Below are 70,969 nucleotides of genomic sequence, written 5' to 3'. Positions count from 1 at the left end.
TCTTTTCTTTTCTTTTGAGACGGAGTCTTACTCTGTCGCCCAGGCTGGAGTGTAGTGGTGTGATCTCAGCTCAGTGCAACCTCTGCCTCCTGGGTTCAAGCTATTCTCCTGTCTCGGCCTCCTGAGTAGCTGGAATTACAGGTGCTCACCACCACAACTGGCTAATTTTTGTATTTTTAGTAGAGACGGGTTTCCTATATTGGTCAGGCTGATCTGGAACTCCTAACCTCAGGTGATCCGCCCGCCTTGGCCTCCCAAAGTGCTGGGATTACAGGCATGAGCCACGGTGCCCGGCCGGGGGTTTTCTTAACACAATCTGTTTGGGTTCTCTTGACCATTTGAGAGGATCTGGCCAAGAAAGTTCAGAGGTTGCAGTGAGAAAATACTCACAGAGGGGATGTTGAATCCATTAACACTGTATTTAAAAAAAAAAAAAAAAAAACCTCTCAGCTGGAGGAAAATATTTAAATAGAAGTCATTAGCAAGCATGTTTCTGAAGCCAACAGTGCCTAATAAGTCAAAATTGCTTTCCCTAAAAATGAAACCTATTGAAGGTTTTCAACCCCTCTTTTTGAAGTGCTCAATTACGGTGAAAAAAAAAAAAAAAATCCATAGCTCTCCCTGGCTTGAAATTGTTGAAAGGCAGGAGTGCTTTCTGGTTAGGCATTGTCCAACCACACTGATACGAATCAGCCCTTTAAGATAATTTATATCTTGGAGAGGAGTTCGGAAATGGGTCCGCTTGGAGCTAAAAGCATCGTAAATAAGCTGGGCTGGGAGAATGTGCCCACCGCACTGGGGAGTTATAGAGTGATCTCCCAGCTGCTGCCCACCAGAGGAACAGGGACTGGCCTGCTTCCTCCCGGTCCACGCAGGCTGATAGATGGCAGGACCCATGGCTGGCCAGTGCACACCCACTGTCCTCACAGGAGACCGGACCTCAGAGTGGGGCAGGAACATCCCACAGTCCCGCAGCAAAAGGCGGTGGCAGAACCAGTGCCAGGGCCCTACCTCCTGACTGACTGAGGTGCTAAATGATCCCTCACCAGGTTCTGGGACTGTCAGCTCCCTAAGGTCCAGGAGTTGAGTTGAGGAGGGGCAGGCCAGGACCCAAAGACACTCTAGTATGTTCAAGGTATCAGTGTCATAATGAAAATAAACACACAAAAAAGCATTTGTGTGTGTGTCTGTGTGTGCAGGTACATAGATGTGTGTATGTACCTGCGGATGCATCTATACACATGCATGTGCTCATGTGTCCATGTGGATGTGTTGTAGAACATATGTGTGTATCTTTTATGTGTCCATGTGTGTATATGTGTATTTATACTCATGCACGTGTATGTGTGTGTTAACATATGTGTTTGTGCTTGCATATGTGTGTCTGTGATTGGATTGGGGGGCATTTCATTCAGTTTGGGGGAGTCAGAGACTTTAATCCAGGAGGCTGGGCATGGTGGCTCAGTCCGGGCACAATGGCTCACGCCTATAATCTCAGCACTTTGGGAGGCCAAGGTGGGTGGATCACCTGAGGTCAAGAGTTCGAGACCAGCCTGGCCAACATGATGAAACCCCAAATCTATTAAAAATACAAAAAATTAGCCGGTGTGGTAGTGGGTGCCTGTAATCCCAGCTACTCTGGAGGCTGAAGCAGGGGAATCATCCAAACTGGAAGGCGGAGGTTGCAGTGAGCCGAGATTGCATTACTGCACTCTAGCCTGGTTGACAGAGTAAGACTCCATCTCCAAAAAACAAAACAAAACAAAAAACAAAATTTAATCCAAGGGCTGAGGGTAAAGTCTTGGGCAAGGCTGGAAAAATACGGATGGCAAGTTTGGCTAGATCAGTCGTAGACTGGTTATGGGGTCTGTATCTTATCTTGCAGGACTTTGAAGGAACACAAGAAGGGGGTGACCTGGCCAAAACTGCATCTTAGATACTATAAATGCCTGCATATAAGAGGAAATTATTTTTCTCAATACTTTCCCACGGGAAAGATTCCTTCCAAAGTTTGTCATGTAACAAACAGGGCATTGCCTAGATTATTTCAAAAAGCAGTACTGTTTGGAGAAAGTCACGGTAGCTTGAAACCCCATCAGTTTGTCAGTAAAAAATAAAGGAGACACATGAATTGAACACAGATGGAGTAATTAATTATTCCTGAGAGTCTGACCCCATGATTGTTGGATGTCCTTGCAGCAACCCTTTCAAGGGTAATTTTAAGCAAGTGATGAAGAGAGTTGTTTATGCTGAGACAAGGTCCTGAAGATGGGGAAAGAGGTGCTTGTGGTTTGGGAGCGGAGGAGTCAGATCTGACTTTATGAAACATCAAGGATGGTTCTGACTGGGCACCGAGGATGGGCCCTGCGGGGACTGGGGCTGTGGCTGGACCCTGGAGAGGAGGCCCAGGGTCCAGGAAACAGCTGAGCCTGATCTGGGGTGAGGGAGGGGCAGAGGGTGAGGTGGATCCTTTGGGGAAAAGGGCATCTCTGAAGTGCTGCATTTGTTCAGAACCAGCTCTGTCTGGCTAGAAATCAAGGTGACAGAGACTTAGTGACTCCTAGCGCTTGCTGTCACTTCCCATTTCCCTGCTCCTCCTAGCTGAGTGGGAACTGGGTGGAGGCTGTCAGAGAGCCTGATGTACACCTGAGCCCTGTCAGCCCTCAGGTTTGAGGAACTGGGAGGGGTGCTGGTGCCAGACCCATAGTCCAGGGCTGTGCTAGCTGGGAGCAGGGAGAGAAAGGCAGGTAAGGTGCTGAAACTGCCTCCGTACCTGGAGATCCTGAAGGAGAGCAGGTGGCCCCAGCTCTTCATCCTAAGCTCAGCCTGGGATTCTGAGGGTCAAACTCATACATAAACCAAAAGACCCTGTTCCACGCTCTCCACTACCGGTTGCCATGACAACAGCAGGCCCAGGCAATGGTCAAGAGGCACCATCCCTCCCTCCTCCATATAGGGTTTTCCGCACACTGGTGAAGAACGCCCGGCAGTCTCAGCATCGAGCTCCAGGAGAAGCCCAAACACACTGGAGTTTCCTCGTGCCCTTCCAGCCTCCTGCCCGGATCCGTGGTCACACCCCAGGAACCTGAGCATTCCAGGTATGTTTGCTGTCCTAGACCCAGGCAAACCACACCTTCCCATCCTCATCCTTGAATATTCATCTTCTCCATCCACTCTATGCTTCTTCTCTGAAGTGTTCTCCTCCAACTCTGCTCCTATTCTTTGAAAATGCATTCCTTGTTCTTCTGAGCTGCCCACACTGATGAAAGCAGGAGGAACAGGGCCTTTCTGAATGATACAGACATGCTCTGTGTCTCCAGGTCCTCTGCCGGCTTCCAGCCATCACCTCCCCTGATTCTCCATCCCAGCAGGTGTCTGAATCTCACACTCCCAGACATGGGAACATAGTCCTGCCTCAATGCAGCCCCGGGCAGAGATGCAGGGGATGGGCAGAGAAGCAAGCTACTGGGCACCATTCATCGAACATATCCTTACTGAGCCTTGCCCTGCACAGATGCTGTCTAGGTCCTGGGGAAGCAGCATTCATCAACCCTGTGTTAGAAGCAGACATTAACCCAAAAAGTACCCACATGGAACTGTAACTACAAATTAGGAAAGGAAATAAGTAAAGTCATGCATGGAAGGTGTCAGGCACATTGCAAAGACCCAACGGGACTTCTCTAACTTCACAGTCTCCATTCTTCTGATGAGGAAACCGAGGCTCTGGGAGGTGAGAAGACTTGGGGAACATGTGGTCATGTGATTCGCAAGTACCAGAGTCAGCCTGGGCTGCTGAGAGTCTTGATCTTCTGCTTTTTGGTTTCTTCTCGACACCTTATCTCTCTGGGGAGAACACATGGGAAGAAACAGAAGGACATAGACAAAACCCAGAGGAGCTCTCTATTTATTCAAGTTACTTTGCCCTCCCGTCCTATATGTGTCCTGTGATAGAATGGTTTTCTCCTGACAGTGAGCCCACAGACCTAGGGGATCTGGCACTGGGGAGGATGCAGGGCAGGATCTGGGAATTCTTTTCTCTCCTTCCTCTTCTCCCTAGAGGATCCCTTGATCCAGCTCAGAGACCTCAAAGAGAATAGCAGCTCTTCCTCCCTCCATGATCCCTTGGACTCACGGGATTGACATTGGCCGTGCCTTCTGTCAGGAATGACTCAGCAGTGCCCTTCTGATGGAATTTCCTTCATCATCTGAGAGATGGAGAACAAGCACATGTGTGCTGGCCTCGAGATGACTGTACGGGGGAAGGAGACCAAGGCTTCTCTGAGAGGAGCTGCAGTTGTCCAGGTGCACCCCATGGGTGGGGTGGTGAGGAATGGACAGGTGAGTGGACATGGGTGGCTTGTTAGAGCCCACAGAGATGGGGTCCTTCGAAGCCAAATAGACCTTAGCTCCAACAAGCTTTCTCTTTCTAGCTTCATGATCTTGACTAAAGCCATTGAACCCCCGAGCCTCAGTTTTCTCATCTGCAAAATGAGGCTAAAACCCTACCCATTGAAAAAGGTTGTGAGGAAGATTACGTAAAATAGCATGTGAAATGCTTAGCATAAGGCCTAGTGTTGGAAATAGATGCTCAGTGCCGCAAAGAAAAATTAGCACTGAAGATCTTTCAGCAATGCAGTTTTTACTTCCTGGACTGCAGGACAGGTACTCTCACTAGCTATCTTGCCACAAGAGTACAATGAACAAAGGAAAACACACAAATTTATCCCTTATCCATTTGGGGTCATCCTTACTGCTGTCTGATCTCTGTTGGCTGGAGCCAGACCTCACAATCTAAACTAAAACCGATTGGCTAACAACTTAAAAATTTTCTAAACAGGTAAAAGCAATGGAGAGCTGGGACATGCCTGTGAGCACGTCCAGCACAGATATATTGGTTAAAGTACAAGGACATAGAATGTACCACATGCCTAAAGCATGGCATGTCTAACAGCTACATAGGATAGGGCTTAACAAAGTGTTATTAGCACATTTGTGATTTATTCTTTAACAAGAAAGGAAACTTTAAAACGGAATTTTCTACTTCCCACACCCAGCAATTCTACTGTCCTCAGCTGGGGGCAGATGACCTGGACAGGTGAGAGCAAGGAGGTTTCCATATGGAGCAGCTTCAAGGAGGAGCAGGGGGGGAGGAGGAAGAGATTGAGGCAGAAGTGGCTGGGCAGAGGAGATGACTGATGGAGAAAATTTGTTTGAAAAGACTCAGACTGTGTAAGTATGACTTTCCAAGAGTTCCGCACACTTGGTCAGCAGGCATTCATTAGGAATTCGCTGATCCCATGCTGGCTATGGTGGGCTCATAGTTTGGAGGGAGTCAACCATATAAAATCACCTACGCAAGCAGGATTTCTTTTTTCCACCAGTACAAATACACTCTATTTTTCTGACATGTGTTCAGAGATAAAAGGGTCTTCCATTGGTAGAGAAGCTCGGGGGTGTCACCGAGGATCTGGGATACTATTTTCTTTGTGCTTAGTCCCCTTAGGGGGTTGGCTTGTCACCTCATGGTCCCAAGATGACACAGAAAAGAGTAAGCAATGCAGCTAGTTTTAGGTGCTACAACAGAAAGCCCTAAAAAGGAGAGGGCGAGGAAAGGGATTAGAAAGACCTAAAAGTGTTTCACTTTCTTAAAAATATTTCTGAACAAAGAATTCATTTGCCTTGGAAAGGATGCTTACAAAGCATGCATTGTGCCCACTGGCATCAGTGTGTTGTTTTCTCTTGAGCTGAAGTAAGGCAGGAGGCGACCGGCTGTTTAAGTGGACAGATCTGCGCATATTGGGTGAAGGAACGGAGCTGGAAGCAGAGGCTGGGGAGAAGCCGCTCTGTCTCTTCAGTGACCCTTCCTGTGCCGCTGGGATGAAGAGGGGCACAGGGAATGAGGGAGCAGACCCTCATCCAGACCAGGTGTGCCTCTGGGAATCCATCAGCAGTGCATTCACAATGTGACATCATGTTTTCTCCAGAATTTCATTTCAGCCACCAGCCATCTGCCAGCCCCAGTTCTGTTAGAATTTCCTCCACAGCAGCCTCTCCTCCTCCCTGCCATTCCTCAGGACACCAACCAGCTCTCTCTTACATCCCAAGAGATGGCATCACAGCTTCAACATCCCCTTTAGTTTGTGATGTCCAGTTGTTTAAAATGAGCCCACTGGACACTGTACCTGGTTAGTACTTCCCACGACTGTTAAGGTCACAAAAAGCAAAGCAGGAATGAGAAACCATCACGCACCAGAAGAGACTTAGAAGACAAGAAAACACAACGCAGTGTGGTACCTCAGGCTGGATCCCGGAGCAGAATGAGACCATCAGTGAAAAACTGGTGGAACTCAAGTCTGGAGTTTAGTTAATAGCTGTGTGTCAATGTCAACCCATGTCTTTGTTTTCACAAAAGTACTATAGTAGGCCAGGCACGGTAGATCACGCCTATAACCCCAGCACTTTGGGAGGCCCAGGTTAGCAGGTCACTTGAGGCCAGGAGTTCAAGACCAACATGGCAGAAATCTCATCTCCACTAAAAATATAAAACTTAGCCGAGCATGGTGACACGTGCCTGTAGTCCCAGCTATTTGGGAGACTGAGGCATGAGAATCACTTGAACCTAGGAGGTGGAGGTTGCACTGAGCCAAGATCACACCACTGCACTCCAGTCTGGGTGATAGAGCAAGACTCTGTTTAAAAAAAAGGAAGTACTATAGTAATAAAAGATGTTAACAATGGGGAAAGCCAGTGAGGGGCACATAATCATTCTATGTTCTCTTTGTAACATGTCTGTAAATGTAAAATTATTCCAAAATGAAAGTTTATTAAAGTGGACCCACCTCCTCGCTTATCAATGCTATCAGCTTGAGGTGTCCAGTAGCTTAATTTAGAAGACAACTTGCAAGTTCAAGACCTTTGATGAATGACTTATAGGAAGATTCATAAAAATGGAACCAAGATGAGGCGCTTTCTCTACTAAGCACCTGTGTCCACTGGCTGGTGCACACCAGGTAGGCAGGAGGAGCAAAGCAGTGAGCACTTCTGCCATCCTCTTGCACCAGGCCTTTCTTGCTGCCCCAGTACCCTTGCACCTTCCAGTGGACGGCTGATCCCACAGGCTCTGCATCTAACCCTACCGACTTCTGCAGTCCATGGTCCTTCAATGCTTTCTGTCCCTCAGACTTGCCCAGATGCTGCCCCTGTGCCAGCAGAGGGGCTGATATGGGGTCAGGATGTTATAAACCCAAATCTAACAACTCTTATTCCAGACCTACTATATCAGACCCCACACCAGAACTGGTTAGAGCTGGAAGAATCCTCATAGATATCATTCCTTGAATATAAACCCTATGCAAGAAACTCTGCACTAGAAATAAAATACTTTCCCCATTTTGCAGATTAAAAAACTATATCTGGGAAAATGATGTCATTTACCCAAACTAGAAAAGCACAACTGGCCCCAAATCACTGTCATCTTATTCCCCTGTCTTCCTTAAAGAAAGGCTCTTCAATAGCAATTAGAAAACCTGCCCATTTTACAGAGGGGCAAAACAGGACTCAGAGAGGTAAGGTTTGCATGAGACAATGCAGCCTATTCAGCTCTAGCCAGAAAAGGAACTCAGGCTTCCTCACTGTGCTCTCTTTGCCACCTCTGAATTACTGAAGCTTTCTGGGTACCTATGGCCCATGCCTAGAAAGTCCAATTGCTCCTAGACAAGAGCAGTGCTCAGGAAGACTCCTCCCTTCCCAGTCAGGTACAGATTCCCTGCCCTATTCCACTTCTCCCTGCCGCCCTCCCATCCCCCCCACCCTCATGTCTGCCGGCACAGCTCAGCAGGGGGTACAATTACCATCTGTGTCATTGGCATCTTTACAGAGGCATATTTAAGTCACTGCAGCACTCACAGGAGAAAACAAGTAAATACACAGCCCAGCAAAGTGCTGAACCCAGCCTCAGGTCTGCTTGCAGGGAGGGGGCATCAAATACTTCACAGCACTATAGGGGGAAAAAAAGCAAATCAAAGAAAGAAGAAACTGCATCTCCCCTTTGGAGATGTTGCCAAAGGTTCTCTCTGTCTCTGAATGATGCTTTTTCAGATGATGTGGTGTCCAGAGGAGCAAAAGGCAACCTTCACAGGTGGGACAGTCGAGCCTGTGTCACCCTTGCAGGCCAACGGTCTGGTGGAGCAGCAGCCAAGAGCCACATGTGTAAAGGAGGAGATTACTGAGACGCAGGTGCCTCTGGGTGTCGATGGAGCATCTGCTTCCTCATCCCACCACAGTCCCTGGCAGGGGCATGCGGTGCAGTGAGCCATCCACGCTTGCCCTCTGAATCTCCCTGGTAGTCAACAGAATCCAATGGACTGGATATAGGGATCATTCTGTGATACTGGGATCAGTGTGTGATCAGAGCAAGGGGAAGCAGCCTCTTGAATTCTTGGGAAGAAACATGACGACCGTGGGAAAACTTCTTGGGTTTATTAAAAACATGTCATGCCAGACACATCCCATTTTAGAAAACACAATTATTTATTTAATAAATACTTAGTAAGCATGCCTACATGCCAAGAATTAAACTTGGCACTAAGGATATGGTTCTGAATGTGATAGTAAGTTCCTGGGCTGTACTGGGGCTTAAATTCTAGCAATGGAGGCTGTGAGGGTTGGGGAGAAGAAGACAGACCATGAATCAAGAAATACACAAAGAGATGACAGGCCAGTGTGTTTCATGAAGACTGAAAACGATATTGAGGTGGATGCTTTAGCCAGAATGACAGGGCAGGCTCTGGGGAGGTGGCATTTGGAGGACGAGAAGGTACTACAAGCTTGGCAGCTCAGGAGAACATTGCACATGTGGCATTTCTGGATTTTAGCAAAGCTTCAGGAAAATCCACTTCTTGTAATATTTACTAAAATACGTTATGTGCATATTCTATGGCAAATGTTGTTTTGCTTACATACTCAACAGACATTTATTTTGGTCCTTACAAGTACCCCTGTAACAGAGGCATTTTCTCTGATTTGCAGATAACAATGTTGAGACTCAGAGAGATTTCGACTTGCTCAAGGTGAGAGAAGTATGAGCCCCACCTCTGGCCCTCACCCCTGCCTGGGCTTGCCACCTTCATGCCTATGACTGGTCAGGCTGCCTTTGTCAACATTGCTTAGAAGTGTGGGATTGAGGATGACTCATAGCTTGTTGAATGACTATTTCCAAGGCTGATGATGACTAGGTGACCAGCGTGAAGGGAGATTATCATGGTGGTGGCTCAGGTGTGGTCCACAGCCCTGCCTTGTCCACTGGTGCCAATGACCTGGATGGGGGTTCAGTGGCCAGTCACGGTTCAGCCTCTTCTCCAACCACCTCTAATGACTTGCACCAGCTAATGCCAAGTCACTGGCAGTTTCTGCAACATCCTGTGTGTTTCACACTTCCCTGCCTTTGCAAAGGATGCCCACCCCCACATTTGTCTAAAATGGCTCCTGCACCTGGTGACCAGATGATGCCTACTTCTCCTCCAAAAGTCAGCTTGCATTTCACCTCCTCCATGAAGCCTTCCCTGAATTTCTCCACACCGGTGTTTCGAGTCATTTAGGTTCCAATGCCATATATATATATATATATATACATATCACAGCTAGTTGACATCCCAGCAGCCATCATCCTGCTTGTTCCTCACCTAACATAGAAAAAATTTTGATCAAGAGGTGATGTGCTTTAAGAATACTGGCCTATCCCCAGATAATGAATTATAATTAGCCAAACCCATTCCTCTTGGCCAGGTATTGGCTTAGGGGTACTCATAGGGTTCATATCTGGCCAATGGGCCTTGCCAGAAGGAGGATCTGGCAAAGGTTTCCTTACCCAGGGAAAAAAGAAACTCGTGGGAAGAAATGCCCCTTTCTTTGTTGCCTTTTGGGGAATTGTCATTTGGGGAAGTCACAAACACTGCTTCGGTAGTCATCTTGCAGTCAGGAGGGAGAGGTCCAGGGAGCATGGAAAGGCCACCCCAGATCCTGACATCATTGAGCTGCTGAATCACCCAACCTTGGAACTGCCTACCTCCAGGCTTCTTGCTGTCTGAGACCATAAATCCTTTGGTTGATGCCACTTTTGCTTTGCTATTTGTTATATGGGACTGCAGGCATCCTGACTGATACAGCAGAGCTCTCTCTTTGTGGTATGTTTTCACTTTTGTCTGTCTTCTCATCCAGTTCTTCACACTGGAAACTCCTGAGGGGGACTGGTTCTTTTTATCAAAGACTCTCCAGTGTACAACACAAAATCCAAGACACACATACAATGGTTGCCTTGCTTAGTAAACAAAAGACAGCTGGCTAGAAGAAAGGAAGAATAAGCCATCAGGTGACATGAAGTTTGGAGGTGACGTAAATACCTAGGATCCAATAGTTGAGGTCTGCAAAGAGAGGGATGGACGACTAGAGCCGAACACAGAGAGATGGGAGGATTGAAGTGAGATCAGACCTGTCTGATTCTTAGTCCCAGACTCCTAGGGGGTGGGGGATACATTTCTCAGCAGTAAATGGACAGTTGATGGCATCTTTGTAGGACCAATTGCTTTTGGGACAAGAAAGGTATACAAATGACTACCAAATTGTCCCAACTATGTGGAGAGAAGAGCTGAGGGGAAAGGAGTTGGACTTGATTAGGATTGACTCTGTTAGCAGGCCTCCCCTTCACTTCTTACTGGTCACCATCACTAGAAAGAAGGGCTTTGTCCTGACACTGAAATACTCCTGGCCATTTTGACTCCCAAGCCCTTCTCAACTATTTCCTGGGTTCTCTCATGCACCTCCTTCCTCAACCTCCCTCCCTAGAGTCAGCAGTTGCCTCTAGCATCTACCCACACAGGGCCTGTGGGGTGCTCCCTTGGGGGCCTTTGGAGGGCAGATGCAGTGTGACATTGGGCACAGATGGCACAGATGCCCAGAAACCTTTTCCTCTCTCTTCTTGAGTCACTTCCTTCCCTGGTGGCAGTCACACTGACTGTTCTGCTTGGGTATTCTGTCCCAGGTATCCGCTGCTGCTGGGAAGTGTCTGACTTCCCAGATGAGCCTGGCTTGAGTTCCCCTGGGCTCAGCTGGCTGTGACCCTTGTGTGATCACCCACCTTTGGGCCTCATCTGTCAAATGGGCACATGAAGGCATCTATAGACTTATCATGAGTTTTAAGTGGGACAATGGGTACGAGAGGGCCAGGGCTGCCTTCATGGATATGAGACCTGTGAAAGGCTCTGGATTCTCTGCTCAAAAGGGACAGGTACTGTTTAATATCCTGCTTTTATCTCTCGAAATTCTTGATAATTTTTAAAAAGGGGGCCCACATTTTAATTTTAGGTCCTTCAAATTATGTAGCTGGTCACCGAGGGGGCTTTGCAAACCAAACAGCATTGCAAGACTGCACAGTGGGTTACTGTTGTAATCATAACAGCACACATATTCACATTCTGTAAAGGATATATATGTGAAGGGGGCTTTTCTGCAAGGCTGGGATGCTGAGGCCACACAGAATTCATCTCTCACATCCTGTGTCCTCTTCCTGGGTTTAAGGATATTAAATCCAGATGCTCCAAGAACTTCAGAGCACTCTGCCTTCATGCTGATGGTGCAGACTCTGTTCTAATTCTGCACTTGGCCAGACCCTGGCTATGCAAACTGCAGCTAGTCTCCTCCCCCTCTGGGTGCCACCTGACTGACCTGCGTAAGGAGCAACTCTGACTGGTCCCTGGGCAAATGCTCTCCCTGCCATCCGCACCTGTTGCAAGCCAGCTCCTCAGAGTCAGGCTAAGCAGCTCTGCCCCTAGCGGGAGTTGGAGGCATGAAACTCCCTTTTAGGAAGACTGGGTGAGAGGCACCACCTGCTCCTGCCGCCTCTGCTGTCCTCAGCTTCTGGGAGCATCTTAGCAGCCAGCCCGGGGTGAGAACAGCGTCAACTGGTACACCTGGTAGGGCAGGGTAGATGCTGTGACTTGGGAGCTTTGAGGGAACAGGGTGGGGCTCCTTATTGGGGAAAATCTTTAGGTTTGGATCCAGCCTTTAAAGAGGGCGATTGTGTATAGACTTGTGTGACTGTTCAGCATCTTTCTACCTCGGGGTGTGTGTGTGTGTGTGAGACACAGAGAGAGAGAGAGAGAGACTGTGGGTCAATGCCCAGTATGCCTCTCTATCCAAGAGTCTGTCTGTTATGGACACTAGTGTGGCATTGCTTCTGTGGGCAACTATGTCAAGGTGTGGGTCACTGTGTGCTGGTGTGGAGCCGTGTAATAAGCCGGTGGCCGACCCCCGAGGGTGAAGACACTGGAGGTGGTGTTGGGGTATTTGTGGGGCTCAGTGTGCTTCTGTGTGGGGCTGCCTCACATTGTGTGAGAGTGTATGTGTCCCAGCAGGGGCTTGTTTCTGAGTGTGAATGTGTGTGAAGCTGTGACTGTCCGTCTCTAGCTCTGCATGGGACAGTGATCTGGTGTGTCTGTGTGTGTTTGTATTAGAGTGCTACAAATTATGTGTCTGTGTGCGTATGTGTGCGCGCCTGTCACAGTGGCCCAGTCTCCTTCTGGGTGAGTGGGGCAGAGCCCAGAGAGTGTGTGTGTGAGTGTGGGTGTATGTGTCTGGGAAGCGGTGGTTCGGGGTGTGTGTGTGTGTGTGTCAGCAGTGTGGGGCTGTCGCTGAGTCTGCATCGGAGTGAGAGTGGCGGCGTGCTCCTCTGAGCGGCGGTGCCCTGTGTATTTGTGGGTCTGTGTCTGGGTGTGAGCACCAGGGTGCTTGTGTTAGAGCCCGTGGGGCTCCCATGCAAGGCTGTGGCTCTGGGTGAGGGGTGTGTGTGTGTGTGTGTGTGTGTGTATACCAGAGTGGGTGGCAGCGCCTCTGATCGGCAGTGGCGCGTGTGGCCCGCCCAGTGCGCGTGTCTCGCGGGTCTGGGCATGGCGTGGGCCCTCGCCTGCGAAGCCGCGACCCCTCCCCCGGCGGGCGGGAGGTGCGCACCGGCGCCTCTAGGACCCGGCGGCGGCCGGCCGCTGTCCCCGGGCCGCGCGAGTGAGCATGTGCAGAGCCCGGCGCCCGCTCGCCCGCCCGCCGCCCGCTGCCCGCCCCGGCTCCGCGCCCGCCAGCCCCGCCGCTCAGCCCGGGCGCCGGCAGCCCCGGGGAGCCAGGCGGCGGCGTCCTGTGCCAGGGCTCGTGGGTCCGCTCGTCGCGGGCGGCCGGGGGCGTGCGGGCGCCGGGGCTCCGGGGCTCCGGGGCTCCCGGGCTCCGGGCACTGCGGGGGCTGCGGGCTCGGCGCCCGGGGGAGGCGGGCCGTGGGCGCGGGTGCAGGCGCCCCAGCCGGCCGCGATCGCCGGGTGAGTCCTGCCTCCCGGCGCTCCAGCCGGACCCCCGCGCGGGCTGCTAGCCGGGTGTTCCCCCCGCCGCGGGCAAACAAGTTTGTGCTTTCGCGGCTGGGAGCGCGGCGGGGCTGCACCTGCTCCGGCTGCCGGGCGGGCTTGCGGGGGGCGCCTTCTCGGGGGCCCGGGACGGCTCGGCCGGGGCAGGGGAGAGTGAGCGGGTGCGTGCGGGTGGCAGGAAGCGGGGGGCGCTCGGCGCGGCAGGAATGGGGCGGGGGTGCACGAGGCGCCGCACGAGCCGCGTCCCCCTCCGGAGTCCTGAGAGCCCGTCGGTTTCCCGGGAGGGCGCTGCGGCTGGGCCCAGGGAGGGGGCGAGGGCAGGGTTTGGGGTGCGCACAGCCTCCCTCCTAGGCGGCGACGTTTACCCAGAAGCAGCTCCCTCTCGTTCCGCTACCAAGAGAGGCTTCCGGTCAGCGGAGGGTTTGCTCCGTCTCTTGGTGAACTTGAACAGAGGCAGAGGCAAAAGCAAAACGTATGTATTTTGTCCGGAATATTCCCCGGAGTAGAGCTTTGCGTCTTCGTAGGTGTGGACGGAGACCCGCGACTGCAGGCTATTTGCGTTTTTCTCTGCCACTCAGGAGCGTACCTGGCTGGGTCCCCTGGCTCCGGGTAACCTCGCTGGTTGTTTTCCTGAGCATTTGTGCTCCTGGGATGATGCCTGCTCTGCTGATGGAGGATGTAGGTGGGGAAGGGGACTCTTCCTTCCGCTGAGGGGTGGGAAGGCTGATAGAGGAGTTCCAGTGCCATCGCCCTGTACTGGGGTCCAGCTGCTGCCCACACTGGCCCTGCCCCTGCAGCTCCCAAGATGGACAGATGCAGGACTCCGCTGCACTTTTCTAACAGGAGATAGCCCCACCCCTCTTGTTGCTGTAATGGCATGCTTAGGTTTTGGAGGCAATTGGGGTATCCTACTTTGGGATCAGGAGTGGGGGGCTTTCTTTTTTCCTGATTTGGCTAGGTTGCCTGGGAACAGGAAGTGAGGGTGGTGGGGAGTGAAAGTTAGAGGAGGTATAAAGCTGGCTTGCCCTGCACTGTCTGCAGTCATCCCTCCTGGTGGCTGCAGGTGCTGGGGAGAGAGCTAGGGAGGTTTCCTTGGGCTATGGGAGAATGAGGTTTGCCTCTCTCAAGCATGGCCCCACCCCCACCCCCACACACTCAGACTGACCCCCAGGAGATCCTCAGGGAAGGGGCCTCAACCGGCTGCCAGAGCCCAGGGTTTCTAGGAGAAAGAGCAGGAGCTCTCCCAGGCACGGGAGCTGAAGGAGGCTTGGTGGTGGCTGGCTGGTGACTGAGACTGACCTGCCTCATCTTCCCCACCAGAAGGCCCTCACCTGTGGCTGCATCCTCCGGGCCTCAGCAGGGCCGTTTCGACAGCTCCTCTGTAAAAATGCCTTCTTCTGGGGTGAGTGGGTCCCTCTCTTCAGTGGGCATTGGCGCACTATGGGGTACTGTGTTGTGGCCTGCAGCATGTCTGTTTGGAAGTGAAGAGAAGCTGGGATAAGGCAGAAGGCCGGTGTCTTCCTAACCAGGCAGAAGTGGATACTCAGGACTGCCAGTGGGTCTGCTGCTGAAGCTTGAGCCTCGAACCTGATCAGTTTAGCCAGAGCACTGGGGAGTAAGTCACAGAGCTGGTTTCTTATGGCATCAGCCTGAGCAGGCAGCTCAGAGCCTCTGAATCCAGAGCCTCCAGGCCCTGATAGAATGCCTCGGAGCAGGGCCTACTGGGAAGTGGTGTTTCTCATCGTAGAAGCTCCTAGCTTGTACTCCCATCCGGCCCAGACCCCCATCAGCCTTGATGAGACCAGCTCCCTGACTCTTTCTCTGGAGGTACAATGAAGTCAAGGCCGAGGACTTTGGGCCAGCTCAGTGTTTAGATCTTCAGGGTCTTGCCTTAAAATGCAAGTGATAATCATATACATCAGCAGGGTCAGAGCTAGGCCCCAACATCTGGGGCTGCTCATGTGGGGAATGAGGGAGTGAACGTGGCCTTCCACTCACCACCTTCTCCCTGGGCCTCCTGGTCTGACCTTCATGTTCTTCCTTTAATCTCTCCTCATCGTGGCTTTGATAGTCATGTTGACATACGGCCTAAAAAAATTATCAGAAGTGTGCCACTTGGAGAATGTGGTCAGGGAGGAGCTCTACATATGCCCTGCCTCCTGGTGTGGATGTGAGAAGTGGATGGAAGAATGGGCTGGATTAATTTCATAAGCTATAAAATACAGTGCACCTGCTGGTAGCTAGCTGTTAAGGCCCCTCCCCTCCACTTCATTTCCCTTCCTTTGCTGCTGGAAGCCCCTGGAGATGTGAGCTTTCTCCCAGAGAGTGGTTCCTTTGGCATGAGGGGTTGTGAGTATTCTGAGGACAGGGTGTGCTGCAGGGTGTCTTGGGCTCCCTCCCATAGCCGCATGAGGGGTTGTGAGTATTCTGAGGACAGGGTGTGCTGCAGGGTGTCTTGGGCTCCCTCCCATAGCCCGAGTCCCCTGTCCCAGGGGCAGCATCAAGCTGGGCAGGTCTGACTTTGGTTGGGAACTCCACTCACTTGTCCACCTGTATCCAAGTCACTCAGTGGGGTTTGAATACCTGTTTAACTTCTAGATTCTGAAATGGGCCCGAGACGACTCTTAAGCTTTCACCACCAGGTGGGAGAAACACATGAACAAGTGAACAAAATACGGTTCTATGAAAGAGATAGCCTAGGCTGGATGGGGTGGCTTACACCTGTAATCCCAGTATTTTGGGAGGCCAAGGTGGGCAGATCACCTGAGATCCGGAATTCAAGACCTACCTGGTCAACATGGCAAAACCACATCTCTACTAAAAATACAAAAATTAGCCGGGCGTGGTGGCACGTGCCTGTAATTGCAGCTACTTGGGAGACTGAAGCAGGAGAATCCCTTGAACCCAGGAGGCGGAAGTTGCAGTGAGCCGAGATCACGCCATTACACTAGCCTGGGTGACAGAGTAAGACTCTGTCTCAAAAAATGAATAAAAATAAATATAAATAAAATAGATAGCTGGAAAATGTTGCGATTCACTGTTTCAGAAGTAAGAAAGGCTCCAAATCAGCCGACCGGAAAGGAAAAATGCCAGCCCCTAGAACGGTGCTTGGAAGGATCTCTGTCCTTGGTATTGTACATATGAAGACCATGTGATATGGTTGATGATGATAGGCACTTGGAATCAGAGCCATTTAGCAATAACTGTATTTGTTCAAGTTAATTGGGCTTCTCTGTCTTAGATTCTGCATCTGTATAATGGGGATGATAATGATTTTGACCACAAATGTGTGGGAAGATTGCTCATTCATTTGCTCATCTGATCATTCATCTAATGCACTTGACAGTTGGTGAAAGTACCTTGAACTCTAATGTGGTATGTTAAAGTTTTTATTTATATCAACCCCAGCAGTGGGTTAACTGAAGGGTTTTTCCTCCTTTGCATGGAATGGAGTTTTGACCTATTATGTTTTATACCTTTTTAGCACCATATTAAAATTTTGAATCTTTTCTCAAGTTCTGACATTCAAATTGTCAAGAGATTTGCCTCATCAAAGACAGGGATCCCACCCCATTTGCATTTCCCAGACCTTGTTCCCACCAAGGGCCCAGCAGATTTTTGTTTAGTGGGTCTCTTGCTCTTTTTCTCAGTCTCCAGGACCCAGAGTTGTGAGGCCTGTGAGTAATGGCAGCATGGCCCTGAGCCTTGAAGGCTGTCCAGTCCAGCAGGCACTTATTTTCAGGGCCTTCCCTGTGCCCTGCCCAGAGGTGGGCAGAGGCACTGACTGTAACTTTGAGAGGCTCCCAGGCTGGGAGGAGAAGTAGGGACATTAGCAGGGAACCCTGACTCAAGACCACACCCCAACTAGGCACAGTTTGTAATAGCATCCAGCCTCACTACCTAGCGCTGGGGAGGGGTTCTGCTCCAGAAATCAGGGAGGCTTCATGGAAGAGGTGGCATGAGTGCCGAACCTTGATGGCCCGAAGCATTTCAGAGCCATGAGATGGGCCGCAGGCATCCTTGGCTGGTGAAAGGGCGTGCATGAGGGTGCTTGAGGCATCTCTCACTGACCAGGGGCTGCTCTGGTGGGATACAGGGCTTGCTTGTCAATTCCTGGGAAGCCATTACAGCGAGTAGCATCATTAGTTCCTCATACTAGGAAGATCACTTTCTTAGATGAGAAGGGGACAGCCTTTTGGAGAGGGGATGGGGTCCAGAAGCCAGGCACTAGGTCTGAGTGGGGCAGGGGCAGGGGGAAAGTCAAAGGAGGGGAATCCAGGAGCTGTGAGCCCAGCTGGAGCCTCCTGATTGTACTCTGCCTAGGTTCTGAGGCTGAGATCCCCTGGCTGCCAGTCACTGAGGTTGGGCTTCGAGCTTCTAGGACTCAGATGCCCATCACCTTCTTATCTGGAGAGCAACATTCTGGGCCCTGTTCCTTGTCTCTGGGGCTCCTGCCCTACAAAGAGCAGGCATCTCTGAGTCCCAAGAGATTTGCAGCTCTTGCTGCAGCTGCCACAGCTCAGATGTTTCTGGGGATGTCTGAAGTCATTTTCCCCTCAGCTGCCACTGCCTGTTCTCTCTGATCGGGGGTCATAGGGAAGTGGAGTCATCTCACTGAACCCCAGTGGCCACTGGCTGCACCTGGGCCAGCTCCGAGTTCTATCCTCCAACTCCCAGCCCCAGGGACTGCCTCCTCTCCTCTCCCTGCTGCCATCCCTCAGTCTCTGGACCCCTAGCCTGGCTGAGAGATGGCCACCTGACCAGCCCAAGCCACCCCTTATCCAGGCTGGGCAACTGCTGGGGATATGATAGTCTCTACCTTGTTGGATTGGTGTGAAGGTTAAGTGAGATAATATGTAAAGCATTTAGCTGATTACTGAGCCTGCTGCCTCTGCCCCAGCCTAAAGGACCAGCTGACCCATATTTCCCAGCTGTGTGCTGGGATCTGGGAACATGGAGATAAACCAGAGGTGACCCGTGCCCTGGAGGGGCTGCCAGCCTTGAGGAGAGTGTGTTGGCTGTAAGGTGTGGTGGGAGTCCAGGGCAGGTGACAAGTTCCTGATGCTTTTGTTCCCCCTGGCCAGCCTGCCCGCAATGAGTTTTCCAGGCTAGGAATCTGCTTTGTGATTTTAAAAGTTGGGAGTGCAGCCTGCTTCATAGAAGACGTGGGCCGTGGACATCTGGCCTGCAAGTGGCTGTCCGTTGTATCCACACCAGCACCCACCTCCCCAGACCAGGGAAGGCCCTTCTGGGAAGGGGGAGCACCAGAAAATGCTTTGGAGGACCTTGGGACCCTGGGTGAGGTGGATTGAGTCCTGATTCATCAGCTCTGACCACTCCCCACCCCAGCCCTACTTGTATTGTAGATCCAAATCCTATCTAGAAAGTCTATATGAAATTCACGGTATACCCTGCCTTCAGAATTCTGAACTGTTGAGCCACTGCCTGCCTTTCTGCTCTGTCTCATCAGAAACCTTTTCACAGCTGGAGTGCTACCCTCTCCCCTTCAATTGTACAGGATTTTTCCCTGATGTGATCCTCCTTTGTAACCGGATCCCCTTTGTGAGCAGACCTGCAGACCCTCCTCATAGAATTACATCACAGAAAGGATGACATAAAGCCAGGCATTCTTGTTAACTCTGTGTGCCTGAAAGCCCTCAGCTCTGTTCAGCTGAGTTTCTTGACGACCTGGGGGCCTGTGCCCCTGCACTCCTCCCTCTCTCCCACATGTCAGGCTTCATCCATGGCTCTGGGTAAGTGGAATTTAAAGTTTCACTGCCCTGACCCCATAGGAGTAGGTTTCTGATGTCAGGATTTGTGTATCCATTTGTCCATGGTCTCATTCATTTAAAAAATGTATTCATCGGCCATGTATAGTGGCTTATACCTGTAATCCCAGCACTTTGGGAGGCTGAGGTGGGTGGATCATGAAGTGAGGAGTTCAAGACCAGCCTGGCCAAGATGGTGAAACCCCATCTTTACTAAAAAATACAAAAATTAGCTGGACGTGGTGGCAGGCGCTTGTAATCCCAGCTACTCAGGAGGCTGAGGCAGGAGAATCACTTGAACCTGGGAAATGGAGGTTGCAGTGAGCCAAGATCATGCCACTGCACTCCAGCCTGGGTGATGGGGCAAGACTCAGTCATCTTAAAAAAAAAAAAAAAAAGTATTCATAAACAAAGATCGCTGAGCATCCACATTCCCAGGCCTGATGCTGGGGCTGGTGTTAGGACCGGGAACTGAATGAGGCCTGGCTTCTAGCTCTAAGTGGATTACGGGCTTCCGAGGGTAACTGTCAAGTAGATAGACAGTTGTGATCAGCCCCAGGATGGGATGAGGGTCAGCAGGGTCTGTGGAAAGACTGAGGAATCTTCAGGGAATCCTCTGAGGAGCAATACCTGGCCTGAGCCTTGGAGGATACACAGGGATTTGATAAGTGAAGAGGAAGGAAAAGACATATATAAAGGGTAGCTTGTGCAAAGGCACCAAGGCAGATGTGCTGTGATTCCCGGTGGCTCTGTTGGAATGTGGAGTGTGTGTACGTGCATGTGAGATGGGGAAGCCAAAGGAAGGAGGCCTGGCAAGAGATGAGGCTGGATGGGCTGGATCATGAAGGGGCCCTTCTATGTCATGCTAAGGAGCTTAGAGTTTATCCAGTAGCCACAGGGAGCTATTGAACGGGGTTTTAAGCAGGGGCGCACCATGATCAGATTTGCGCGTTAGGAGGATCACCCTGGCAGCCTTGTGGAAGATGGATTGGAGGGGTCCAAAGCTGGAGGCAGAGAGATCAGTCAGGATTTCTTGGGATTTTCTCTGTGGTTTTACAAATCTGACGAGGCTCTCTGGGGTGGGCCTGGCAGACACATCAGCCTAGAAAATACAAACTCTGGAGACCCGTCTGCAATGGCTTCTCAACTCAGAGTTTAATTCCAGCTTCATTTGCTGATTACTGAGTCTGCTGCCTCTACCCCAGCCTAAAGGACCACCCAACCCATATTTCCAGATCTCTGCCCTCCCCGAAGGCCTCAGAACCTGGCGGCCCTCACCATTTAATCAGAGAGGGTCATGCTTGTCTGGGCCCCTTTGGGTCTTCGCCCCAAGCCTCCAAGCTTTCTGGGGGCCTGGAATGCCAGCTCAAACATTGTTCTTCCTCTCACACCCGCTGTCTGTCCCTGATGCACAGAGCAGCCATTGAGTGGCTGCACAGGCCTGGCGGGGGGCCCGGGCCAAGTTAGTTACGGGCAGTGGCTTAGTCACGCTTCTAGGGGCCTTTTCTTTGGGATAAGCCTGTCCTTGTGCTAAGGGCTTCACTCACACAGCAGCCCAGCTCGTGGCAGCTGCAAAACCCTCCGCCAACCCTAACAGCGCACTTCAGAGGCACCGCCAATGAGAACCAAAGCCCAGAGTGACAACTGAGTCCTGGGGAGTGGAGGGACCCATGGAAGGCAGATCAGAGAGGCTTCCGCCTTCTCTGCTCCGGGTGCTCTGCCTCTGTTTGCAGGTGCATGGCTCAGGCGCTACCCTGGTCCTTTGATTCTGGCCTCTGGAGTCCAGGAGGTCTAGGAAGGGTACACAAGCCTCTCCCTCCCCAGGGCCACATCCTGTGTGAAAGTCAATGACCAGCCTCTGCAGAAGCTCCTTCCAACCCAGGCTCGCAGTTCCAGTGCACTCCTGGGAGTCAGCCGATTGCGTGCATATATTAAGCATCTGCAGCATACTCCTGCGTGGGCTAGGTGCATTTATATGTGGTAGTGCCTCATTGCAGTCTGGGCCATGCCATCGTTGAGAGTACAGGCTCTGAACACAGACTCTTCAAAACCTTGGCTCTCCTGTTTACCAACTGTGTTGCTTGGGGAGAACTAATTTGCCTTCTTTTGCCACAGTTTTCTCATCTGTGAAATGGGGATATGATAGTCTCTACCTTGTTGGATTGGTGTAAGGATTAAGTGAGATAATATGAAAAGCATTTAGCTGAGTGCTTGACACACTGGAAGAGCTGAGGAAAGAGCTCCTGCTGCTGTTCCTCCTCCCCCTTATTGCTATTGCTGTCATCACCAAGTTCTCGTTACTCCTCAAGGGGAGAGCTGTTATCCCCATTTTACAGATGGGAAAGCTGAGGCCCAGCAAGGTTAAGCAACCTAACGAGTGTCACACAGCTGGCCAGTGGCAGAGCTGGGATTCAAACCTGGCTTTGTCTGCTGCTTCTGCACCACAGCTGGTCCCTTGGATAAAAGCACGCACAGGGTGAGGGTGTCCCAGCCTGGGAGAACCGGGTAGTGGACCCACCTATTTCACCTCAGTGCTCTTTCTCCACCTTTCCAGATTTCTGCACCAGGAGATGGGGGTCGGTAGAAGCCCGGGATGGAGATGTCCTTGACGCCTGGGCAGAGGCTGCAGCTGCAGCTGCAGGACCCTGTGGCCACTGGAGATAAGTGATGATGCCATTTGAACACCTGCTGGAAACAGGGCAGGAAGAGTGAGTGACCCCAGGAGATCACAGGCAGGTGCCAGGAACAAGGATGCAAGGATGACTCCTTCGGAGGCCCTGGCCTCCCTCCCGCCTGGGCGCTAGGAGCCATTGGGGGGCTCCAGTCAGGAGCCCTGCCTCCCAGGGGCATGGCCAAACCTTTCTTCCGACTCCAGAAGTTTCTCCGCCGAACACAGTTCCTGCTGTTTTTCCTCACAGCTGCCTACTTGATGACCGGCAGCCTGCTGCTGCTGCAGCGGGCCCGAGTGGGCCTCCCACAGGGACCCCGGGCGCCTGGCCCCCTGCAAACCTTGCCAGTGGCCGCCGTGGCACTGGGTGTGGGCTTGCTGGACAGCAGAGCCCTGCATGACCCTCGAGTCAGCCCAGAGCTGCTGCTGGGCGTGGACATGCTGCGGAGCCCCCTGACCCAGCCCCGGCCCGGGCCCCGCTGGCTGCGGAGCCGCAACTCAGAGCTGCGTCAGCTGCGTCGTCGCCACTGGTTCCACCACTTCATGAGTGACTCCCAGGGACCGCCCGCCCTGGGCCTTGAGGCTCCCAGGCCTGCCATCCACAGCCGAGGTAGGCGCTTAGCTGCATTTGGGGGAGCTGTTTTCAGGACCCCTATTCGGGGAGACAGGTTTGGTGGCCCCTTTCTCTTTCTGGCCATGTAGCAGCTGGAGAAGTAGGCACCGCAGGCCCATGGCCTTCACCGCTAGCTAGTTCTTTCCTTCTGCTCTGCAGGACAAGAGGGGGCCTGTTCAGGGTTTTGCTCATTCACCAGCTGGAAGTCCACATGGCTCAAGCCTCAGATGTTGTGAGCAGGTCACTTAGAGCTCCAGCTTTGGGTTCAGACAGACGTTGGCTGGAATCCTGGCCAACATTTGTTTTTTTTAATCCTCAGAGAATCTAGGAGGAAAGTGTCATTGAAAATGCGAAAATAGGCCGGGCGCAGCGGCCCACACCTGTAATCTCAGCACTTTGGGAGGCCTAGGCAGGCAGATCACTTGAGGTCAGGAGTTCGGGATTAGCCTGGCTAATGTGGTAAAACCCTGTCTCTACTAAAAATACAGAAATTAGCCGGGTGTGGTGGTGCATGCCTGTAATCCCAGCTGCTTGGGAGGCTGAGGTACCAGAATCACTGGCATCTGGAAAATGTAGGCTGCAGTGAGCCAAGATTGTGCCACTGCACTCCAGCCTGGGCAACAGGAGACTCCATCTCAAAAAAAAAAAAGGAACATGTCACTTAACGTCACCAGGTCTGTCTGAAATGGAACTAAAGACACCACTCCAAGGCTACTGTGAGGAGTGAGTGTCATACCACAGAGCAATGGGTCACAAAGTGGGGCCTCTGACCAAAAGCGTCACCTCTCCCTGGGATTTTGTCACAAGTGCAAATTTGGGCAAATTTTTGAATTTTTAGTTGAGACAGGGTTTTACCATGTTGGTCAGGCTGGTCTCGAACTCCTGACCTCACAATCCGCCCATCTCAACCTCCCAAAGTGTTGGGATTACTGGTGTGAGCCACTGTGCCTGACTTCTGTGCAGATTTTATCAGTGTAACTTATTTAGACTAAAGTGTATATGACTGGCAGAGGTCAGAATTTCTTGAAAGGAGGCCATGTGAAATGCTCACGTTTTGAAAATAGACCTGGGGATTGCCACTGACTGGGCCTGTGACCCTGGGCATAGTGGGCTCCATTCCTCTGTTAATTGCTCTCATCCCCCTCACACTGATGATCCACCACATGAGTCTTCGTGTGTGCACTTCACTGTGCCCTTGAGGAACTCAGTCTGGCGGTACAGTCAGATATGCACCCAAATAATTTCTACAAGGCATGGCCAAGGTATGCTACAGGCATGTGCCAAGGGCCTGTGGACTCAGTCAGAAGTGACCTTTATAACAGACCAGCAGCCTCCCAAAATGCTGGGATTACAGGCATGAGCCACCACACCCAGCTGAGGTGGGCAAATCACCTGAGGCCAGGAGTTCGAGACCAGCCTGGCCAACATAGTGAAATGCATAGTAGAGACTAAAAATGTATAAAAAATTTGCCAGGCATGGTGGCAGGCGCTTGTAATTACAGCTACTTGGGAGGCTGAGGCAGGAGAATTGCTTGAACCTGGAAGGCGGAGGTTGCAGTGAGCTGAGATTGTGCCATTGCACTTCAGCCTAGGTGACAGAGAAAGACCCTGTCTCAAAATAATAATAATATAACTGACAAGTAGAGGGGAGGGCTTAGCCCTGAGTAGAGAGTGTGTATGTCTCAGGGAACCAGTGAGGACCCTTTTACTTTAAGTTACCCCTAATGACTTACAGAAGCGATGGAAGGGGATCCGTTAAAGCTAGAGAGATTGTGACTAGGTAGAAGCAAGACTGATATTCAACTTTATATATCTTAGCAGTTGTTAAAATAATTGCAATACTTCCAGGTTGGCTGGAGATGGTTCCTTCCCTGGGCTGCTGGGGTGCCCTCTATACTCTGCCTGCCTCCCCAATGGCCCCCAAACCTCCTCCTTATCCAGCAAAGAGAGGGTTAATATGCTTCTAGTGCCAAATGGTGGCAAATATGAATGGTCAGCACCCTCCATAGGTTGTCAAATATTGTGAATATGCCCCAGGATTTAAGGAAGAATTTGCTCTCCTTTGAACAGTGTAAGAACCAAGAACCAAGTCTGGGGAGGCTGTGTTGTCTCATGGCTGGAGATCATCAGGGAACGGGGAAGGCAGGGTGCTGGCCTGTAAAGCCCTCTGGGTCCCCTTCCTGTCATGGGGCTCTGTAGGCCCTGCACAGCCAGCCGAGAAACCCACAGCCCAGCCCTCCAGACAGCTGCTGGGGCCGCAAACAAAGCGGGCGTCTCTTTGTGGCCCGGGCAGCCCGCCATCCTCCTGAAAGGGGATCCTGCTAGGCGTGGAAGCTGCAGGAGGCTCCATCAATCACTGAGCATTTCATTATACCTTGGACAACATCCATAATGGAATAAAATGTCAGTAAGTTTACTAGGGGAAAAATAGTAACTTCTCCATAGCCAGTTTGTTTTTTATTGATAGTAATTTCCAAAGACATTCCAATATCTTCAAAGCCATCGTTAATAGCCTCACGGCATGTCCATTTTGATGTGCAAATGAACAGATGCAGAGTCACAGACAATAATGCGATGCCTCCATTTCAGCCCAAAGTAATAAATCCGCCTCAGAATGGGTCCCAGTGTATGCCTTGGAAGTTCTTTCTTTCCTGCACATTCTCGCCTCTGTCGGGGAGTTAGAAAAGCTGTTCATTCTGCGTCCAGATAAAAGAGCTGCCTCCTCCTCACAAACAGAGGGGCCATCTGTGTCTCGGGCCCTTGCTGCACACTGAGACGGGGCTGGCCAGGCCCGGGCTCGCTCTCCATGCCGGTGAGCTCCATCAGGTGACCGGCTGGTCACAGGTTGGCCACTTCTTGTTTCCAGAAGGACTGGAGCCTGACTGCTTGCAACCACTTTTTTTCTCTTTTTTATTAATGTTGTTAATTATTCAGCTAATATTTACTGATCCATCCATCTCACGTCCCAGGTTAGAGGGTAGGATCAGAATAATAATGGCTGTTACTTATTTGAACATCTGTTATGTGCCAAGCATTGTTCTGTATAGATATACATCTGTTATCTCAATTAATTTAATCTTCAAACAGCCTTATGATGTAAGTGGCGCTATCACTGTTTTAATGATGAAGAATTTGAGTTTTGGGGAAGAAAAGTAATTTAAATGTTTTCATTATTAATAACAATATATTAACAGTAAAAACAGTCGCTGCTGAGTAATTACTGCATGTCAAGCCTTGTATTAAACATTTTACATGTGTTACCTTATGGAATTTTCACAACTACCCCATGGAATTGGTACCATAGCCCCATTTTATAGATGGGGAAGTTGAGGCTCAGAGAGCGGCAGCTGCATATCCCAGGTGGCACAGCCAGATAGTGTCCAAAGGCTGTTTCCATCCACTTCCCCAGAAGCACGTAGAGCCTGGGAAGCACGTATAGCCACGTGCAGCCTCAGCCTGGGAAGGTCTTGAGCCCAAGCACCTTGAAAACCTTGTGGTTAATTTCCCATCTACAGTGATAAATGTTTAATAATCCTGAGCCTATGCTTTGGCTGTTTAATTGAAAGCTGAAATGGAAACTTTTTGCTGAGCAACTCATCAGAAATTTCTCAAATATTAGTTTTCTTTTACTAAGTAGGCAGGCAGAGGAGAAGGATCCATTCTCGCTGAGCTGGGTGAAAGCTCTGTGCAGTGGTCCATGCTGGTGGTGGTGGACTGAGAGAGAGGTGCACGTGGGGCTGGATGTCTGGGCAGCAGTCCTCAGGGGAGGATGGTAGCACGTGCCTGTGGGCATGGCCACATGTGCTGATGAGCATCCCCAGATGAAGGTGACATCAAGAGGCTCAGAGCCTGGCAGGGAGCCAGACCCTTTGGCAAACATTGGAGAAGATGACTATTGTTCCCTTCTCAGCCTTGGGGTTCTCTGGTCTGAGGGTCTTCTGGGTCCCTTGGGTCTTGGTGTGGTAGGGAGTCCAGTCTCCTGCCATCTTGCTTATTCTCTGCTTTGCCTTAACCTAGGGCCCTGGATATTGCACCTTGGTGTAGTCAGTAAGACTGTCCCCGCTTTCATGTGTGTGTGTGTGTGTGTGTGTGTGTGTGTGTGTATACACACATATATATGTGTATATAGATATTCTGTTTTTCAGACAGAGTCTTGCTCTGTCACCCAGGCTAAAGTGCAGTGGCACAATCCTGGCTTACTGCAAACTCCACCTCCCAGGTTCAAGTGATTCTCCTGCCTCAGCCTCCCGAGTAGCTGGGATTACAGGTGCACACCACCATGCCCAGATAATTATTTGTATTTTTTTAAATTTTTATTTTTAGTAGTTTAGTAGAGGTGGGGTTTCACCATGTTAGCCAGGCTGATCTCTAACTTCTGACCTCAATTGATCCTCCTGCCTCAGCCTTGCAAAGTGCTGGGATTACAGGCGTGAGCCATCTCTCCAGCCCCTGCCTTTATATTTAGGCTCTCTGCTCCTACCTTTGCACCCTCCAGGCATGTCAGTATGGTTTTTAGGAGCTGGAACCCACTGTTCACAGTCAGGTGTGGGCGTCAACATTGCACCTATCCCTGGTGAGTCACCGCGGGGGGTCGCCAGCTCTGGTAAAGGTGTGATTCCTGCCCTCTAGGAGCCTTCAGTCATGTTGCAGAGATGGGATGCACAGGTATAAAAGATAGAGATATATATAATTTTTTTTTGAGATAGAATCTCACTCTGTCACCCAGGCTGGAGCGCAGTGGTGCAATCTCAGCTCACTGTAATCTCTGCCTCCCGGGTTCAAGCGATTCTCCTGCCTCAGCCTCCCTAGTAGCTGGGACTATAGGCACATGCCACCATGCCTGGCTAATTTTTGTATTTTTAATAGAAACCAGTTTTACCATGTTGGCCAGGCTGGTCTCGAACTCCCAACATCAGGTGATCCACCCACTTTGGCCTCCCAAAGTGCTGGGATTACAGGCGTGAGCCACTGTACCTGACCAGGTATAAAACATTTTTTACTCCAACAGCTAATGGCAAGGGTTTAGATGATGGGCAAGGTTTTCAGGCACAGCATATAAAAACTCAGAGAAGGGGGAGGCCATTGTGTGCTGGTACGGTCAGGGTCAGAGAGCTAAGCCCCGAGGACAGCAGGAAGCAAAGGGTGGGTAGGAGGGATGAGCAGTGACAGGCCCAAACCCGGGGGCAGGAGAGATGAGCTTGAGCAAGGGGAGGGGAGGCGGTGCAGGTGGACATGTATCTGCTCAACAGGTGAGGAAACTGTGGCTCAGAAAGTTGAGGTGATTTAATGAGGGCAGAGGTGGAATTAAATGTGGTGTTTACTGTCAGAAAAGTCACTCCCCGACTGGGGCCCAAAAGTGGATGGTTGGCAGGCTCCCTCCCCCGGGCAACTCAGTGGTGACCCCAGCCGCTGCCCTGGACCAGGTTCTTGGCTGGAACAATGATGGTCTCCCCTGTCCTCATGGGGCACCCAGGCCTGTGGACCATCAGGACTTTCCTCCTCACTGAAAACCTGCTTGGGAGCTGCTGGCAGGCGTCTGGGAGGTCTTGGGCGTATTACTTTCCAGAGACAGCCTCATTTCTCTGGAGGCAGCCGTGTGCTCCCCAGGTGACAGGAATGAGCGGAACGCAGTAGTTCCTGGGGAGATGTGCGTCGTCTTTATCACAGGTGCCCGATCCAGATCTCGTCACAGCGATTGTGGGTGTGCGTTCACAGCTTGGGGACTGTGTGACGGCGTGTTTGCAAATTCCCATGCCGCTTCTTCAAAACACTGGTGCGCGTGACATTTACATGCCTACCCGCATTTGCATTGGGACTGCCATCTCCGAGCTTCTCTGTGCATCTCTGGGCGATGTCTCCCTCCCTCAGGGTGATAGGGCAGGGCTGTGACAGGCTCCCATTGGCGCGTGCATGGGTGGCCTCTCACTGCCACTGAGGCATGAGGGTCCCCGGCGTCCCCTTCCAGGGATGTGTGCAGGTGACCAGCCTGGAGAGACCTCTGCGGTCACGTGGCCCTGTTGTTTCCCACACAGGACACTTTCTCCCACTCTAACAGACTCTGCGGGCACTCTCCAGAGATGGGGACTTGCTCCCTCTTGAGATGACAGATTTTACCTTGAGATAGCTCTCCTCGTTTGAAAGATCTTCCTTAAATTCACGAAAATCAAACTTGCCCTAAGTAATGTCTTCTCTCTGGCCCACAAGGAGGCAACAACCCTGTCTCTTAGGGCATTTGCAGAGGTAGAGAGGCCTCTCTGAGAACAGGGAGGGCAGGGCGGACGAGGAGGGGTGGAGTTGGTGAGAGGACATCCGGCCATCTGGACTTATGAGTATGGGGCAGTAGAAGAAGGCAGTGGTCAGGCGGATGCCAGGCTCCTGGCAGAGCTGTCTGGGTGGACAGTGGGCCATTAACTAAGAGAAAATGGGCAGCAAACAAACAAGAGGGAGGTGTCAGATGCCCACTTGGCTCAGCACTTAGGGGGACGTTGCATGCAGCACTCACCCCACGGGTTTCTCTGAGAGTGGCCTTGGCCAGGAAGGGAGAGATTCCCTTGGCTTTTCCTAAGGGTGGGCCCATGATTCCTGGGCCTCTGGTCTCAGCCATGCTTCCTTCCTGCAGGCACCTACATTGGATGCTTCAGTGATGATGGCCACGAGAGGACTCTGAAGGGGGCTGTGTTTTATGACTTGAGAAAGATGACTGTCTCCCACTGCCAGGATGCATGTGCCGAGCGGTGAGTGCTAGGGGACTGCTGATTCTAGTGGGAGGAAGGTCCAGGGACAGTCCCAGAATGAGGAGGCATATCAGCTGCCAGTTGGCTATCATAGAATAATTAGAACTCATTGATCAACTCCCAGATGTCCAGAAGAAAGAAAGTTTGTTGGCAGATGGCCTGGGTGCTGGTAGCTGGGTGCTGGGTGATGGCCTGGGGGCTGGGAGCTGGGTGATTACCTGGGTGCTGGGTGATGACCTTGGTGCTGGGAGCTGAGTGATAACCTGGGTGCTAGGAGCTGGGTGATGACCTGGGTGCTGGGAGCCTGGGTGCTGGGAGCTGGGTGCAGACCTGGGTGCTGGGAGCTGGGTGCAGACCTGGGTGCTGGGTGCTGGGTGCAGGGAGACATGGCTTCCAGTCCAGCCATAGCAGGGACTCAGCGTGTGAGTTTGGTGAGTTCTTTTCCTTCCCTGGGCCTCAGTTTACTTATGTTTTTACAATAAGATAAAAGGCTTTAACTGAGATTTCTCTGGGCGGATCTTTCCAGCTTTGGTAGGGAAAGTATTTTCATCTTGTGTTTATAACAGGGTTTACTTTTTCTGATTCTTCCAGTTCACCCAGTAGTTGCCAGACCCTTGTCATGTGCCAGAGGAATGGTCCCTAATGTCAAGGCCCAAAGGCTCACACATTGACTCGTGTGTGTGTGTGTGTGTGTGTGTGTGCGCGCTCTTGCACACGTGCATGTGAGAGAGGTGGGTTAAACAGAATCAGACTTCACTCTTCATTTATTTTTCCCACAGGCTCCTTTCACCTTTGTTATGTATGTCATGTAAATTCTTTCCACAGTCGGCTAGGTAGCAATGAGTTATCCCCATTTTACAGAGGGAGAAACTGAGGCTGGAGAAAGAAAAGACAGGATACTTACGTAAACATACGTTATAGTCTAGATGAAGCGGAAACAGGATGATATATTGTCTTTTTATTCTCCTAATAGATTGGGAAACTGAGACTCAGAGATGGTAAGTGACGTTCAGGGTCTCACCACCGGGACATGGTCAAATGGGGCCTTGAAGCTTGTGTTTGGATTTTCAATCTAGGCTTTTCACATCTAGATCCACCGATTAGAAAGTGTTGACTGCTTTCTGCAGTTGAAGTCCTGTGTGATGCATTGTGGGTGCCATTTCCAATCTTTCTTTACCTACGGTATTACCAGTGGGTAAAAGTAAGCAGAGAAATGGCTGCGGAGATGGGGACTGTGCAGTAGGGCCCACGTGTAACAAGATGGGATGTGCTGGCTGGGCGCAGTGGCTCACACCTCTAATCCCAGCACTTTGGGAGGCCTAGGTGGGTGGATCACAAGGTCTGAAAATTGAGACCCTCCTGGCCAACATGGTGAAACCCCGTTTCTACTAAAGTAAAAAAAAATGTAAAAGAATTTAGCCAGGCATGGTGGTATGCGCCTATAGTCCCAACTACTCTGGAGGGTGAGACAGGGGAATTGCTTGAACCCAGGAGGCAGAGGTTGCAGTGAGCCGAGATTGTGCCACTGCACTCCAGCCTGGCATCAGAGTGAGATTCCATCTCAAAAGAAAAAAAAAAGAACAAGATGTGACATGTGGTGGGCACTTCAGACTAGCTCATGGCCGCTGACCAGGTTAAACTTAAATCTTTAGAGTTGTGAGCCCATTATAAAACTATTTGGCTTAAAATCTTCTATAGTGGGAGTGTTTACACCACAGAAATTGGCAAACATTACAAACCAGAGCTCTCCCTGTCCCATACTGAGAACCAGTTTACGGGCACACCACAGATGTAGATCCATTATAACCTGTAACCATGGTACCCTGCAGGGCAGAGCTCAGGGCTGGCAAGAGGGGCCGGTTCCATTCGTTTATCACAAAGGAAAGACTGTTCCCTGAACTTAGCCAGATGGCCCTTGAGTCTGGCTTCAAGTCCAAACTCAGCTTCAAGTCCAGTCTGTATCCCGACTCCAGACCCAGTTGCCATTGCTTGACCCACATAAATCCTCTCCACAGTCAGTTAGGTAGCAATGAGTTATCCCCATTTTACAGATGGAGAAAGAAAAGACAAGGTTCTTACTTAAACATACTTTACATTCTAGATAAAGCTAAGACAGTCTGCAGTTTATACCCCAGCCCTAGCTCTGGGCCAATGTCTGGACTTACCCAGGCCCTGTCTCCCTGCAGGTCCTATGTCTACGCTGGCTTGGAGGCCGGGGTGGAGTGCTACTGTGGGAACCGGCTACCAGCAATGAGCGTCCGGCTGGAGGAGTGTAACCATGAGTGCAAAGGCGAGAAGGGCTCTGTGTGCGGTGGTGTGGACCGGCTCTCCGTGTACCGTGTGGATGAGCTGCAGCCGGGCTCCAGGAAGCGTGAGTGTGCCAGCCTCTCCCTGAGCTCTGTCCGTCCCACTCACTCTGGTTGCCTGTCCCCCACACCCTTCATCCAAAATACCTGGGGCAGAACCTGTGCCAGCCTCTGCCCTCTCTTCCCTATTGGCATCACTGGACAGTCTCCTGACAGGGTGGGGACAGGTCCATCAAAGGCTTAATTACTTGAGTTTGTGACCAAGACACACCTTTGCTTGTCCCCTGCAGGAGAGAGAAACTGATGAGGAGGCCTAGGTATGCTTCATCCATACTATGTGGCCTCCAGCAGCTCACTGCCCCTCTCTGAGCCACAGTCTATTTTGTAAACTGCAGAGGGAGACCTAGATTTCTTTTCTTTTCTTTTCCTTTTCTTTCTTCCTTTCCTTTCCTTTCTTTTGAGATGGAATCTCACTCTGTCACTCAGGCTGGAGTGCAGTGGTACAATCTCATCTCACTGCAACCTCTACCTCTTGGGTTCAAGCGATTCTCCTGCCTCAGCCTCCAGAGGAGCTGGGATTACAGGTGCATGCTGCCATACCAAGCTAATTTTTTTTGTATTTTTAGTCGAGACGAGGATTCACCGTGTTGGCTAGGCTGGTCTTGAACTCCTGACCTCAAGTGATCCACCTGTCTTGGCCTCCCAAAGTTCTGGGATTACAGATGTGAACCACTGCTCCCAGCTGGGAGACCTAGCATTCTAGCAATGATGTGGGCCAGATAATCGGAAAATTCCTTAGAATTTTATAAATTTATAAAGCACCTAGAAATGCTGCATAAGACTTAACAAGCATTGTTTTAAATGCATAGCTGAACTAGCAGGAAAGTAAGGCAATCCCTTGGATCCAGAAATGAAGAAACAACAAAAACCCAAGGTGGAGAGAGTTGGAAATATGCTGTGTGGCCCTGAGGCTCAGTGGAGGGAAGTTGCTGGGCTGGGTGGCCACTCTATTTCAGTCTGAATGTCCAAGCAGGATGAGGAAGGAGGCCTCGGGCTTCGCAGGGAAAGGAATTGGATTGAAACTTCTGTATACAGTGGGATTCAATTTCACTGAAATGTTAATCAGTGAAAGTTTAGATTAAAAAAAAAAAAATCACCCACGCGTTCAGAGAGCTAGAACAAAACTTGTCTGTTCTGACCTGAGCTTCAGGTGAAGACAAAAATCTTCTTAAGAATTTATAAGCACAGGCCTGCATTTGTCTGCATTTGGGGGTTCCAGTTTATATGATCTGCCTGAAAGTTTCAATGTAAAACTTGGCTCTGGGCCATCTGGAGGGCCTGGTGGAGGCAAATGCACTGTCCCCTTGAGAGCTGTGCTACCAGCCCAGGCGTAGGGGTGCCCAGCGGTGAATTCTCACTGAGTGCTCAGCTTGCAGTTCAAGGTGGTAGAACTCAGGCAGAAACAATCAACCAAGCTGACACGTCAGGCAGCAAGACTGGACTCCCAGGAATGTCAGTGCAAAGGACTATCAGATAGATAGGGGCCTGAAGGGGCCCGCTCACAGGAGGAGTTAGAAACTCTGGCGTGTCCTCACTGCAAGATGATGAGCGCAAACCCACTTCCTCTCATCACAGAAGGCTCCTTTATAAAATAACAGGGTTGTGCGCTGTTGCACATGCTGGGGGCCATTCTTTTCATGGTTGGGAGAGGCAGGTTGGGAAGGAGTCAGAGCCTGAGAGACCAACCCCACCACTGGCAAGGGTAGGGAGGCAGTGATGGAGACAGAAGCACAGCCCAGCATCCAGGCTCACTGGCTCATGGACACGACCGCCTCTGGTCATGCCCTAGTAATGGGGCTCCAGGAGAACTGACAGATCAGTTCAAGAAAGGGACAGAGCCCAGGTAAAGAGGTATAGGACCAAAGCTAAGGCTTCACAGGGGCTCTGGGAGGGCTCTCCTAGCAGTGAGCACAGAAGCCCAGCCCTGAGAACCGTGGGTGAGCCTAAAGACTACTCTGGCTGGCCACTATCTGTGGGGTCACAGTGCTGTGGAGAGCTGTTCTGGGTTTGGCCCCAGCTGACTAGGGCTTCTTAGGTGCATCTTACATTCAGACAGGATGTGTCTGGGATCCCAGGGGTCCAGATCGGGGAATGGGGACAGGTGCAGAGAAACTGACAACACACTGTTTAGCTTATGGGTTCACTAGTGACACCATTAACTCAGCAGTTTTCTCATCAACACCTTCCCTGCCAGGCCCTGATCTGGCACAGGGTTTTGCCACGGCACATGGGCAGAGTCCTGTCCTGTCACCTGGACATCCAAATGGACTTCCTAAGGACCAAACTGCTCCATGCTGGCTTCTTGGAGCTTTTATTTCTCTGGTTTCAGACAACATTCCTGCCCCCAAGTAGGACCAATCCTATATGTGGACTCTGGGCTGCCCTCCCAGTCCCATCTGCCTGCTCGGTAATTGATTCTGAGAGGCAGTTGTTTTGCTTCAGGTTGCCCGTGGATTAAGAGACAGACGGTCCCATCATTCAAGCCAGCCCGAGATCCTGAGTTGGCTGGACTTGCTGTCATGGTTGGCCGTGAAGATGGTGTCCTAGCTGCCCTTTTGGGCAGGCTGCGGAGGACCCTGTGAGGTACCCTTGCCTTCCTGCTCCCTTCTTGAGGGGATGAGCTGACAGGATCTCTGTCAAGAGGTAACCAGGTAGCCACCACTGTGAGCTGCAGCTTCTGCCAGCAAGGAGCATTCACAAAGAGGAAGACCCACGAATGTGCTCACCAGGTTGGAATCTGAGTGGGTTCTGAGCAAGTCATCAATGTCCTTGCCTTGGAGGCATCATTCTGCCCCAAATGGCCCTTAGGCTCTCACCTGGGGAGTGAGGGAGAATAGGCTGCACCAGATGACAACCTGTGTCCTGAGAATAGACTGCACCAGGTGATGTGTCCTGAGAGGCGCATCAGTGAAGTCTAGAGACAGCCAACGCTTCCTTCTTGAGCAGCTCATGAATCGCTCACCTGTTGCAGTATACGCAGTGCCTTCCTTCCTGCTTTATCTAGTTTGGTTTATTCATTCATTCAGCACGTAGTGGGTGCCTGCTGTGTGTCAGGATCAGGGCTGGGTGTGGAGAACACAGTGATAACCCAGGATGTAGCCTCCTTACCAAAGAGCTGTGTTCTAGAGGCCTTGTGGCCCCCTGCTGTCCTCCCTGTGGGCTGGGGCTCGCTGGAAGCTTGATCCCTCCCCTCTCCCTGGATGCTGCCTGCCCTGATGACTCTCCCCATTGTTTGTCCTACCCACACGGAACTGGCTGAGGACCGGTGCCCAGTCCATTGAAATGTTTGTTCTTTGGGGGTCCAGTCATGCCAAAGAAGAGGAAAGAGTTTTGTGAGCTCAGCGTCTGCCACCACCCTCGACCTTGACACCGAAAGCCAGGGCAGACACATGGTAGTGGGGAGTTGCAGCCCCATCAGGGGATATGTGTGGGTATTGCTCCTCATGACAACCCTAGGAGCTACACTGTATGTAGGTGATGAAATTGAGAGTCTCAGAGCCCGTGACATGGCAGAGTTACACAGCTAGTTACTGGCAGTGCAAGGACTTGAACCTAGGCACTTAAGACCCTAAGCCCTGATGTTGACAACATAGTCACCTAGATACCACTAGGCTGGTGTCTATGCCCTAGTGGGTCGTGCCCTGACACGTGGACCACAGGTGCTGTGGTCAGTTGAGATGGGCTTCCAGATCCAGGCTTTGGTCCTGCTTGGCAGATTCTGGCAGGTGAGAGGGTTTCTGCTTGCTCCGAGTGTTGTGGCAGCTAGAGAGCGAGGGAAGATGCTGAGCCCTGGGGACCTTGTGTGGAAAGGGGCATGGGGTAAGAATCAGGATGCCATCTAGAGAAACTGATGCATCTGGAAGAAATACAAGCAGTTGGTGCAAGAACATGCCAGAAAGTTTGTTCAGCTCCAAGAAAGCCAGCGAGGGCCCTGGGCTTTTCCACCTGGAGGTTCTAGAGAGCAGCAGGAGGCTTGGCAGGAGGAGTCTTTGTGACATGGGTTTAAGGAGTGTTTCTAGAAATTGAGTGGGAGTTCAAGATCAGAGAGAGGCAAACTTTGCAAAGAAGCAGAGTGGTGCTATGACTCCAGTGGCACAGCAAGAGTGGACATGGCTGAGTTTCAGATTTCCGTGTCTGCTTTTCTTCTTATGCATCTTCTGGGAGGACATCAGATGTTTCTCAATATCGGCCTCTCAGATCACCAGCTGTGGAAGGAATCTGGCACCTAGTAAATGCACCATCCAAATTTGTTGAAGGAAGTGAGGGAGCAAGAAGGAAGGACTGAAGGCAGGCAGGCAGGAAGGAAGGATGCCGTTATGGAGAACTGGCAGAAACAAGAGCTGAGCGCTGCAGTTTCAGCCAAGTGGTCTCTTATAGGTGACCTGAGGTCGCCAAGGTCCTGATGCCTGGTTTCTCTCAGGAGCTCAGCGTGACCACACACCCCACCCAGGGCAGTTTTTCCTCCCTGATTTGAAATCTGTGCCTCCTGGGTTTATTTATACCTGTCTCAGGACCTAAAGCCAGCATTTTTTCTGGTGACAGGCACCAACAACTGGGCACCATCTCTTACCAGAACCCCCTCTCTTTCCCCGCAGGGCGGACCGCCACCTACCGCGGGTGCTTCCGACTGCCAGAGAACATCACACACGCCTTCCCCAGCTCCCTGATACAGGCCAATGTGACCGTGGAGACTTGCTCGGGCTTTTGTTCCCAGAAAGTAAGACTAAGTGTTAATTTCGCAACCCTTTCCTTTAAGTGTTTGTGGTAGTCCCAAGAGAGAGGGGCACCTGTGCTGGGCTGCGGGTGTCCACTGTGGCAGTCCAGATGGGAGCAGAGGATGGGGGCGTGGGAGGGAGGCAGGCATACCTCGTGTGTCACAGAGGGTACCGGCAGGGAGCCCTTCGCCTCCATCCGCCTTGTGAGGCTGGGAGGGGAATTGTCGGCAAAGCTTATAAAGCCGAAAGGAGAGTGCCTTTCTGGATGCGAACTCTTGGCACAAGTGTCAGATGTTAAATTGACTTGGTTTGGAAGCCAGAAGATGCTGGCTCAGGACTTGGGGATAGCTGATGGATTTTCTGTTATTGGTGCTGACAGTGTTGAGCCGTGAATCTCACGACAGGGGCTGTAACCACATTTGCACCTTTGGTTCAGCCTGAGCTGAGGAGTAGAGCGTGACCCCATGCAGGGGCAGGCCAGAAACCAAAGGCCGCTGACCCTGCATTGCATGCTAGCTCTGGGGTGTGGAAAGTTGGTCAAGGCCAGAGGGAGGCTTGCAAAAAGCAGGGCCGGGAAGGTGTGAGGCAAGCCTGGGGAGACCCAGCAGACTGTGTCCAAAGAGCATTGAGATCTTGGGCTGGAGTCCAGCAGCCTCCAGATTGGGGTGGACGCTGTGGCTCTAGAAACAGCCCTCAGTGGCAGGAGGCTTGGGGCTCCTGTTCCACATGTGCTGGGGTTGCAGTGCCCTCAATGTGTGGCTTTGGTACTTGTGATGTAATAGACCAGGGCTAAGGCAAGAGGAGGGCTAAGGCGAGAGGATGCCCTTGGCCAGGATGATGATGATGACAATCAGTAGAAGCTGCCGTTCATTGATCACTCATTCCGTGCCAGGTATTGTTCCAGAGGTGCTTTATGTGTTAACTCTTTTAATCCTTTTAACAACCCTACAGCATAGGTACTATGATTATCTGTGTTTTCCAGGTGAGGAAACTGAGGCAGGGAGTTTGAGCAGTGTGCCTGAGGTCACACAGCCAGTAAGTGGTGGGGTCAGGATTCAAACTCGGGTAGCTCCGTAGTCTGCTGGGAGTTGAAGGGTGCAGGGGTGGGCTTCAATAAGAGCAGATGTAATGGGACCTGCCGGAGCAGCACATCCATCCTCTGCTGCACCCCCGACTCCTGCTCTCCCTGCTTCCCATGTTCCTCTGCACTCTGGGGACGCTTCCCTTGGAGGGGGCTGGAGAACAAAGCCTTTCACAGGTGATTTCTTCTTGGCCAAGTGCATCCTTTGAAGTGGCTCTCCTGTGTCACCAGCATTTTGGAAGCCACTGCCAAGGATGTGTTGGGCGTCAGGGCACCCGTGACACTATGACACTATGAAGTGAGCCAAAAAGGCAGTTTATTGATTTGCAGACATCTGGCCTGGGGACCTCCCCATCCTCTCTCCTCCTCATGGGATCAGAGCGATGGGTAGAGGCAGCAAGGATGCCTGCTCAGCTGCCGGCCCTACTTGTGCACTCAAGAGAAAGAGCCACCCTCCCAGGGCTTCCCTCACACCTGCAGCTCAGAGCGGTTCCCTTGAGAGGCCCTCTCGTTGGAATCAAAGGAACTCTGTGGTTCAGACCGGGCTGAAGGCAGGCATCCCTTGAGCAACCAGCTTGGATAGTCCTGCTATGCACTGGGCATGACACTAGAAGCCTTCCGGTGGGGGGCTATCTTGATGCTTTAATTCTCCCAGTAGCTCCCAAGGGGAGATATTCAGATCCCTGCTTGCTGCAAGAGGCAGGGCAGGTGTGCAGAACCGTGAGGCTTCACACGCAGGCACAGAGTGGCCAGCTTTGCAGCCCCTGCTCCTGACGCCACACACAGCCCGTGCTTTTACACACTGCTGTCTCTTGGCGTTATGGAGAAGGGAAGAGACAGAGAAGACGAGAAGGAAGAGGAGGGAAAGAAAGGGTAGCCATTGTGGCCGTGAGCCCTTAGTGTTTCGGATTGAATGGGAACATGCTCACATGGAACACAGTGAAAACACCGAAGGACATCACAGGGAAGTCTTCCTCTCACTCCGTGAGTTTCCTTGCTTGGAGGCAGTCGATTGTCCTGGCTTCTTGGGTCTCTTCTTGTGTCTGCTTCGGAGGGACTGAATATTCAAGCAATTGCATCTTCACCCATTCTGTAACCAACCCCACAGCTGGGAAGGCGCTGCACAGGCCCTTCCACACTGAACTCTTCACTGGACAGCCTGCCCTGGAGATTGTCTCACGTCGCTACAGAAGGTGCTTCCTCATTCTTTTCTCCCATTATCCGGATGTCCTATAATATATTTAACCAGTTGCCTACTGTGAAGCATTTAGTCTATTTCCAGTCTTCTGCCTTTGCAAACAATGCAGCAGTAACTACCTGTGTATGTACGTGGATCACTTTGAGTGAATCTGTAAGAAAAATATGCCTTGGAGATGCTGGGTCAAAAACTGAGTGTCTTTATCATTTTGGTAGCTTTGCCAAGTTGTCCTTGGCAAGGGTTGTATTCATTTTACACCCTTATCAATGACGTGTGAGGGGGAAGCAAGCCACCCTCACGACCCTTATTTTGTGTGTATAGTGGGGGTGTTCAAAGCAGCATTTTAGGCAGATGCCACAATTTTCTGGGGCTCCTTCCTCTTTGGGTACCTAGGTACCTCATTAGGACCCAGAGAGTTATTTTATTTATTTATTTATTTCTGAGACAGATTTCTGCTCTGACGCCAGGCTAGAGTGCAGTGCTGCAATCATAGCTCACTGTAGCCTCCGCCTCCTGGGCTCAGGTGATCCTCCCACCTTGGCATCCTGAGTAGCTGCAACTACAGGCACACACTACTGTGCCCAGCTAATTTTTTTGTGTATTTTTTGCAGAGACGGGGGTCTCGCCAAGTTGCCCAGACTGGTCTCGAACTCCTGGGCTGATCTGCCCTCCTTGGCCTCCCAAAGTGCTGGGATTACAAGCATGAGCCACCATGCCCGGCTGGCCCAGAGAGTTCTCCTTTGTGATTACAGACAAGAATTTAAAGACTGAAAACTCTTCAGCTCGTATTTTCAGCCTTTCTTCATATTTACTGGCATAAATCCAGATTGCTGCAATTTCACATTGGAGAATGTGCCAGAAGACACCAGCAGGCACTTGGTATCTTGTGCCATTACACCTTAGCACCTTGTCCATCTCCCCCAACAATGCATTTCAAGGACAATTTCCCTTCTCTGCTCTGGCCAGAGCAGCTGTCAATTGTTTGGGTCAGAACGACATGGAAAGGTCATCCAGGTTTCCCAGAAACAGCCTCTGTCCTCGGCAGTCACAGTACTGGAATCTGTGCTGGACACCTGATCCTTATCCAGGCCGCCTCTGCCTTGTCGGATGGGGCTGTTTCCTGAGTCCCATTGTTTAGCGCTGCAACGTTTTGCAGCTGTGAGGACAGAGTCGTCATTTCCAGCTTAAGAGTTTAAAGTGGGTCTTGGCAGCAGAACACACTCAGTGGGACTTGGCAAAACACAAATGCTGACCCGGTGGGTACAGCCATGGGCAGGTGACTCTCACTGGTGGCAGAGTAAGTGCAGGGCCTGAAGGGGGTGAAGAAGGCTTGGAAGGAGGCTGAGAAAGAAAGATGGTTGCAACTTTTGGGAAGGGCTGGAGCTGGGGGATGCAGGGCAGTATCAGCAGGTGGCTGAGGGGACTGAAGAATGCGTTGCAAAAAGAGGCAGCTGCTGAGCAGGAACCAGGCGGTGGGAAAGCAGTGCAGGTGGCCTGGCGTGCAGGGTTACTTGGGGTGCTGGGAAAGGTCAGGGGGCACAACTTGCAGAGGGCCTTGTGATACAGGAGTTATTAAGAAATTATTTTAGGCAGAGAGTAAGGTTCTCGGCAGAAATTTTCCTGTAATAAGAAACAACCCCCAAAGCCTCTCTTTTCTAACCGAAAAGGTGGCTTAAAGGGCCAGGCTGGCAAGCCTTGATATACAAATGCTGGCCATTAGAAACTGGGTGCACTCGGCCGGGCACAGTGGCCCACGCCTGTAATCCCAGTCTACTGTTTTTTCCTGGTTAGTGAAAATGGATTTGGGGAGCTCCAGGAGTGTAGTTTGACAGAGAAAGAACATTTCAGGCAATATCAGCATCTTAATGATCTGACTCTCTGCCAGCAAGAGGGACTTGACCAATGTAACATGTTTTTAAAGCCTGTAAAACGATCTTGTCTAATTTCCTGTGATCGTATTGGAGATGGAAAGAGACCTGCTCATTCTCAGCAGCCTTCAGGATCCTGTTGGCTCCTTTGTTTAAATGCAAGGTTGAGAATGATCAGGGGGGCAGCTTTGGTATTTGCATTGCTACCAATTCAGATCTGGGGTAATTAGTTTTGTCGCCTGATATTTGTGCTCAAGTAGATAGACCATTTGTGGGCGTGCTCCGGAAGGAGGCTGATGAGTGAAATCTAACACCATCTGCAAATAGGTTACTAACGTGTGACACTCCACCAGTGATTATGCCTTGTGATGTGAGGTTTGTTCTCCCAGCAGCTGTTAGTGATTCTACTGATAAAGGAATTGCAGGGAGAGGAGGAAGAGAGGTGTTGCCCTTTCTTTTTTCCCTCTTTTAGCCTTTTTTGGGTGTCTGAGTTCTTTATGCATTAATCACCTGCATGTTTTCCTATTGACATTTTTTCTAAGTTTTTTATTTGTTTGTTTGGCCATTTCATGGTGGTGGTGCTAACTCAGCCACCTTTCAAATGGAAAAGTATGCATTCATATGGAACCTGTTTGTTCTCAGCTGGGCAGCTACTCTTGCAAATTCCACTTGGTTCCTGATAGATGGGGTCTATCCAAGGTAGCCTACAATCTCCATGGGGCACCCAAGATCATGTCTTTGCCAAGGGTTGGGTCTGTAACAGTCTGGGTTTTGTGATCCTTGACAGTAAGAATTTTCTCTTGGCCAAAATGCCGTCATCCTTCCAAAAGCTATTGCCTATGCTTTGAATTGCTTATAAAAAGTCTGTGGCCAACTTGTTGATACTGGACTCTGGGTGTATTTCTAAAAACACTTATTTTTTTAGGGGGTTAACACACATCTGTTTTAGAGAATGTGGAAAATTTGCGAGTGCAGAAATAAAAATAGAACACACCTGTAACAACTAATAACACTGAGCATCCTTTTGGCCTTTTGTTCTAGGTGTATCGAGACCTAATTTGTTTTATAAACATTGACTCATTCCTTCTCACATTTGTTCCTTTTTCTCATTTAATTTGTTATGAGCATTTTCTTTCACTGTGCTGTGCCTTATGGCTCATTGGCAATCTGTCCTTTCCTGAGGGACATTTAGGCCATTTCCTTTCTTTTTTTCTTTTTCCTTTTGCTATTATAAACAATACTGCCACAAACATCCTTGAAAATAAACCTTTGAGTACATTTATAAGTGGTTTTTTTTTGTTGTTGTTGTTTTCTTTTAGATGGAATCTTGCTCTGTTGCCGGGCTGGAGTGCAGTGGCGCCATCTTGGCTCACTACAACCTCCATCTCCCAGGTTCAAGCAATTCTCCTAGCTCAGCCTCCTGTGTAGCTGGGATTACAGGCGTGCACCACTACACTCAGCTAATTTTTTGTATTTTTAGTAGAGACGGGGTTTCACCATGTTGGCTAGGATGGTTTCAATCTCTTGACATCATGATCCACCTACCTCAGCCTCCCAAAGTGCTGATAAGTATTTCATTGGGCTATTTTAGCAGAGAAGGAATTGCTGGGGCAAAGGATAGGTACATTTTATATGAGCCCTTTTAAGGCTTTTTATACATTTTGGGAAGTGTGTCTCCTGGCCTCATCCTTCTGAAGCTGCTAACAGGGCTTTAGAGTCATGGGTTCATAGCCCTACTCTGGGTTCATAACTTGGGTTCATAGCCCTACTCTGCCATTTTCTCATTTTGTGAGCCTGGCCAGATTACATAACATGGAGCCTTAGTCTTCTCGTCTGCTAAATGGGATTGGTGGAGATGAAAGTGCCTCCCCAGACTGTGATGAGGATTCAGTGACTTTGTGGACACGAACGGTTTTGTGATTTATGTTTTGGGGTATGTCTGGAGTAGCGAGTGTTCCCAGCTATGCTTATGATCATCATGATTATTGAGCATCCCCCAGTTCTTCCAGTGTGTGGGGGATGTTTGAGGAACTGCCTGGGATGAAGAGCCAGTCCTTTCCCAATCCAGTGGAAAGCCAGGCACCTCAGGTTCCCAATGGTTGGGCAGTTCTGTGTCATACTGTGTTTCGCAGACTCTTCTGTCTGAAGGATGTTCATTTGGCTTTGACAGGGAGGGTGTTGTCTGGGGTGGGTTGGTAGGTTAAGTAGGTCTGCTCTCTGGGGCTCAAGTCTTCAGGGAGCCATCTGCCCCTGGAGGCATCCCATAGGGTTCCCTAGAGCAGCAAACAATCATACTTGACCTGTTCTCATTCATAGAGCGGGTACTGCAGCCTCTGTTGAGAGTGTGTGCTACAGCACATGGAGGAGACTAGTGAGTCCACTCTTTACATGGAGAAAAGTAGATGCTGTGGGGGTGATGGGAAGCCCCTGCCTCTGCCCCCACACATTTGCCTCCCCTGGACTCAGCCCATCCATGTTTACTGAGTATCTATTCTCTGAAAGGCAGTTCAAGAGTATTTCAATCCCCAGATCCCCCATATGGATGGAGGAACCAAGACTCAATTTAGCTAAATTTCACCTCACACCTGTAGACTCCAGAGCCTGTGTTAGTCCATTTGCATTGCTGTAAAGGAATACCCAAGGCTGAGTAATTTATGAAGAAAAGAGGTTTATTTGTCTCATGGTTCTGCAAGTTGTATAAGTATGGTACCAGCATCTGCTTCTGGTGAGGCCTCAGGGAGCTTGCAGTCATGGTAGAAGGTGAAGAGGGAGCCAGCGTATCGCATGGTGAGAGACAGAGCTAGAGGTGGGGAGGAGGTACTAGGCTCTCATAAACAACCAGCTCTCCAAGAACTAAGACCAAGAACTCCCTCATTCATTACGAAGGGAATGGTGCTAAGCCATTCATAAGGCATCCATCCCTATGATCTAACCCCTCCCACCAGGCCCCACCTCCAACACTGGGGGTAACATTTCAAGATGAAATTTGGAGGGGACAAACATCCCAACTACATGAGAGCCCTGAGTCATTAAACTGCCCCTTTTACGGATGATAAAGCCAAGGCTCAGAGATGCCCAGTTGTTCACCGTGAACAGCTCCGTGAATGCTATTCAAAGCTCGCAGTTCCTGATGAAAAGCTTTGGGTTGTTTCCACTCCAAGTGTCTGCCTCTCCAAATCACAAGTCCCCATTCTCAGTTACAGCATCACTGAGGCTAATTCATAAAGAAAAGAGGTTTATTTGGCTCACGGTTCTGCAAGTTTTCTGTCAACCTGGCATGTGCCTGAGAAGTTTTCAGACAACCTGGCATATGCCTGAAAGCAAAAGTCTGCCCCATTTGTCCCTAATCCCTGAAGTCACCTCTGTGGGCATCTTCTTTCCTTTTATAAAAGGAAAGAGGTGGAGGAGGTGGGGCCTGGTGGAGGTGGGGCCTGGTGGGAGGGGTTAGATCTTAGGGAAGGATGCCTTATGAATGGCTTATTAGTTATGAATGAGGGAGTTCTTGCTCTTGGTTCATGGAGAGCTGATTGTTTATAAGAGCCTGGCACCTGCCCCCCATCTCTTGCTCTGTCTCCCACCATGTGAGAGACTTTTCTATTTTAAAGGAAAAGTTTTCAGTCAACCTGGCATATGCCTGAAAGCAAAAGCCTGCCCCCTTTGTCCCCAGTCCCTGAAGTCACCTTTGTGGGCATCTTCTTTCCTTTTTGTACCTTGAATATCCAGATCTGCCTCTGGAGTGAAGGGAACTGCTCTGGAGGCAACAGACAGGCAGAGCTAACCTCCCCACTGGTTTGCAGATTTCACTGGAAATCCAGTGTGTTCATGTGTTTGCCTCCCGGGAGTTGAGCTGTGTTGAGTGACAGGGCCCTGCACTCAGAGTCCAGAAGTCTGGCTCCTTTTCCCATTCACCTGGCAGGCTGGACATCTTGGGCTGTTCACAGCCTACCTCTGAGCCTCAGTTTCACCTTCTGTGATCTCTGCAATCTCTGTCATTCTGTGTAATCCTGGAGATCCTGAGAAAAGTGTTCAAGGGGGAGTGAAGATGGAAGAGATGATGCCGAGAGGGGCCGGTTTGTTAGAGGGGTCTTGCTTGAGGCCTGGGGCCTTACCTGGAGGAATGTTAACATCTTGACCCAGCGGCCACAGACCAAACCTCCACATGTGGATCCCCGCCCCCCCAGAACCCTGCCCTTGCTGAGTCATGACCCAGCTCTAGGCTGAATGCCCACCCATACCTCAGCCCAGCCCAGCACCAGCCCTGGGTACAGACCAAACCAGGCTCAGGCTGTAGATGCAGGATCAGGATGAGGATGTGTATCCTTTCTGCCCTCACACACAGGCTGAGCCAGCTCTTTCTTTAACCCCTTACCTGTCTGATTGAAACACTCCCAAATCTATCTTCTCACTTTCTTTTTCTGCCTTGTATTCTTGGATCCGTTTTTCCTCTTGTTTCTCTCACTGAAGCACCCTCTCTCTCTCTCTCATTGAAGCATAGGATAGGGTGGGGGGGGCAGGGAAGTTGGCAGAGAGATAAGATTCATCAATATTTAATTTTTATGGAAATCACATCCTAGGAATCCCCAAGGGGCTGAAAATTGTTCTGTGTTTTCAGAATTCAGTGATGTTGCTGAAGCGGTGATGTTGTAAATAAAACTGCATTACTGTCTGCAGCTCTCCCGTCGCTCTGCAAACACCCGGAAACTTGACAGTTTAATCCACTCAAGGAATCAAAAATGTTCGGGTCACTGCTGGGGGCAGCCCATTCTCCAGCCCTGGGATATAAGATTGTGAGGCATCAACGTCATCTGTGCTGTTACTGCTGGGGAGGGAGACAGAGCCAGCATGCCTTGAGTAGATTTACCAGGCTGGTGATTTTTTTCCCCTCTGAACAGGAATCCCAGCAAAGCAGAGCCCCCCCACCGTCCCCCAGACTTTCTGATGTGGGAAGGATTTGCTCAGAGATAGTGGGCTTTCTTCTCCCTCATGCCTGTGGTGCAAACAACCCAATGATATCCAGCAGAAAAATCAGACCCAAGTTAGTTTCCAGCAGCTTGTGGTGCAGTTGGGATTTGGAAAGGACATTTATTTGTTCATTCATTCATTCACTCATTCATTCATTCATTCATCAAACATTTATTGAGCATCTGCCCTATGCAAGGCACTTTTCTAGATTCTGAGAATACAACAAAGCACACAAAAAACATGACAACCCTGCTTATGTTCTTGTGGACAGAGACAGACAACAAACCAGAATAAGTAAAGTGCTGTATGGTGATAAATATGCTGTATGGTGATCTATACCATGGAGAATAATGAAGTAGGAATCATAGGTGTTTGCCCATGTGAAATGCAAACATTCATGGACTAAAAGGCTTGCACAAAAATGTTCAGAGAAGCATTATTCACAATAGCTACAAACTGGGAACAGCCCAGACATCCATCCACAGGTGTGGATGAATCAACACACCAGGCATCCATGGACGAAATATTACACAGCAATGAAAAGGAGTGATCCACAGACACAGATAACAACATGGATGGATTTGACAAATATTTTTCTGAATGAAAGAAGCCAGGCACACAAAAATATGTGCTGGGTGATTCTAGTATAGATAAAACTAATCTGTGGTGATAGAAATCTGAAAAGTGTTTGCTCTGGGGAGGGAAGGATGACTGGGAATGTGGAGAGGGGCCTCTGGTTTCGTGGATGGGCTGCACGTCTTGACTGAATGGCACACCTGAGATCAGAGCATGTCATCAGATAGGTTATTACACACAACTGGAAAGCATGGTGAGGGAATAATAGGATGTGTTGGTGATGGTGGGAGGAATTTGCAACTTGAAAAGGGGGTGGCCAGGGAAGGCCCCAAAGAGAAGGCAACTTGAAGAAAGTGAGGGAGAGAGCTATAAGGGTATCTGGGGGAAGGGCATTCCCGGCAGTGGGAACAGCAAATGCAAAGGTACTAAGGTGGGATCGTGAGTGGAGTAGTCAGGGAACAGCAAGGAAGTCACTGCATTCACCAGCTTGGCTGCTATGACAGAGTAACCACAGACTGGGCAGTGTAAACAACAGACGTTTATTTTCTCAGTCTGGAAGCTGAAAGTCTGAGATCAAGGTCTCAACAGGGTTGGTTTCTTCCAAGGCCTCTCCCCTTGGCGTGCAGATGGCAGCCTTCTTACTGTGACCTTGCATGGTCGTCCCTTGGTCTGTGTGTTGGCTGTGCCCTAACCTCCTCTTCTTGTAAGGACTCTTGCCCTATTGGATTAGGGCCTACTCTGATGACCTCATTGGAACTTAATTATCGCTGTAATCCCAGCACTTTGGGAGGCTGAGGCAGGTGGATCACCTGAGGTCAGGAGTTCGAGACCAGCTTGGCCAACATGGTGAAACCCTGTCTCTACTGAAAATACAAAAATTAGCCAGGCGTGGTGGTATGCGCCTGTGGTTCCAGCTACTTGGGAGGCTAAGGCAGGAGAATTGCTTGAGCTGGGGAAACAGAGGTTGCTGTGAGCCCAGATCACGCCACTGGACTCCAGCCTGGGAGACAGATTAAGACTCTGTCTCAAAAAGAAAAGAAAAAAAAAGACCCTATATCCAAATAAGGTCACATTCTAAGGCCCTGGGATTAGGACTTCAGCATATGAATTTGGGGGACACAGTTCAGCCCATAGCAACCAGCATGGACAGAGGTGCCTGAGACATAGATTGCCGTGTGCTGCGGACACCCAGGCTGCTTGTTTTTGCTGCTCCCTGTGATGAAGGTGTTGGTGTGGGATGAGGCGGGATGAGGGTTTTGTGATAGACAATAGATAAAGCTGTAGAGGCTGGAGGTGGCAGTCCTTGAAGTGGCTCTTCACAAATTCACATCACTGGGGAAACTTGCTTCTGGGAAAGCCAGCTGTGTTGTGATTGAGGGTCAGGCCTCAGCTCTCGCTTTCCATGGAAGAGTGGTGTAGGGGCCCGTGAGGATGGGTCTAGTTGGAGATACCAGTGAGGTTGGATGGCCTGTCGTGCACTCACACACAGTGTAGTGGCCTCCTTGACTTAAAGAAGGACGAGGTGAGTAGGGAGAGGCTTTCCTAGGGGCTACTTGGCACCTAGGAGAGTATGCAATCTGTGCTTCGTGACAGTCAGTCTAGGACAACATCCAGCAGCATTTCCCTTGACTCCCTTCAAAGATACCCAACCTCCCGCCAATGCCCTGGGCGCTGTGTCATCTTCGCTTGCATGGGACACAGTCTGTTGTCTTTTATGAGTGCCCAAATCCTCAGCTTTACCTAGCCATGCTCAAAAAATGCTATTGATTTTCTTTTCCTTATTTATTTACGAGATTTTTTGCTGTAGGCAAAAAATAAAAAGGTTTGTGCAGCGTTTTCCCTAGCAGTGAGAAGTTTTCTCTGCCCTCTGCCTCCCTCCCTGGCACACACACTCACAGATTACTCTCTCATTTCTCTTCACTCCTAAAGTCCTGGCATCTCCCGACTGTAGGATGCAGAGAGAGAAGAGATGAAAAGGGCTAGTGGGGCTGGGCGTGGTGGCTCACTCCTGTAATCCCAGCACTCTGGGAGGCTGAGACAGGTGGATCATGAGATCAGGAGATCGAGACCAGCCTGGCTAACATGGTGAAACCCCATCTCGACTAAAAATGCAAAAAGCCAGATCTGGTGGCATGTGCCTGTATTCCCAGCTACTCAGGAGGCTGAGGCAGGAGAATCGCTTGAACCTGGGAGGCAGAGGTTGCAGTGAGCTGAGATTGTGCCACTGCACTCCAAACAGGGTAACAGAATGAGACTCTGTCTCAAAAAAAAAAAAAGTTGGGGGGGCTAGTGCCTGGGACTGAGTGAGGACTCAGAAAATACATGTGGGAGAGGTGGGTGGGTGCATTTTTGAGAAGCCACAGCTGATGCCTAAAGGGTTAAGGAGGTCGAGAACGATCTCTTCCTCTGTGGAGATATTGCATGCCAGGCCCAGTGCTAGGGCGCTTTGGACCCATCTGATTTAGCCCTCACCATAAAACATACAAGGTGGATTGTATTACTTTTTTTCAGTGATGAAATTCAAAGAAGGTAGGTACCTTGCTCAAGGGTACCTAGCAAGTAAGCTAGAATTCATGCTCAAGTCTTCGGGATGCCAGCTGCCAGCTGTCTCCAATGCGTGGTGCAGCCTCCCCACAGGAGAACAAGGACCCAGTCTCTTAAGAGACTGCTGGGAACTGAGTTGACCCACAGAGTGAGACTCCTCCTCTCTCCTACCCCTGACAGAGCCCCCACCTCCATTTTCAAAAGGCCCTCTTGGGCTGAGGATCTTGGGAGGGAACAAAGTCCGCTCTTCTCCACCCCTTCCATCTTTGGGAAGATCACTATATGGGACTCTCTCCACCCTGCAGTGGGACATCTGGCATGAGAGTTGGTTTTGGTCTCTTTCCAGGGAGGTGGCTGGCCAAGGAGGGCCAGAGGGAATTCCAGTCGTCTCTCATGGCTTGAGTTTTGTTCATTAGTGGTGTGACATGTGGAGCCCCAGGGCTGCCCTGTGGTCGCTGATCCGTCTCGCTCTGTCCCATGCAGACCTCCATTCATGTGGATGCCGCTGCCCAGAGTGCCTTTTCTACCCCTGGCACTCCTGAAAATTGCCTTGGAATTTCAAAAGCATGGTTCCAGCCTCTGCCCCCTGCTTTCTGCCCGTCACTCACCCCTCAGTAATATTGCTGCTCATACTGTTCACCTGTCAAGTGACCACAAGTAGGGCTGTGCTTATAAGAACAAGGGTGACTTGAGCTACTTGAAGCTCATGTCTTGTTGAGCTTTGTCTCAACAAAGCATAGTGGTGGAAGGATGGTGGTCATTCCTGTGGATTCTATGCAGCTGGCAGCACATCATTCATGTTCATCCCATTCCTGAGCTCTGGAAAGCAAGACCCTCAAATTTACTCAATATGCTTTTCTTCTTATCTTTTCCTGGCAGGAGTTCCCCTTGGCCATTATCAGGGGCTGGGAATGCTACTGTGCTTACCCTACCCCCCAGTTCAACCTGCATGATGCCATGGACAGCTCACTGTGTGGCCAGGACCCTGAGGCACAGAGGCTGGCAGAATACTGTGAGGTCTACCAGACACCTGTGCAAGGTGAGTTCTGCATCCCCGACTGGTGGTGTCATTTGGTCTGGGGGTTGGGGAGAACTTCCAGGGTTTGGAGGTGCCAGTCATGGTGAAGCATGAGTCATGAGGTATGGAAGGTATCTGTGTAAAGGTCTTGGCATTTTGGTGGGTGGTGGAGATAAGGTGGAGGGTCAGCCTTCCACCCTCAACAGAGGCTGAATCCTGTACTCACTTTAAAAAACACTGGACCGACCAGGCGCAGTGGCTCACACCTGTAATCCCAACACTTTGGGAGGCTGTGGCAGGTGGATCATGAGGTCAGGAGATCGAGACCATACTGGCTAACGTGGTGAAACCCCATCTCTACTAAAAATACAAAAAAAAAAAATTAGCCAGGCATGGTGGTGGGCACCTGTAGTCCCAGCTACTCGGGAAGCTGTGACAGGAGAATTGCTTGAACCCAGGGGGCAGGGGTTGCAGTGAGCCAAGATCGCACCACTACACTCCAGCCTGGCCAACAGAGCGAGACTCCATCTCAAACAAACAAACAAAACATTGGACCCTTTATCTGAGTCTCTCTGGGGATGACAGTGGTAAGAGGATGAGCAGAGAGGGGCGGATCTCAGATGGATAGCAACAGAAAGGTGGTAGGATTGGGAGGCATGGGAAGAATAGGATCCCCGGAGCTGCAGGGGCCACCAGTGCTTCCAGAACGTGGGAATCCTCCTTGGTGTGAGCATCGGATCTGCCCGTGTTGACTTTAGGAACTGATGAAGGGAAGAGCAGGTGAAGAGGGATCTTACCACCTTTATCAAGTGCCTACTGTGACCCAGCACAGCCCTGGAGGTTTTGGGGCTTCCCCCTGGTGATTCATGTGCTCCTTATAGCAGCCTTGGGGATAAGGCACAAAGAATTACTTGCCTGTCATTAGTCCGGCTCTGGCTTATTGTTGGCAGTACCTGGGTGTGTTACTTTACTCAGCCTAGCCTCAATCCCCACCCACTTCCCCTAGTAGAATCTGGAATTATCTGTGCTGTGTCAGGTGCAAGAGTTTGGCCACGGTGACAGAATTAGAGTTGAGGGTCCATAGGGTATCTGATTCCCATCCCACTCCTCCAGTGCTGTCTTGGAGGCCTCATCATGGGGCTTTCTCTGACTAGCCACAGACCTGTGCAGCTAAGGTAGAGTTGAAAGATCTCTTCATGCTTTGGGTCTTGGTTTCGCCATCTGTTAAATGGGAGTCTTGGATCATCAGTCCCTCTAAGGGAGTTTAATGGTGAACTGGTGAGTCATAATGGAAATGAGTAACCCCGTGGTGACTTTTGGACTTTCAGACACTCGGTGTACAGACAGGAGGTTCCTGCCTAACAAATCCAAAGTGTTTGTGGCTTTGTCAAGCTTCCCAGGAGCTGGGAACACATGGGCACGACACCTTATTGAGCACGCCACTGGCTTCTATACAGGGAGCTACTACTTTGATGGAATCCTCTACAACAAAGGTAAGTCAGAGCTACAGGGGAGGATGGAAGGCAACTCCCAGTGGCCAAACTGTCACCTTGCCAGCCAAGCTTCTCAGAGCACTAGAGCCATGCATCTCGAACTTGAATGTACATAAGAATCACCTGTAGGTGGAGCCACTGTGTGTCACACTCACCCTTCAGGGACTGAAGACCAGCCTGCCTGGTGGTCCCCATCCACAGCAAAGTTACACCATTGTATCCACAGACACCCACAATCTAGGCCACTGAGGCACTTACAGACACCACTGATATTGATTACAGCCAAAGAAATTACGCTGAGACTACACTACTGCTCCTACCCAGAACCAAAACCTAAGCATGCTACCCAGCCCATACTATAGGATACATCTACTGGAAAAGTATTTTCCTATGAAAGCTACTCCATAAAATTGGAAGAGGTGACTGTTCCACCAGATGTGCAGATATCAATGCAGGCACACAAACATGAAAGAGCAAGGAAACATGACATCTCCGAAAGAACACAATTATTCTCCAGTAACAGACCCCAAAGAAAAGGAAATGTGTGAAATACCTGAAAAGTAATTTAAAATAATGATTTTAAGGAAACTTAGCATGATACAGGAGAATACAAATAGACAATTCAGTGATATTAGGAAAACATTTTATGATCTGAATGAGAAATTCGATAGAAATAGATATCAGAAAAACAACGAAACTAATCTGTTAGCTGAATAATTTAAATGAATTTTTAATGAATGAAATTAATGATCTAATCTGTTACCAAAGCTCTCAACTGTGTTTTTAATTTCATACCAAGACCTATGAGATACAGCAAAAGAAGTTCTAAGAGGGAATTTTATAGCAATAAATGCCTATATCAAAATAGCAGAAAGATTTCAAATAAGCAACCTAATGATGTGCCTCAAGGAACTAGAAAGGCAAGAACAAGCCAAACCCAAAAGTAGTAGAGGGAAAGAAATGATGAAGATCAGAGCAGAAATAAATGATAAAATTCAGCATCCCTTTATGACAAAACAATCAACAAATTAGGTATAGAGGGAATGTCCCTCAACACAATGAAGGCCACATGTGACAAAGCCACAGCTAATATCATACTAAATGAAGAAAAGGTTGAAACCCTTCTCTCTAAGAACTGAAGCAAGACAAGCATGCCCACTCACCATGTCTGTTCAGCCTAGTAACAGAAGTCCTATTCAGCAGTGAGGCAAGAAAAAGAAACAAAGGGCATCCAAATTGGAAAGGAGGAAGTCAACTTGTTTCTGTTTGCAGATGGCATGATCTTACATAACAGAAATGCCTGAAGGTGTCACCAACAAACACTTAGAACTGATAAATGAATTCAGTAAAGTTACAGGATACAAAGTCAACACGCAAAAATTAGTGGCATTTCCAAATACTAATAGTGAACTACCTGAAAAACCAAGAAAGCAATATCATTTATAATAGCTATGAAAAAATACCTAGGAATAAATTGAATAAAAGAGATGAAAGACCTCTGCAAAGAAAACTATAAAACACTTATGAAATTGAAGAGGACACACAAAAAAATAGAAAGATACCCCATATTTATGGATTAGAAGACTTAATATTGGGAAAATGACCATACTACCAAAAGCAATCTACAGATCCAATATAATCCCCATCAAAATATCAATGACATTCTTAGCAGAACCAGAAAAAAAAAGTCCTAAAATTTGTATGGTGCCACAAAAGACTCTGAATAGCCAAGGCAATTTTGAGCAAAATGAACAAAGCAGGAGACATCACACTTCTGACTTCAAAATATGTTACAAAGCTTTAGTAACAAAAAACAGCATGGTACTGCTATAAAAACAGACACATAGACCAATAGAACAAAATAGAGAACCCAGAAATAAATCCATGCATTTACAGCCAAGTCATTTTTGACAAAGATGCCAAGAACATACACTTGGGAAAGGACAATCTCTTCAATAAATGATGTTGGGAAGACTGGATAACCGTGTGCAGAAGATTGAAGCTATACCCCTATCTCTCTTTTTATACAAAAATCAACTCAAAATGGGGCCAAGCCTGGTGGGCAGGTGGATCATAAGGTCAGACGTTAGAGATCTGCCTGGCTAACTTGGTGAAACCTCATCTCTACTAAAAATACAAAAATTAGCTGGGCATTGTGGAAAGCACCTGTAATCCCAACTATTCAGAAGGCTGAGACAAGAGAATAAACTAGAAACCAGAGGTCGCAGTGAGCCGAGATTGCACCATTGCACCCCAGCCTGGACAACAGAGTGAGATTCCGTATCAAAAAAAAAAAAGTCAACTCAAACTGAAGACTTAAATGTAAGACCCAAATCTATGAAACTACTAGAAGAAAACAGGGGAAATGTTTCACGACATTGGTCTGGGCAAAGATTTTTTTTTGCTTTTGAGATAGGACCGCAAAAGCACAGACAACAAAAGCAAAAATAGACAAATGGGATTATGTCAAACTGAAAAACTTCTGCACAACAAAGGAAACAGTCAACAAAGTGAAGAGACAGCCTGCAGAATGGGAGAAAATATCGGCAAACTATTCATGCAACAAGGGAGGGATTTATTTATTTATTTGTTTGTTTGTTTGTTTGTTTAGATTGAGTCTCCTGTTGCCAGGCTGGAGTGCAGTGGCGCAATTTTGGCTCACTGCAACTTCTGCCTCCTGGGTTCAAGTGATTCTCCTGCCTCAGCCTTCCAATTAGCTGGGATTACAGGTGCCTGCCACCACACCCGGCTAATTTTTGTATTTTTAGTAGAGATGGGGTTTCACCATGTTGGCCAGGATGGTCTCAATCTCTTGACCTCGTGATCCACCCGCCTAGGCTTCCCAAAGTGCTGGGATTACAGGCGTGAGCCACCGCCTCTAGCCCCAACAAAGGATTAATAACAAGAATTTATAAGCAACTCAACAACAAAAAACCAAAATAATCTGATTTAAAAATTGACAGGTGATATGAATAGACAGTTATCAAAAGAAGACATACAAATGGTCAACAAGTATATGAAGAAATGCTCAGTATCACTAATTATCAGGGAAATGCAAATCAAAACCACAGTGAGATATCATCTCACCCCAGTTAGAATAGCTACTATCAAAAAGACAAAAAACAGCAAGTGCTGGCTTGGATGTGAAGAAAAGGGAATTCTTTTTTTTTTTTTTTTTTTTTGAGACGGAGTCTCACCCTGTCATTCAGGCTGGAGTGCAGTGGTGGGATCTGGGCTCACTGCAACCTCCACCTCATGGATTCCAGATATTCTCCTGCCTCAGCTTCTCAAGTAGCTGGGATTACAGGCATGCGCCATCACGCCTGGCAACTTTTTGTATCTTTAGTAGAGACAAGGTTTCACCATGTTGGCCAGGCTGATCTGGAACTCCTGACCTCGTGATCCACCTGCCTTAGCCTCCTAAAGTGCTGGGATTACAGGCGTGAGCCACTATGCCCAGCTGAAAAGGGAACTCTATACACTGTTGGTGGGAATGTAAACTAGTACAGCTGTTATGGAAAACAGTATGGAGGCTCCTCAAAAAACAAAAAAAAATTACCATAAGATCCATCAATCCCACTGCTGGGTATATACTCAAGGCAAAAGAAATGAGTGTGTTGAAGAGATATCTGTACTCTCATGATTATTGCAGCACCATTCACAATAACCAAGATATGGAATCAACTTTAGTGTCCATCAATAGGTGAATTTTTAAAATGTGTTACATATACAGAATGGCTAGTTAGCCATAAAAAAAGAATTAAATGCTATAATTCACAGCAACATGGTGTGAGCCTAAGGGACATTATGTTAAGTGAAATAAGCCAAGCACGGAAAGATAAATACCACATGTTCTCATTCATATGTCAAAACTTAAAACGTTGGTCTCACAGATGTAGAGAGTAGAATAGTGATCACTAGAGGCTGGGAAAGGGAGGAGAGAGGGCAGGATAGGGAGAGGTTGGTTAATGGAGACAAAATTACAGCTAGATATGAAGAATAAGTTCTAGTTTTTTATAGCATTGTAGGGTGACTACAGTTGACAATAATTTATTGTATGTTTTCAAGTACAAGAAGATTTTGAATGTTTCCAGCACAAAGACATGATAAATGTTTGAGGTGATGGATATTCCAATTACTTTGATTTTATTATTAAACATTGTATACATGCATTGAAATATCACATTGCACCTCATAAAGAAGATGTACGTTCATCATGTGTCAGTTTAAAATAATAGTAAAAGTATTTATTTTTATTTTATTTTACTTTAAGTTCTGTTATACAATGTGCTGAATGTGCAGGTTTGTTACATAGGTATGCATGTGCCATGGTAGTTTGCTGCACCTATCAACCCGCCATCTAGGTTTTAAGCCCTGCATACATTAGGTATTGGTCCTAATGCTCTCCCTCTCCGTGACCCTCACCTCCCAACAGTCCCTGGTGTGTGATGTTCCCCTCCTGTGTCCATGTGTTCTCATTGTTCAACACCTGCTTATGAGTGAGAACATGCAGTGTTTGGTTTTCTGTTCCTGTGTTAGTTTGCTGAGAATGATGGCGTCCAGCTTCATCCATGTCCCTGCAAAGGACATGAACTCATTCTTTTTTAATAAAAATATTTTTAAGTAAAAAAAGAGAATCACCTGGAGGACTTTTTAAAACTTGGGTTCCTGACCCACACCCCTGACAGTCTGGGCCAGGGATGGTCTGAGGTGGGACCTGGGAATTTTCATTTCTAACAAGCTCCCAGGTGATCCTAGGGAAAACAGCCCTAGGACCCCTCTTAGAGTGGAATTTCATGAGATCGTGCCTATTCTGGTTTCAAAGGGAAAGACTAGTAGCTTGAATTTTTTCTCTATAAACATTTCTTGAAATTTCCTTAATTTTTAGAACCCTCAGTAATTAGGGGTGAAACTGATTTAATCTGCTCATTCCTTTCTTGAGGCAAGAAATAGTTCATCAAAATATAATAAAAAATGTCCAAAATTTTTTTAAGAGTTTTGATTTATAATCTTTCCCTTGTAGAAATAAGGGAAATTAAGTTAAATGGCTGAAGTTTGTGTTTTAAGAATGAAAAACCTCAGACAAGTCCAGCGGCATCAAATTTGGCAAAATGTATTTCTCTGTTGTCAAGCGTTGCAACATTTTCTCTGGATTTCTTTTTCTTTCTTTCTTTCTTTCTTTCTTTTTCTTTCTTTCTTTCTTTTTTTTAAGATAGAGTCTTACTCTGTCACCCAGGCTGGAGTGCAGTGGCACAATCTCAGCTCACTGCAACCACCACCTCTCGGGTTCAAGTGATTCTCCTGCTCAGCTTCCCCAGTAGCTGCGATTACAGGCACCCGCCACCACGCCCAGCTAATTTTTGTATTTTAGTAGAGGTGGGATTTCACCATGTTGGCCAGGCTGGTTTTGAACTCCCGACCTCAAGTGATCAGCCCGTCTCACCCTCCCAGAGTGCTGGGATTACAGGCATGAGCCACTGTGCCCAGCCCATTTTCTCTGGATTTCTTAACCAGAGTTTGCTTTAGGAAAGTTGATAGTGTCAGTAACATCCTCGAGAAACAGAAACTTCGTGAGCTTGGCACTGGGTTCTGGAATCACTCATAATAATCTTGGTCTGGGAAAAACTAAGGTTGTCCATATAACCCAGCCTCATCCTCCCTGGGAGCCTTGAGCGTTATGGGCATCTTCAGGTGAGGGAGGAAGTGATCACATGAGCACATGGCCCTATCTACTCTGGCTTAGTCCCCTGGGATCACCCACTGAGCCCAGGCTGCAGTTACCCACCTTGTTCATCTCCAAGGCTCTTACCTTATTCAAGCAGTTCGTTGTTTTGGTCTACATATGGTAAGTAGCCCAATGACTGGAATTGCCCACTATAAAGGTCGAGCTGACACTGCCTCAGAAATGCTTTAGAGATACCTCACACACGTCTTTGAGCCTTACAGAACCATTAGATATAGCCAATGGCCCCAGAGCACTGACAGAGTGAACACACACACACACACACACACACACACACACACAAAATTCACAAGGCATCTCCAATGCCCAATCACCATGTCTATTGTGGTAGGTCAAATGTGGTCCGAGCTGCAAGGCAGAATAGCTGATGTTGGACGAGGCCAAGGCAGTATGGAAGGCACCCTGGGTCTCAGGGTTGTTAAAGACTAGATCTCAAGTTTATTCATTCCAGTTTGACTCTTCCTTTCATAGCATTTTCCAGCTGTTTGACAGAATGAATCAAAGTGAGGCCTTTTGGTGTTTGGCCCATGGCAGATGAGTTTGAAGCTTGTTGAGTTTCAATGGGTAAACCAGGACTTCCAGATTCAAAAGAGACTTGTATTTTCCAGGCATCAAAGAATCCCTCGGTGCTCACTGCAGACAAAAATGCTTTCCAGCCATTCCTGCAGAGGGGCTGGTGGGGGGACTCACTTTGTTTCCAAGAGCCCAAGAAAAGCACAGGAGTACTTATGGAATATGTCCCAGAGCTGGGTACATGGGCTACATTGGGTGGTCAGGAGACTATGTTCAGGAGACCTCTTCCCAGGAAGCCTTCTAGGACATCCCACTATTTGGAACCCCTGCTCTTTGTTTCCATAAGCCCCTATACCCTGTACTTAGGCTGTTTCCTCTACTAGAACATAAGCTTAAAGACAAGGTCTGAGTCGGAACCTTTTGTCCCCAACATAAAGTCTAACACAGTGAGCACACAGTAACCTTCTATGATAAATGTGTGACTCTGGATGGATGGGCAGAGTCTGGCCTTCTCAGCCAGTAGTCATTCAGGTTCTGAGTGACCAGTACCAAAACAAGGGACCAAGGAAAGAGAGGGCCCCAGATAGGCTGATCAATGGGAACAAGTCTCCATTCATAGACACTGGGCCCTGGGTCCTCAGGGCCAGGCTCAAACTCTGCAGATGAGGCCTTGACCAGACCTGCTCTGGGGCAAGGCTGGGCTCTGTTGTAAGACCATGGTGTCAGGTCAGAAGGTGGATCTACACCTGCTTGCAGCCAATGCACCTGAAAGTCAGGATACTGCCCCTACTGTGGGGAGGTGGAAGGAAGCTGGAGGCCTCACAGGGACACACAAAGGCATGTGGAGAGAGCCCTGGTGCTGTTTCTGTGGCGCTGTGTGATCTTGGGCAAGTCCCACACTCACTCTGTGCCTCAGTCTCTTCCTTCAGTTATGTTTGCAGCTGTGGTTAAATCAAAGGTTGTTGGTGATGTTTGTGTAAAATTATCTCTGTGAAAATGCCCAAAACATATGCATGCATATGCAATGACAGGTCCTCTGCCTCCTGACTCCTGGGGGTCTTCAGGAGATGCCTCATCTCATTTCTCTTGCAGATGCCATCTTTCCCCGCTGTTAGACAACTGTTAGACAACTCCTGGTGTCCCTTTCCCTTGGACAGGGTCACTCCTGTGGAAGCCGTTCCTGTTGCCATCCATAGGTCCTCTCAGTGCCCTCTGCTGTGCCTTCCATGGGGCCCCTCTTATGCCCCTGATGCCAGCTTTCCCCCAACCTGTCTGCTGCTGTGGTAGGGGGCCCCATGGACACCATCCTCCACAGAGACCCTCTCATTTTTCCCTGCAGGGTTCAAGGGCGAAAAGGACCACTGGCGGAGCCGACGCACCATCTGTGTCAAAACCCACGAGAGTGGCCGGAGGGAGATTGAGATGTTTGATTCAGCCATCCTGCTAATCCGGAACCCATACCGGTCCCTAGTGGCTGAATTCAACAGGAAATGTGCCGGACACCTGGGGTATGCTGCTGACCGCAACTGGAAGAGCAAAGGTAATCAGGGACCTTGCAGTGGGGGTGGGGGGCTTGTCAGTACAGGCAGGATGCCCATAGGGATTCAGGATCGGTAGACGCAGGTAGGCACTCAAACCCCATCCTGCTGTGGACTTACTGCTGCTGTGGCTGGGCTTGAGCTCACCTCCTCCCCTTGTCCTCCATGCCTGCTGAGGTCCACATGTTGAGACATTTTACTTAGATATCAGCTTGATTACCAAGAATCTTCTCTGCCTCCATGAGTGTGTAGTAGGGTAATACACACCCCTTTCCATCTCTGCTTCTGCCCAGGAGCTCATGCAGGGCTGGGACAAGAGCACATGGACCTGCTTTGCACCCTCCTCTGTGTTCAGCACCAGGTTCCTCCTTTATAAAATGAGACCTGTGCCTCATGGGGAGCTCATGCAGGGCTGGGAGAAGAGCACATGGGCTGCACATGTGCCTGCTTTGCACCCTCCTCTGTGTTCAGCACCACGTTCCTCCTTTATAAAATGAGACCTGTGCCTCATGGGGAGCTCATGCAGGGCTGGGAGAAGAGCACATGGGCTGCACATGTGCCTGCTTTGCACCCTCCTCTGTGTTCAGCACCACATTCCTCCTTTATAAAATGAGACCTGTGCCTCATGGGGAGCTCATGCAGGGCTGGGAGAAGAGCACATGGGCTGCACATGTGCCTGCTTTGCACCCTCCTCTGTGTTCAGCACCACGTTCCTCCTTTATAAAATGAGACCTGTGCCTCATGGGGAGCTCATGCAGGGCTGGGAGAAGAGCACATGGGCTGCACATGTGCCTGCTTTGCACCCTCCTCTGTCTTTGGCACCAGGTTCCTCCTTTATAGAATGAGACTTGACACCTGCACCTCATGGGGCATCCAGGGAGCAGTGAGATGATGTGCCTGCCCTGTCTCTGCTCAGACCTCAGCATGTTAATTCCCTCCTAAGCTGCCTCTCACTGACTCTTCAGTGTCTGATGGGGGAATCACATCAGCCTACTTTCCAGATGAGCCCAGAGAACATGGTTGGGGTCTTGGCCTTGGTGGTGGGCAGCAGAGCTGGGACTCACACCCAGTATTTTAGTCAGCTGGGGCTGCAATAACAAAATACCACAAAACTAGGGGATGGGGCAAGGGGGTGGTGCCAAAGCCACAGACATTTATTTCTCATGGTCTTAGAGGCTGGGAAGTCCAAGGTGAAAGTGCTGGCTAATTCCATTCCTGGGAAGGGACTGTTTCCAGGCTTGGAGACAGCTGCCTTGTCACTCTGTCCTCACGTGTCCCCAAAAGCTATCTGGTGTCTCTTCTGATAAAGGCGCTAATTCCACCACAAGAGCTTCACCCTCATGACAGCATCTGACTCTCATTACCTCCCAAAGGCCCTATCTCTAATTGCATCGTGTGGTGGGTTAGGACTCTCTGTGAATTTGGGGGGCATACAAGCATCTGGGTCCCAACGTCGAGAGTGTCTGATTCTGGGTCAGATGGCCTGTTCCCCCCTGCAGCTTTATTCATGGAGTCAGTCCTCTGACCCACACTTGCTGAAGTCCCACTGGGTGCCAGGCATGGGGGAAAGTACCAGGAGCCCAGGCTAATGGGGTCAGGGTCTCTGCCCTCAATGCATGCACAGCTGAGCGTTTGGGTGGTGATAAATAGAGTCTGGGTGGTAAGTGATGTGAAATGAAGTCTGTCAGAAACAAAGCAGTGTCCAGGCAGAGGCGGGTGAGAGAAGTCACGTGGGGCCCATGGCCAGGCAGGCTTGTGCTCCTGTCTGCTTGTTACTGGATCAGCCAGTGGGTGGCCTGTAGTCTTCCCCTTCCCCCATCATCCTCTACCTGGACGGTCCCCCACAGTCAAGCAGGCTGATCTCTGATGCCTCCTCTGCCTCTTATGAGCTGTATAACCCTGGGAAAGCTACTCACCTTATGTTCTGAGCCTCAGTTTTCTCATCATCATAAAAAAAGGATAGGCCCTGTGAAGATTAGAGAAAGCAAACGCTTCACACAGCATTTGAGGTGTGTTAATAGCCCATTTATGGAAACTTTTTATTGGGATGACTTCTGATGTTTGTACCCTGCACACCCCTCCAAATAAATAGATTTCTTAATTTTCTGGAAAAGAAAGCACATAAAGTAGATTATCTGCAAAAGTCTGAGGCCAACCTTGTCTGTGATTTCACCGTATGTCCTACTGCCCAGCAGCTTCACAGGTTCAAACTAGCAATCAAACCACAAGACACATATGCGCCCATCAGGCACCACATTGACTTAGCTTTACAGGAGGACCTGGGATGGCAAATGGAGCCTGCACAGCGTCTTCATTCCACCAGGATGCCCAGAGCTGCCCCCACCCACCACACACACACTGCTCGGCCACCAAAGGGTCCTCCTCCATGGGGAATGCCAGGTTGACCCCCTAGGCAGTGGGCAGTGGAAAACCCTGCCCGCTTCCCCCTCCCGAGCAGCCCCTCGGGACCGGCAGCCCTGGCAGGGCCAGCCCCTGACTCTGCGTCTCCTCTGTCCTCACCCTAGAGTGGCCAGAGTTTGTCAACAGCTACGCCTCGTGGTGGTCCTCGCACGTCCTGGACTGGCTCAAGTACGGGAAGCGGCTGCTGGTGGTGCACTACGAGGAGCTGCGGCGCAGCCTGGTGCCCACGCTGCGGGAGATGGTGGCCTTCCTCAACGTGTCTGTGAGCGAGGAGCGGCTGCTCTGCGTGGAGAACAACAAGGAGGGCAGCTTCCGGCGGCGCGGCCGGCGCTCCCATGACCCTGAGCCCTTCACTCCAGAGATGAAGGACTTGATTGACGGCTACATCCGGACGGTGGACCGGGCCCTGCGTGACCACAACTGGACCGGGCTCCCCAGGGAGTATGTGCCCAGATGATAGGCCCAGCCCACGTTGCCGCCCCTGCTGAGTGATGCGATCTCACCACGGGGCTGCACAGCCCACACCGATGCCCAGGCCCGTGGCCTCGCCGGGACGAACGGTTGGTGGGGGACCCACCCTGGTGCTGCCTCCTGCACAAGGACACCTGGACACAACAGACACACATCACAAGGAGAACAGAAATGGACACACACACCTGGCCACACACCCACTTCTCCTCAGACACACTCAGACACCATTCCATGCTCACAGCCCCATCTTGACGTAGCAAAGCCACCCACATGGGGTGCGCCAGGCGCTCCCAGATGCAAACGCAGCCATGCACAGACACCACGCACAGGTGCCAGGCTGTGTGCTCCTGGAGCCTGGCTGGTTGTCTGTCTCTCACATAGATACATGTGCACTCCCTGGGATCTAAGAGGCCCTGGGTTTCCTGTGTCTAGCCCTGGAATAGACTTGCTCGTCAGGGTGTTTGACTCCAGGATGCTGGGCCAGGTGGGCATTTATGCTCTGAGCAGCGAGGACCGTTGGGATGGAGGTGGGCACAAAGACTGCTGCTGCTGGGCTGTGTGGCTCTGGCCTTGTGTCTGACATCCCATAAATGTGTGTGTGGTGTGACCAGGCACCACAAACTCTGCAGCCTTGCCTCTCTTTTCTCTGTGACTGGGCTGGCAGCACCATGGGCAGAGTTGAGAACTGCTCCCCACCCCTCCCAAGCCAATACAGACACTGACCTCAGGACCAGCCACATTAAGTCTGTACACTGCCCACTACCCCCTTCAATCCACCCTACATCGATACTCCGGGGCATGGGGCTTCCTTGCCTGGCTTCTTCCTCCAGCTGTCCCCAGGGAAGCTGGAGATTCAAGTCATGCCCCAGAAGCAAGGTGTAAGAGTGAGGGCATGAGGAAGATGGCAGGAGCTGAAGTTCCTGGGGAGCCCAGGACCCCTGGGGACCTGTACACCAGCAGGATGGGTCTTGGGAGTTGGCATGGGGAGATTGTAAGCGCTGTGTCCTGGGGATCACTGGGACTGGTGCCCCACCCATAGGTGGGGCCCTGCTTTCTCTGGGGTCCCACACAGGGGTCATGAGAGCTAGTTAGAACTCAGCCTGACCTCTAGGTCAGGCCCTGCCAGCCTGAGACGGGGGTCAATGTATGCTAAGCATTCTGGGCTCTCAAGTGAGGCTGTAGAGGCCAGGAGGTTCAAGAATGGAGGGTGGGGTGCAACCCAGGAGCAGTGCTCAAGGTGGCTAAGATGCAGGGAGGATTGTGGAGATCTGGTTGCACACTGGCCCCCACGAAGGTGGGGAAGGTGGGTGGGCATGAATTCAGGCAGCCTCTCAGTGGCTTCTCTAGGCCTAGGGTAACCCTGGCCAGGCCCCATGGTCCTGCCCTGGGCCAGCTGTCAGGGAGACCGCTCCCTTAGCCTGAGCCAAGCTGCATTAGGAGGAGAAGGCAGGATGAGGGATTTGGGAGAGCTGGACATTGAGATGTCCTGACCCTCTGCTCCCTAGCCAGATGATGGGGAACCCAGAGCCCCCTTGTGAGCACAGGTAAGGGGCGGAGGGCCCAGTAGAGCTGCCCTTTCTCAGATAGAAGCTTCCTCCACCTTCAGTCTGGCCAGGGGATGGGTTTAGGCATCTGTGCCCCTGGTGGCCTCCAAGTCCTTACTGGGATTCCCCCAAACCCACACCAATGTGAAGACCCTCCCATAGCATCAACTCAGTTCGGCTCAAAACTAGAAACACCAAGGTCTTTGATCATGTGCATTGCTCAGGATAGCTTCAGCATCCAATCTGTGAAGGCCCCTAATGGGGCTATTTCTCCCTAGTATTAGGAGGACTTGAGACTCCTTCAGGAGTTTCCACACTGCCTTGGAAGAGGAAGTCAGGGCAGACCTGCATCCCAGAGCAAACCTAGATCCTCAAAAGAGATAGGAGGTGTGGAGCGGGCCAGTGGAGAATGGAGAAGCTGACCTACTCTCGCTCTGGCCCTCACTCTCCCAGGCCATTTAGATGATCCTTAGGGGAGAACACTCAGAAGCCATGGAGGCTGGGAAGGGCAAAGTGTGAGAGAGGACTGACCGGGACTGGAGCTGGGATCTGGCGAGAGCAATAGCAGCAGGCTTTTCCTGGTAGTTGGGTTGGTACATTCACTGCTGCCAGGTGCCCAGAGATGTCATCTCCCTCCAGGTAGAGTGTCACCTGCTCCTGTGGCCTTGTAGATGATTGTGCACCTTAGTGAAGAGTGCAGGCAAGTAGAATGATGGGGTCAGGGTCCATCCAGTTTATGTTGAGTCACTCCATATGGCAAGGCACCTGGTGCTTGGCGGGTGATCTCAGATGTGGGATGAGCAAGGAAGAGCAAAGGCCGTGTCAGCTGCTGGTGGTCCTCACAGCCTTCATCCCAAGTGTGCTTGCAGGAAAGTCCATTTGTTTTTCTCCAAGTTAGGTCTAATCTACAGCTCTTAGCTTTTCAGTAGAGGATACTCTCCCAACCAGCCAAGGAATAAAAGTTCAACTATAGGTAGGGCAGAAGTGTGGCAAATGCATCAGGAACCAGTTAGAACAAAACAGCAAAACCCTGACTGTCTACAGATTCCAACTTTAATGGCAAGTCTGCAGAATTACACAAACCTGTGTTAAAACATGTAATTTTTATGGATTTCATCTCCCATTGTGGATCAATTTGGAAAAACCAAAATATGTAATTTTAAAAAACTAAAACACATTCTGATAATCCAAGTGATGTGTAAATGAGGGAGAAGAATAGACAGGCTTCCAAACCCTAGGAAGAAAGCTGCTTAATTATGTGAACATCTTATAATGAAGTCTCTTGCAGCTAAAATTAGATTTTGAGTGCATGAATATGTGATAATGTTTGCATATCAGAATGCATTTCTTCCCCTTAAAAATAGCAATAGCCACTTGGTTCTTAGGGGGCCCCAAGAGAAGAGGAGAAGTGCTGACGTTGATCTTGTGGCTGCAAGAATTCTTGGGACACAGGTTTGTTTTCTGCTGACTTGTTTAGAAACTCACTGGAGGTATCTGAAATGTGATGACTCCAAAGGGGTTCATCTCACTTTAGGGAGAAATCGATTGGTCTGACATCCTGTTTATCACCACTCAATATTGGGTGAGTTGGTCTGAACAAGGTGAGGGTAAGTGGAGTGGAAATAATGTAGAGTCGTCAGACTGAAGGGTCGGGTTGTGGTCCCAGCTCTAATCTGTCATTTTGGACAAGGCTTTTCCCATCTCCAATCTCAGTTTCCCATCCATAAAATTGGGGAAGTGGTAGGTCCTACTGGTTGCATCCACATTCATTCCCCCATTTCCATTCTCAGCAGCCCCCCATTTCTGTTTGGGGATTCACATGACCTGCTAGAGCTTCTCCATGGGTAGAGTACGTGTCCTGGACTAGCCAATGATACCTTCCATCTTTCTGGCTATGGTGACTGGGTTAGGTATGATGATCTTGTGAGTTAAGACAATGCAGCCAGAGGGAATTTCAAAACTTTTGGGAATGCTGGGTAGAAGCTCTTTTAATTCCCCTATTGAATGTGAAAAAGGTAGTCATGTTCCTGGGTCTTGATGGTGACCACCTTTGGGCCTTGGGGTCATGACCAAGAATCACCCAGCATGAAGCTGACACCACTGAAGGGAGAGTCAAGAGGCAGGAAGAAATCAAGTCCTTGGTGAAATTGTTAAATAGAGGATCAAGCATTGCTTGAGATTGGCCTTACCTCTGGACTTTTTTGTTACATGAGCTAATAAATTCTGTTTATTGTTTAAGTTGGGTTGAGTTTAATTTCTGTTACTTATAACTCAGAACATGGTACAAATGGGTTGGATTGAAAAACCCTGGGTCTCTGACATTCTCTATCTCTGTGGCTGATGTAGATAAAGCCTGAAACTGAGTCCAGCCTGAGCTTGTAGGATTGGGAGGTAACTTTTCACAGGAATGGAGCTGAGTGCAAAATGCTCAATAAAAACCTGTGCTTAGTCAGCCAAGACAAGTAGCATTTTTAAGTTGGTACATGGTGAGGTTACCCATATAGCCATAGAAAATAAATCTTAAGGTGCCCAGCCCAGACCATGAGTTGTCTCATTTAATGCATAACCCTTTGGTGTGGTTATTATTTATTATCTCTGCTTGAAAAGTGAAAGGACTGGAATTCCAATTTGTAATTATTGTAAAAGTATGGCTCTTTTGTAGTTACTGTAATTTCTTTCATGGAGTGTATGATGTGGTACTGAAAGGAATTGTTTGATAAATTACTTGGATTGAGGATGAGATTTAGCCCCTTCAGGGGACATGCTTGAATTACAGCTTATAAACAGTAAACTCTTTTCTAGGGAAGGTAGGTGTGGTTAACCATATAGCTTTGATTTTGCAAAGCAGGAAATGCAAGCTTGGGGCAGAGCTGAATTGCTGCTGTTGGAGGAGAGGTAAATGATGCCACTGTGAGTTCTCCCCTCTGTCTTTCCCTGTTTAGCCCTACTGTGCCAGAAATTGGAGGAACAGAGGGAGTTATATGTGGCTTCCCATCTTCAAACTCTCCTTGGAATGTCTGTTATACAGTATGCCAGGATGAAAATCTATACAATATGTAGAAAAAGGCCAGGATCCCAGGAAATTTATGTGAGTATATTTGTCCACAGTGCTCCATTTTGTGACTGAAGATAGATTTTGGCCCCTCCTGAGAACTTGACCCAAATGTGCAGACACATTACAGACATCCAGGTCCCTGCCATGGGAAGTATGAGCAGATCCAGCTTTAATGATAGGCAATATAAAATGAGGAATATTGATGTCAAAAATAAAAAGAATTCCAGTTGATGTTATAAGCATAACCATGGGCTGAATGCATAAACTTTTCAAGGTGTCTTTAGTACATAAGACATTTTTTTTCAGGTTCAGACATCACCTGTGACAGATCCATGGCTTGAAGGTGTGGATAACAATGATTAATAACAGTGAACGAAATTCTTATGGGTCACAAAGTTCCACAAACATCATCCCACATGTGGCTCAGTGAGGTGAACATTATTATTTTTATGTGGAGGGAAGAGAAAATGTGGTTTCTGAGACCGAGTTAGCCAAAATTTAACTGCTCTATTTTATAGAAGCGTAAAATGAGATTTGGAATGGGGAAGGGTCTCATACGAGGTCATGCTGTGGGAAGGAGTGGTGGACCTGGGACTGGAAGATGGATTCTTTCCACTAAACCACCTGATTGGCCCCATACTGCATACCTATAATTCTTCAAGAAGGTGCTGGAAATGAGACAAGTGTGTACAGAGAGCTCATTTGGAAGCAAGTCCATTAATTTCACTGCTCATTCTTTGCCAGAATACATTTTGGTGGGCAACTGAGTTCACTTTTAAGAGCCATTTATCAAGCATCCCCACTACTTGACAACCTGCTCAGAAGAAAAAATCCCTTTCCAAAGAAGGGAAGTCAGTGAGATGGACCATTATATGATAAGATAGGAGCTCAGAGTTTTCCTCCCAAGTCACCAAACCCAGACAAAGAAAGATCCTGTTATTCCAAGACATTAATTAATAGGCAAGAATCTTTGGTGGATCTGAGCCCAGAAGTATGTATGTATTTGTAAGAGCTCTAGTTGCAGACAGCTGCTCCTCTGAATCCAATGCCAGCCATCCTGAGCATTACAAGTGACAAGAGCTTGATCACTTGGGCCTTGGCATCAAGTCACTTAGATAATTTTTCCTCCCACAGTCAGAACTATGGTATCCGGATGACAGAATAATCTACCCTTACTTTGGAAGGCAGGGCACACATTTACTATGTGTCTAGGAGGAAGCCCAGGGAAGCAGAATAGTGGTGCTAATACAGATGCTTCCCAAGCCTTCAGCCATCCAGTTATACCATAGGACTTGCCAAAGGTTGAAATCATCCCTCACCAGAATCACCTGTATTTGTTTTCTATTGCTGATCAACAAATAACCACAAAGTGAACACCTTAAAACAACACACGTTTATCATTCCACAGTTTCCTTGGGTCCGGAGCCTGAGCATGGCTTAACTGGATTCTCTGCTTCAGGATCTCATCAGGCTGCAATCAAGATGTCAGCGAGACTGCGCTTTCATCTGGAGATTTGACCAGGAAGAATCCAAACTCACTTAAGATTGTTGACAGAATTAAGTTGTGTGTTGTTGTAGGACTGAGGCCTTCAGCTCCTAGAGACCATCCACTGTTCCTTGACATGTGGGTGTCTCCATAGGCAATTCACCACGTGGCTATTTGCTTCTTCAAGGCCAGCCAGAGAATGAGACAGTCTTACATTCATAATGTAACCACAGGAGTGACATCCCTTCATCTTTGCCATGTTCTACTTGTTAGAAGTGAGTCAAAGGCCCTGGCCACATTCAAGGGGAGAGGATTACACAAAGGCATGAACCCCAGGAGGTGGGGATCATTTGTACACCACAACACCAATAAGGGCAGAGTCCAGCAATCAGAGTATGCTTTATGGTCCATAGAGAAGCATTGGCCATTGGATCTTACTGCACGTAGTGGATGTTTTGAAGCATCATCTAAGAGGATCAGGTGATATCCAAGTCATAATAATTAGTTCAGAGCTAATGTCCTCAACCCACTGCATTGACATTAGCAGAATCACCTACTTGTGAAGCTAAAGGAACATTCCCAGTTTATATTGGCCAGATCTGTATTATCTTTTAAAATTTATTCTGCTCTACACATAGTACATCTTTCAATGTCTGGATTTCTTTAATTTTAGTGCATATCAGCTACTATCTCTTTGAATATTACCATCTCTTTTCTTTAATATCTCATTCTGGCACTGGTGTTGGAATTCAAGAATCCAGTTTCCCCACCCAGCTCTTTTTCCATACTTTTTATCTCTCAATCCCAATTCACTGGGTCCTGAGAGAATTCTTTACTTTGATAGTCAAAGTTTACAATTTGCACATCACTGTGCAAATTCTTCTCTTCAACACACCTATAGATTTTGATATATTTTTTATTCCTGAGACCTCTAGTTGATTTTTATAATAATCTGGATGTGTTTCATGGCCATGATACTCTTTCGCCTCTCTCTGAAGATATTAAATATATTTATGTAAGTGTTCTGTCTTGCTTGCTCTATCAACTCTATTTTCTTGGGTGTTAAGTTTTTTCATTTGTTGATTTCTCTGTATTTTTCATGGTTTGGGATTTTATCAAAATTTTAGTAATTGTGTGTCCATGAAAATTGGGGAGAATTGTGGAGATGTCAACCATCCTACCCGCTGTCTTAGGTGTGACGCCTTAATAAAGACCCTGTTAAATTACCCCCAGGCCACATCCTGCCCCCAAATTCCACCTATTCTCAGTAAGAAGCACCAGTATTTCTGAGGCAGAATTCCCAGCTAGGTCCTGGGCTGTGGGTTCCTTCTAAGTTTCCCATCTACTTTCTATCTTTCAGCCCAGTTTTTGGTCCAATCTAGTGCCTCTTTTCATTTTCGAGTGTGGGTATGTGATTGTATAGCCTGATTCAAGAAACAAAGTAAGTGCTTGCTGAACCTACCATCATGAAAACAAGGTCTTTGGTGCTTAACCCAACACCAGGAAAACCAGGGTTTTGGTCATGAAAACCACATCTTTGATGCTCTCAAGTGACCTAAGAGCATCACAAAAATTCTGGCTTGGAGTGAGAAGACCAAGGTTCTAATCTAGAAGGACAATTTATGCACTGTGTGATCTTGGGTAAGTATCTTCCCCTCTCTGAATCTTAACTTAAAAATTAGAAGTTTGAAATAAGAATTGCCTCTATCTTCGTCTAGCTTGGGCTTTCTAAAATTCTGCTTACCACATCCACAACATAATCTCATGGAATGGTTTTTGTACCAGCTCAAAACATAGGCCTCAGCAAATGATATCGTGACAGACAGACTTTCACTTCACAAGAACTGGCTTCTCAATCTTTGCCAGGTCTCCTCTGCAAAATGGATGCTGCCCTAGGAAAAATAAAATCCTAAAAATAATTTTTATTTATTCCTTCCATTCTTTGTTTTCTATGTTTGATTCCACAAACCATTCTCCAACATTTTTTACTCACTTGAAAAGCTATGTATACATATATTTATATTTTGAGATGGAGTTTCACTCTTTGTTGCCCAGGCTGGAGTGCAGTGGTGCAATTTTGGCTCACTGCAACCTCTACCTCCTGGGTTCAAGTGATTCTCCTGTCTCAGCCTCCTGAATAGCAGGGATTACAGGCGCCTGCCACCATGCCTGGCTAACTTTTTGTATTTTTAGTAGAGATAGGGGTTTCACCACGTTGGCCAGGCTGGTGTCGAACTCCTGACCTCAGGTGATTTACCCACGTTGGCCTCCCACGCCCACTAGGATTATAGGCGTGAGCCACCACGCCCAGCCAAAAAGCTATATTTATATATTGCCTTCATTATATGTTTAAGCCAGTAGAGGCAGGGATAGTATTGTATTTTGTATTTATCTTTGTAAACTTAGCCCCTTAGCACAGGACCTGGCATACAGAAGGCACAAGAAATGTTAATGGAATAGAAGGGGGGATGGATTAAAATTCCGAATCACCTGGCTTTTAACGTTTTCCAAGAAAATATCTTCCTGGAAAAATAGTACCTTGCTCTTCCTATTTACAAGCTGAGGAGATGTTGCTAAAGATAGCTGGTTGAGTTTTTCCACCAGCTGTTTATTGAGAAGCTCGGGAACTGAGTTGTGCTATAATCATTCAGTGCTGCAGGTGTAAAAGGCAAAAAAATATGGCAGCCGCCAAATTTTGCTGGAGAATTGTTGGAGAATTGTTCTGAGCTGCCACAGTTCTTGATCAACCACTTGTTCCCAACTCTTGAGGAATAGGAAACAAGTTGTCAGGATACCTGTCAAAATCCCTGTTCACGAATTTTCAGAACAATAGTTTAATGGCACAATCCACACCTTTGCTCCAACTCAGAGTCTCCACTGCAGATAGGCACTGTTCTTTTTTTGCCTTGGGGTGGGTGGGAAACAGCAGCTTCTCTGCCTCTTGTGGTTCTGTAGCTCATTACCTAAAGTTCATTAAACCTTTAGCAAAACTTTTTTTTCTTTTACTATTAGCCACCTATCTATTGTAAGCCCCAAGGTATGACACAAAGACCCGACTCTTAACTTTAGATATAGGAAGAACCTTCCTATCCCTGGTATAGGGCAAGGGCAAGAATGCAGAGACACAGCAAGGAGGGTCTGCCTACTGGTCAACCTGAGGCCTCCCATCCCAGAATTATCATAAAGTCTTAAAGTCATAC

At 49.2% G+C, this 70,969-nt stretch overlaps 1 protein-coding gene across 3 annotated transcripts; it reads left to right on the top strand.

The window, feature by feature from the left end:
* Positions 1-11,882: 11,882 nt before the first annotated feature.
* On the top strand, positions 11,883-65,466 carry WSCD1 (WSC domain containing 1). 3 transcript variants are annotated; one of them, XM_012460513.2, is made up of 9 exons: positions 11,883-11,938; positions 21,717-22,440; positions 29,063-29,177; positions 31,364-31,548; positions 36,139-36,260; positions 49,367-49,526; positions 50,834-50,998; positions 58,594-58,794; positions 61,318-65,466. In XM_012460513.2, the coding sequence occupies exons 2-9, from the start codon at positions 22,011-22,013 to the stop codon at positions 61,668-61,670; spliced, it is 1,731 nt and encodes a 576-aa protein (XP_012315936.1). In that variant the 5' UTR covers positions 11,883-11,938; positions 21,717-22,010; the 3' UTR covers positions 61,671-65,466. The 3 variants fall into 3 exon arrangements, with proteins under 3 accessions (XP_012315936.1, XP_012315937.1, XP_012315938.1); XM_012460514.2 differs by having other exon boundaries at positions 11,921-11,966; XM_012460515.2 differs by lacking the exon at positions 11,883-11,938 and adding an exon at positions 13,806-13,866.
* Positions 65,467-70,969: the final 5,503 nt, after the last annotated feature.

This window comes from Aotus nancymaae, unplaced genomic scaffold (genome assembly GCF_030222135.1).
Source record: "Aotus nancymaae isolate 86718 unplaced genomic scaffold, 86718_ANA_hifiasm-v0.15.2.pri h1tg000072l, whole genome shotgun sequence".
NCBI lineage: Eukaryota > Metazoa > Chordata > Mammalia > Primates > Aotidae > Aotus > Aotus nancymaae.
This window is presented reverse-complemented; position numbering and strand designations above follow the sequence as displayed.

Excerpts from the sequence above, each read along its gene's own strand:
- WSCD1 (XM_012460513.2), top strand. The coding sequence starts at position 22,011 with ATGGCCAAACCTTTCTTCCGACTCCAGAAGTTTCTCCGCCGAACACAG. Across the intron at positions 49,527-50,833 it reads CTACCAGACACCTGTGCAAG|ACACTCGGTGTACAGACAGG; the intron begins GTGAGTTCTGCA and ends TTGGACTTTCAG. Across the intron at positions 58,795-61,317 it reads CCGCAACTGGAAGAGCAAAG|AGTGGCCAGAGTTTGTCAAC; the intron begins GTAATCAGGGAC and ends TCCTCACCCTAG.